The following is a 72,089-nucleotide window of genomic DNA, read 5'->3' on the forward strand; positions in this document are numbered from 1 at the left end:
AACCCTGCAAAAGAAATTAGGCAGAGAGAAAATGATTGATGTAGAGCTCCCCCAGGGAATTCCATTGCTGAGTGGGAATCTGGACCTGCATCTCTTTAGCCAAGGTTCAAATTCCTAACCACTGTAATGTAGTGTATGGTATCACAAAATTAACTTGGGTAAGGTTCAATCTCAACATTCCAAGAAAGGCATCTTAAAAACCATGAAAGAAGGCAAACTTTATGGAATTCTGGAACCCCCTTCATAAATCAAGAGGAAGATTCATTCATAGGTCCACTGAAGAGGTCCTTCTTACTATGGTTACTCCACAAATAGTGCTTTACAATTAAGGAGGAAGGAAACATAGATATTACTGAGTTGGGTCACAGAAAGCTATGGAGACATTGCTAACTGAATTATTAGAAAACTAAAGCTCTCATACCTCAGCTGAAAGCCAATGCCAATGGGAGGAGTGACCAGGTTCCATAAACTCTAATTCAACACCTGTAAATATGTGGAAAGAAATTATATAGGATTCTGAATTGCATTTGTAAGCATAGTAATGTCTATGTATTAAATCTTAATGCCTTTTAAGCTAAATTTAGAGAGGTATTGGGATGACAGGATTTCTGCAAATTGTACTGCAGTAGCACTTGTGTATCCTGATGAATTCCTGGCCCAACCCTGTACTACTAATTTCATCTTTCAAGGATATGTTTAGAGGGAAACTTTCAAGTGTAATTTGGCTGGAGAACTGTGGGCCCTTAAAATCTGGTATAATGGGAAAACTTCCTTCCTTCCTTCCTTCCTTCCTTCCTTCCTTCCTTCCTTCCTTCCTTCCTTCCTTCCTTCCTTCCCTACCCCCCTCTCTCTTTCTTTTTCCCTCCCTTCCTATTCCAAAACCACTTCTGGTGGCTTTCACAATAAAAATGTAAAACATAGTAAAAATATCTAAAAATGGATTTTTGTATCCCTGATAAATACTATATTTTACACTGTTTTTGCAAGGCTGCTATTTTACAGAGCAATAAACCACCAATTACCATATATTCTCATTCTGTTCCTTGTTATAAAGATTTAAGCAGAGGAATAAATGAAGTCTTTAACTTCTTAAATAATCAGAAGGTAATTTTAACTGGTTGATTATAAAGGTGATAAGTATATCTTTCTCCTGGGATCTAGAGAAGAATAACTGATCTGCGCTATTAATCTTAATTTACCTTATTTGTGCATTTAGCTCTGTATTTGTTATAGTTCAGTCTAAAAAAAAATGGAAGGAAAATATACTTGCTAGTGAGAACATCCATCTAGTGACACTGTTCATTGGCTTTTCTCTCTATTTTGCAAAACTGCAATAGTTAGTCAGAAGGCTTTTGATACTATTAGAGACCAAGGGAGGATACGTTTTTTTTAGTAGGTAGAGGAAGCAAAATGCCACTTATTAGCAAAGGTCAAGGAGGCCATCCTGAGATAATGATGTCATTACTGTTTGCTTTAAACTTCAGGTCTTTACAGTTTCCATGGCATGGCAGGCAGGACGTGATCCAGGCAGAAACTGGAAAACACATTCTTGTTAATCCAAAATTTATGGGAGTAGCCATTTCTCAGAAACAATAATCTGTTTTCTCCATTGGTCATCAGAGGAATTTGGGATAAATAATTTCATATATTTAGCTGAGCTCTAGCTCAGGTGTAGCCAGGATAAAGAGCAAACCACATACAAATGCCTACCACTTTGAATAATTTGCTGTGCTCAAATCAACAAGATTTAAAAAGGGTCATTAAAACAAACAGGCCCAAATAAGATGGAAGCATCCCATATCAAATGCCTTTCAGGGAAAGTGTAGCTGAGGATGTTAAAAATAATTTTTGGGAAACAACAGAGAAGGGAAGTAGGGAGGCAAAGTGTTCTACTGTGAAGTAGCCAAAATGATTATTTCATTTTCTTATTTGAAAATACTTTCCCTTACTGTTGGTTGATGGCATGGAGCAGGCAAAGAGTGTTATGTAATAAATGAGCTTTCAACAGAACTGGATGATTTATCTCTCTGGTGTAAATTCCAACTAAAGCAAGAAACAAATTCTGTGAGCAGATCAACTGGATGAGTGATTTCTCTGAATTTGTCCATGAAGAGAAATCCTCCTATTATTATTGTTATTATTATTATGGTTCATTGCACAGTCAGCCAGATGTTCAGATTGGATTTGGCATTTTTGTCTACCTATAAAGTCCTTGGAAAGGATCTGGGAGAGGCAGATGATGATGATGATGATGATTAAATTATTAAATTTATTGGCTGCCCATCTCATGGTTCAAGGCAACTCTTACAATTTCTTAAGGGCTAGATTCCCCCTTAATGATGACAGCAGCATCAGTATTTAAAAAGTGTCATGAAAGGGATTTCCTTATGAAGAGTTATCTTGGGATTGAATTGAAACAAGAAAATAAAGGGAGGCTCCTGATTGATTGGAACGAGGTTTGTACAATGAATAATAGTGCAGTTGCGTGCATTTCTTGGCCAGCTCATCCCTGAATCAGTGCAACAATCTCTGAAATGCTCCTCTCCTCTGGAAGAATTTTCAGAACAAATTTTCTTTCATAAAATTGAATGAGAACTTTTCTTTTGGATGGTCATTGGAGGGTTAACTTGGAAAAGGAAAAAAAACCAGGAAAATAAATATTCATTTGAGCTTAATTCAATGCCATCTGGGTACCAACAATCCAAAGTAATGGATGAGCAGAAAGTTACATGTGAATTTGGAAGGGACTTGAGCGAAACTTTGGGCTAAGCCCTGTTCAATACAGAATCAGCTAAGACACATCGAGAGATTGTTATTAAGCATTTGTTTTAAGACTTCAGTGAAAGGGAATATTCAGTACTACTTTAGTAAGCAACCTGTTTCATTAGGTGACAGCTCTTACTACAGGCCTATCCTAACATCTATCCTGGATCTGTTTCCCTGTAGTTGGGACTTCCCTCCATATGGAAGTCAGTTATTTCAAGGATTTCTGCCTTGATAGAAGAAAATGGAAACTGAATGGAATAAATTAAAAATGCCCAATAGTACCATAGAATTCTGCAATTTAGTGAAGTCCAATTTGGGTCTAGAAAATTCTCAATCTATCTTTAATCATTCCTAAAACTTCCCTTGTGTAGGTTTTTTTAAATCACCACCAACAACAAAGCTGTGCATAAAACAAAACAGTTCAATGAAAACTGAGGTGTTCAGGACTTGAAGGGGAAGGGAATAATATAAGATTCCCTTTGCCTTTAACTGAATGAGACATGACTCATGAGTGGGAAAAGAAACTCTTATTATCACATCTAAGATTATCACATGGGGCTAGAATAGCAATGAAACAACAACAACGATAACAGCAACATAACAAATGTTAATAGGCTGCAGTATGTTGTGTCCGAGCCAAATCAAGCCATCTACTATAGCATTTTGTCTCTACTGGTGGCCAAATAGCTAATACTTACATAACACAGGGAATTCTTCAACCCCCAACCTGATATACAGATGTGAAATAATGTGCTTTCATGGAGGTCTTATCTTAACCCTGATTCATTGGAGATTCTCATGAAATTCATGCTCCCCCATCTATTATACTCAATTCAAGCAATCACCATTGTCCCAAAGGCCCTTTCCTGCCAATATAACATGTTCATTTTCTTTAATTTCTCCCTATTCCTAAGTGTACGGAGTCACTCAAAGACCAACTGTACCTTAGGGATTGTTTCCCTTCACATTTGCACATGTAGGTACTTGATGCAGTCCTGCACACAAACATATATAATTAAGGTTCTCTAACTGTAGTTATCTTGTTGAGAGCGATGTCCCTCATATTGCTTTTAACAATGAAATTTCCTGCAAATTAATTTGGGATAGCCCAACTCAATATTATCAGGCAGTATGAATTCTTTTTTATTTGTGTGTATTGAATGGTAAGACTACAGGAAAATTGTGTGGCCTGAGACCATAACAGGATTCTGCTTCTTTCCTCACAAAGCCATAGTGAAAAATGCATGTCTGTGTATCCTATCCCATCCCACTGAAGCTTACCACCTTTGCTTTTATGATGATTACCGGGATCAATAAACTTTGTTATACAAATTCCATTTGTTAGACAAGGAGATTAAGCAAAAATATCCCTAAATGTCCAATTGCTGAACAATTCTCTTTGGAAGTGGGAGAACAAAGTTCCTGATCTTCACACTCCTACAATTTTTCCTTTTGTTTCAAACCTCCTAGAGACCATCTGCAATACCTCCGAGGACCACTAGGGTTTCCTAGACGGAAAATTGGGAACCACCCTTTGAAAAAAGTCCTGCCACAGCAGTTCAATTCTGATTAAGAGGTAAGAAGAATCTGGACTTGTAACCATTTTATGGGCATTTTGCCTTTATTCTTTTTTTCAGCAAGCAAGGGAGAAAAAAGACTAAATATGTAGAGGATCATTTTTGTTCCAGCAAGAGAACCAATGTAAAGATTTTGGAAAATAATGCTTAATTTCTAGAGAGAAATTCAGGAAATATTGTATGGGAAAAGACTTGCAATCTGTCATGTAAACCATTGTTTTTCTTGTTGTGCTCTCTCTCTCTCTCTCTCTCTCTCTCTCTCTCTCTCTCTCTCTCTCTCTCTCTCTCTCTCTCTCTCTCTTTCTATATGTGTGTGTGTGTGTGTGAGAGAGAGAGAGAGAGAGAGAGAAAGAAGATAAGTCTGGCTGAATATGCACTGTAGAAGTCAGTCAGGAGGGAACTATCTGGAGAGTTGTGGACAGCACAACTGTGAGATAAAATATGTTGTAATAAATGGACTGTGCTTAGAGGTCCTTAAAGGCACAATATCCATTGCCTTACTATATGTACATTTGCCTGTAGGTTCCTAATATAATCATAGCCAAGAGATCCTAATATAATCATAGCCAAGAGTAATTCATAGCCAAGAGATCAGGCCAAGCTCGACTGTTAATAAGCCCTTGTCCTGACCTGCTCTTTCCTGAATCAGCTCGCCGCAGTGTGGGATCACTGGATGTGAAATTCTTTATAAAGAATTATAAAGCTTTCTCTCTTGAGATAGAAAAAAGACTTTACCATTTCCAAGAGATGATTCTGCTTGAAATCTTAAATTGGCAGATGTTTGGAACCATCAGCATTCATAGGGTATGAATGTATTTTAACTTGCATTATACAAATCTGCTTCCCCCTCCGCAGCTTAGGTGGGTAGAGGCATTTCAGCCTGTTCTGTTCATCCTTGCATGGTGGAAGCTTCTTGCTTGTTTTATCTTTCTTACATGCACAACACTGAAGCATGGGTTCATTTACCAGATCTTTTAGGAGTCACACACTCTTATTTTTTTTTAACATAGTTGTTCTAAGACATTGTGCAATTAAATGTAGATAGGTAAGTAGGTAGGTAGGTAGGTAGGTAGGTAGGAAGGAAGGAAGGAAGGAAGGAAGGAAGGAAGGAAGGAAGGACACAACCCATTTGATCAAAAAGATTGCTGAGAAATAAAAGAAAACAGGCATCCTTCCTTGTCAGCTATTGCTCTGGGATTGCAAATGGCCTCAAACTATTTCACACAATATTTGGAAATAAATATCATTCATTCTCAGGCTGCTTCAGGCTCTCAGCCTTAGTGGACTCACAAATTATAACGGAAAGAGTGATGCAACCTTAGCACTATTTCAGCCATGTGGTGTTATCATTCAGCAAACAGCTCCCACCCTGACTCTTGAAATTGCCTTTCTGGGTGGCTTTTGGTGCCAGCTAATTAACACTTTCCTAACACAGGGATGGAAAATTCTAATTGGAGAACTCATGCAGTAGTGCAAGAAAATTGTCTGTAAATGCCTATGGTTTTCTTCCCCCCCCTCAAATTGTAAGGGTCTCTCTCTCTCTCTCTCTCTCTCTCTCTCTCTCTCTCTCTCTTTCTTTCTTTCTTTCTCCTCTTAAAATAGTTGCATTGTGCTTCTAATAAATTTAACAATTGGCAGATGACAGAAAGAAAGAAAGAAAGAAAGAAAGAAAAGAAAAAAGAAAAAAGAAAGAAAGAAAGAAAGAAAGAAAGAAAGAAAGAAAGAAAGAAAGAAAGAAAGAAAGAAATCCTGGGTACAGCATAATCGAGCATCATTATATTGAAGATAATTCATTCCATGTTTGTGCACTTTTGACTTGCCTATTGCTTGGCCTCAAGAGAAGAAAATAGCGCCAAGGTGTTGTAGAGAGAAACAGCTCCACTCAGTGAGGGATTTGGCTAAGTTTTGACTGATTACTTCAGAGGAGTGAACTGCACCTGAGTACACAGCAAATGCGCTCTGCTGACCATTTCCAATGACCTCACTGCCGATGGTACAGTGAGAGTAAACAGAGGGAATGAGCAAGCGGGAGAGATGCATATAACGATGTATATGCTGAAAATGGTCAAATGCATGAGTCCCTCCCTGCTGCTAAAGACCAAAGAGAATCCGGAACACATAACATAAGTGCCTTGCTTGCTTCAATGGTGGAATGGTGTCAGAGTAATAGCACATATTGCAATCTGAACCTTTCGTTTGCAAGCAATCTTTTCTCTCTCTCCTCAAAAGGGTATTTAATAATATAACATCACTGATTCTTTCCTTGTTTCCTTCCTGCCTGCCTGCCTGCCTGCCTGTCTGCCTCCACTTTTTTTCATTTTATTTATCTTTAATTCAAAACCAACAGTCCAAAAGAGAACAAAAAGCTACAGCAAATATTTTTAAAACCACAATCCAAGCCTTTCTCTCCTTCCTTCCTTCCTTCCTTCCTTCCTTCCTTCCTTCCTTCCTTCCTTCCTTCCTTCCTTAATAATGCAGTCGTTAAATAATACGCACTAACTAACAACTATTCACACATTGCCAGCAACTTTATGAGGATGCAGTCTGTTGAATTTCCAGAGTGAATTCCATAGTTTTTGAATTTCTTTTAAATGTTGGGTATGTGCCAGCTAAATATCCCTGGAGAAGCACCATTAACAAGGTCCATGAAATGACCTTAACAATGGAGAAGTCTTCTGGGCTGGGGCAGCAGATGCTTCCAAAAAGAAAAAATGGGTTTTAAATCCTGCAAACTCTGCCAAATTACTCTCACCACATTTTCCTGCACTCCACTCATTGATTGAGTGATTATGGGCCACTAAGTCATTATTGAGTGTTAGGTACCATATAGTCTTTCAGTGATGCTCTCATCATTATTGTAACCGAGTCTATCCATCTTGCTCTTTAGTCCTCTTATCTTTCCTTCCACTTTTCCTAGCAATAGAGTCTTCTTTACAGAGGAATGTCCTCCAGAGTGTCAAACTGGTGGCCCAAAGGCTGGATACATCACATGCAGGCCATGCCCACTCCAGCTCCATGAAGGAGAAAAACATCGTGAAACGTCATGTGACGAGAACGTGACATGGCAAGTTTGATACCTGTGCATACCAAACTCAATATGCTTTATATATACTTCAGCTCCATCTTCCATCAGCTGTGATAATTAAGGTAACTGGAGCCTCCATATTTAAAGTTGATAAAAGTTGACATCTAAGTGGTTAAAGTAAGTTGATGCCTTCCTATCCTGATTATAAACTTGCCAGAAATATTTATTTCACCATTCATGGGGAAAGAGCACTGTACCAAATGAAAACAACTTACCCAACATTAAAAGGCATGCAATGGAGAGAAATGTAGCTGGCTTCCATTTTAATGTAACCTTGTCTAATTTCTTCTCTTTAATTTTTGAAATGTGCTTTATTTTTATGCAAAATATAAAGCAAAGAAAGAAAATACATACTGATATGCAAAATCACAGACAAAAATATTCAATGTCAATAAATAAATATATAAATAAATACATATTTTTAAAATGAGAAATATTTTAAAATAGGAAATAATATTCACCAATTTCTAAATTAGAACAATACATGCCATTTTTAGAAAATATGTGGAAAATAATAAATGTTCTTAATTCAACATATAAATTTCACTTTTTTCTACATAGTTCAAGATCACATTCTCATTTTTAAGTAAAATATCATGTTAACACAAGACACATGCATACATACAAAGGAACAAAAAGGGTGTACATATGAGAATCATATAGAGGCAGATATGCACACAATTCCATACATTTGAAAAGTAATCTATGAAAACAAATCCCGCTAGGAAAATCCACATTTAATGGTCAAGTTACTTCAAATTAATTATTTTCAAAGGCATCTCTTTTTAAAGACATCTCATTAACTTCCCAGAAAATCATGTGATCAATGTAAGGTCAATCTCCCTAAGATTTCGGCTCACCTAGTACTAATTATTGGGAAGGAAAAAAAAGAAGTTCCTTGAATTGAAAGAAATTGAACAAAAAATTTGATTCTCATCCGAGCATTTAATGTCATAAATTAAGGAAATAAAAGTATATCATTAATTATAATTTCTGTAGAAGAGAAGATAAAATAATTCCCATGTCCTTTGAAATCATGCTGCACAAGAATTTTCTTTTTTTCTAAAACTAGATTCATCAGCTGGTCAGGTGCCACAAAGCTTCCATCTCCTTCAGTGGTGGGTTTCAAAAATTTTTACTACTGGTTCTGTGGGTGTGGCTTGGTGGGTGTGGCATGGGTTGGTGGGTGTGGCTTGGTGGGCGTGGCAGGGGAAGGATACTGTAAAATCTCCATTCCCACCCCAATCCAGGGGAAGGTTACTGCAAAATCCCCATATCCTCCCAATCAGCTGGGATTTGGGAGGCAGAGAAAAGATGGGGGTGGGGCCAGTCAGTATTTTTACTACCGGTTCTTCGAACTACTCAAAATTTCCACTACCGGTTCTCCAGAACTTGTCAGAACCTGCTGAAACCTACCTCTGATCTCCTTCCTTCCAATCCCTTTCCTCTTTATGCAACTTTCCCTTTTTCTTTTAATTAAAGCAACATGCACCTTATGATTTAAGAAATATATTTAGAGGAAACTAGGTAAGTGGCATTTAAATGTGTTTAAAAGCTATCCTATTTTAAGCAGTTTCAGTGTGTGTTTTCTTTAATTCTCAAAAAAAAAAAAAATTCAAGGAGAAGGAGTGTGTAAAACCTGGGGATTTACTGTTGGGAAAGGAGAGGGAAATGGAAGATTCTGCAGTGTCAAATATGCCTCTGTGAAGATTTCCTGCAGGCATGTTCAGAGCCCACCACTCCACCAGATATTGGGAGCATTAATAAATACTGATGCATCAGACAGATGTTTTCCTTTGGGCCCCTGGGTTATCTCCAGATGGCCACCATGTGTTTAGCAATCCCAAATTATTTCCCTATAGAGCCCAGGGTGATTTTTAATTAGGTCTGATATCTAATTTAGGCAGGTGTAGTTAGATAAGATGGCGATGAGGAGGGCTGTAGAATGACATTTCTCTCTGGCTGTGATGTGCTATCTCTCTTCACAAAATGGTCTGGAGAAGTGACAATCCACTCTGCTGGAGCCTGCCAAACCATTCTGGATCTCCTTCCTTTCTCATCCATGCTAAAATAACCCATGCCTGCTGTACTATATGTATATGTCTTGTTCCTCAGTGTGCAAAACATTACCAATTTTTTTTTCTCTGTAGGAGTTGGATTAGATTACGAGACAATTTAAGTCAGAAATCTGGCAGTTGCTTTGCAGAATGATGCTCACTGAGCTATAATTATAGCTCTTAAAGTTGATAAGAAATGGCAGCCTATATCATCTATCCAGCGTTTTATTCCACATGTCATAGATAGTGAAAGAGACAGATAGCATTTTAAGGCAGAGAGAGGGGCTAAGGTTGAACTTCAATGTATGTCTGCTTTCTTACCTCCTATCATTCAGTCATCATAAAGGATTAGCAAATGTATTGTTTCTCAGAGATAGATAAAATGATAAGACAGAATGAGTGGGGAAGAAAGAGAATAAATAAATCCTAACATAGAATCTGATCTTCTTAATGTGATCAAAATGAATTGATGTTAAGCCTATGTGCATATTAATAAAATTTATGAGAAAAATAAGACAAGGAAATAAGGAAAATAAGGTATATATTTCAAGAGGCTCCCTTGTGGAAGACTCACTGAAATATATGGAATCTATAGGAATGGAGTCCTTAGCTTGGTGGGTACCTACTAGTGCTAGGACATTTATGATGGCCATAGTCCTGCCCATTAAATGAGAATTACAACCTAGTGGTTAAGACCTGGGCTTGTCAACTGGAAGGTTGGCAATTCGAGACTCAAGCACTGCATGACAGAGTGAGCTCCTGTTCCTACCCCAGCTTCTGCCAACCTAGCAGCTCGGAAGCATGCAAATGCAAGTAGGTACCATTTATCTAGGTTCCCATTTTGGTGGGAAGGTAACCATTTTCATGGCCACAAAACCACAGCAGCATCTTCAGAAAATGCTGGCTCCCTCAGTTACAAAATGGAGATGAGCACTGCTCCCTAGAGTCAGACATTACTGGACAAGAGAAAATCTTTACCTTTTTTTTAAAGTGGTAGAAAACTCACAAAATCATCAAATCTCATGGGATCCTGTCACTGTTTTTCAAAATCTGATAAACTTTGTATGATATTATGGGATTGAGATCATTGACATCTTGCAACATTGAACCAAATCTTACCATATAATTTTTAAATATTTTACTGGGTTATTGTATGAAGTGCATGATGATACCAGAGCCTTAAAAAAGTTGACATCTCCTGCTTATCTGAACTTTTCTTTCCAATATGGCAACTTGCATTATAGAAAGCAAATATGGATGATTTTAATGGGCAAAGTGGAAACACTGCTAATAAATCTTAAATAGGTGAATGCTTCACTTGCATATATCTTTCACCATGAAGTTGTCTGAATTAACACAAATGTTTGAATCTTAGTCTTAAAATTCCCAGAATCTTATACTTTCAAGCTTATTCCAGTCATTGTTTTTGTTATTATACTGTAGATTACTTTAAGGATAATCTTCAGCCACTTGCTAGGATGAGTGTTATGTTGACTGCTCTGTGGGAACTGCAAAACATTTTAAAAATATTCTTGTCCCTGTAAAATACCGGATGGTTGTTTTATATTTCTGTTTTAATATATTGCTAGTTGAGTAATAAAGCTTTGAATCACACTTTCAGATGCAAAGTATATTGTGATGGATTGTGTCTACAAATGTGTTGTGTTGGACTATAATGAAGAGACAGTTTCCCAGGAAGGAGGGAGCAAAATCCAAGGAGTGGGCAAGACAAGAGAAGACACAGTCTGGAGCTGGATGGGTGACAAGATTGACTATGAAGGTCAATGAAGGACTATGTTTTAATATAAACATGTGTATTAACACTAGGATTAGTAATGGTGGCCTGACTAGAAGCTAGAATAGAGGTATATATGGTGTCTATATTCGAAAGTCCCATAAGATCTTCACCTTCTCATTTTCTATAACTTTTTCTACTTTATGTTCCCATGACTTTTTGGATACAGATAAGTCGTATTTTTTACATAATGACCAGTGGATTAATTTAGCATGTCAATGTTAATTTAGATCATGTCTAGCTTTGTAATCAGTTTGTGCGATTTTGCTGCATTCACATATTAAATGTGAAACAGTTTCGACTTTGTTGTTGCAAAGTCGGCAGTTTGGATTGTCTGTGGATTTTTGTATTTTTTTTATTATCATTTACTTTATTCATTAAACATTAAACATGAAACATTAAACATGAATATTCAAAAATGCATCACAAATACCATTGACTGGTGCTAATGGTCGATACGGATTGCTGCCAGTGTCCTAGGTATCAACCAAGTACCTTCTTAAGATGTACGATTTTCCAAGTACCGCAGTTTTTTGCAGTTTCGCTGGTGTTATTGCAGGAAGCTGCAATTTGTTGATGTATCTTATAAAATTCTTGGACATGGTACCAAGTGCCCTGATGACAATGGGTATCACTGTTACATGTTTCATTCATAGCCGTATAGTTTCAATGGCCAGGTCGCGATATTTCATGATTTTTTCCAGTTCTTTTTCTTCGACTCTGGCATCTCCTGGTACCGCGATGTCAATAAATTGTACGTTTTGGTTTTTGACAACTGTGATATCTGGCGTGTTGTGTTCCAAGTGATGATCCATCTGTATTCAAAAGTCCCATAAAATCTTCACCTTCTCATTTTCTATAACTTTTTCCACTTTATGTTCCCATGACTTTTTGGATACAGGAAAGTTGTATTTTTTACATAATGACCAGTGGATTAATTTAGCAACTCAGTCGTGTCTAGCTTTGTAATCAGTTTGTGCGATTTTGCAGCATTCACATATTAAATGTGAAACAGTTTCGACTTTGTTGTTGGAAAGTTGGCAGTTTGGATTGTCGATGGATTTTTGTATCTTTGCTTTCATGGCATTAGTTTGTAGTTGTTCTTGAACAGCCACTATTAAACCTTCCGTTTCTTTTTTGATGGTTCCCATCTTAAGCCATGTCCATGTAAAGTTGTCACCACATTTTACTTCAATGTTTTTCAAGTGCTGTCCATGCAAAGCTTTGGTTTTCCATCTATTTAATCTGTTATCCAGCTGTTTTTCCTTATATTCTGCCTTTGTTTCTGTTGTTTTTATAACGTTGTCCGTTTTCACAACCTGCAGCAATTTTTCTGTACTTTGGTTCACATAATCATTCAAACTTCATTTTTCTTCTTCTACAGTTTGATGGATTTGCAATAGTCCTCTGTCCCCTATTTTTCTTGGCAGGTACAACCTGCCGATGTCACTTCGTGGATGTAAAGAGTGGTACATATTGAACAGTTTGCGCGTTTTCCGGTCCAAGTTTTCTAGTTCAGCCAAAGTCCAGTTGATGATTCCAGATGAGTAGCTTATCACTGGAACTGCCCATGTATTATTATTATTATTATTATTATTATTATTATTATTATTATTATTATTGCTGTTTGTATCAAAATGAACTATACCCAGAGGCCACACTGTTCATGTATTGAGATTGATGTATATTTAAAAATAAAAATCCAATAAAACTTTTTTTTAAAAAAAGAAGTGAGCTGTAGGATTAATTATGAATGAAAGGGATAAAATATATGTCAAAAAGTTGAACTGGTGTGATGTACATTGTTGTGGGTGTGCATGAAAGTAAGAATTCATAGTTGTATGTCACGCTCCAATGAATGGTGAGAATTAAAAACCATTAAAAAGCAGGGATGAATTTGGGGAAAAGTTCTATAATGTTCTGAATGAATGAGATCAGGGAAAAATGTTCTTCTAATAGATGACATGAGTGGATGGGTGGGAATGAGATGAGAAAAGCATAGGTAAAAATGGTTGATCTTTTCAGAGATCCAAGAATGAATGAGAATGATGATTGATGAATGTCTTATTTACTTAGAAAAATATCTGTTTTGAATACATGATTTCACTATAAGGCTGTCATGTATACATATGGCAAATAAAAAAATCTAAATGCTTGCTGGATTTGATTGTTTATGATGAAAGATTGAGAGGACTAGTCAAGAATACAAAGAGAATAAGAAGTCATGAAATAACAAGCCCATTTTCTTATATCAAGAGAGGATCCTTGGAAAATGGGCATAAAAGAAAAATAAAGAAATAAAAGGAGTGTCACAGAAATAGAAATAGAATGTACATAATGAAGAGCACAGAATGGGTATTTGGTGGACTGTTGAAATGGATCAGATTGTGGATAGGTTAAAAAAAAAAGAAATACTGGAATGATTGCTACAAACAAATGAAGGGTGAGAAAACTACATTGTATAGGATGTATATAGACAAAAATGCAGTTGCAAATAATTGGTTCAAAGAGAAGAAGGTATGGTTAAAATTAAAAGAGGCAGACAAAAGGGAGAACAATTCTGATGTAAATAAAATTTGTTTTTGAACTTGGTAAAAGGGCTACACAAGGAGTCTTCAGAAAAATGAACCCATAATGGAAGTAGGAGGAACTTGAGGAACAGGAAGAAGAGCTGGAACCAAGACAAGGGTCAGATAAAAGAAATAAGAGTCTGGGCAGAAATGCAATTTGAGAAGATGTCTCTGACGTGATCCTCCATAGTTCCCATAAAGAAAAACAGAGAGAAGGAGGAAGCAAATTCAGACTTGCAAGATTCTGTTACTGTAATCTTATAATGAAAGTAGTATTCACTTACATGTCTTTGGTTTCCAAGTTTGATCTACCTTGGAGAGCTGACAGAACAGAATTAAGAATAAAAATGATTAAACAATTTAGGATGAATCAGAAGTAAAAGGTTTCTGAAAGGAGTATTTTAAAGATTTATATGCGAATAATGATGTGTCAAATGCTTGAAATGAACTGAGAGTTACAAATGATATTATCTACAACTGATTAAAAACATATAAATGCTGTGAGAAAACAACTGTATGTAAAGATTGTGCACGTGCACATAAGATTGTTGCTTTTTGTTGCTTTTTATACTAAGAAATGTATAAATTGAGAAAATTAACTGTAGATTTGTTGATTTAAAGGACGTGTTTGATAAAATAAGGAGGCTTAAATTATGGAACTCTGTATGAATATTGAATTGAAGACTTGTTGCTGAATGCAGTAAGAGTAATATATGATCAAAAACATACAGGAAAATAAGTGAAATGGTCAATGAAAGATTTAGCATTGAGCAGACAGTAAGACAAAATGTATGATTTCCCTTTGTCTCTATTTATATTTTTAATGTGTTTATTTATCCATAAACACATTAAAACTATGTGTATTTCTGAAGTTGAATGACTACTTGATGCAGCAATATATATGTATATAAGACAAGATTGCTGTGATTATTAGAGAAAATGGAATGAATGATTGCAGGTTATACACACGTCAAAACACTACAGCAAGTAGATGATTTGGTGATGTTGATGATTTACTAAATATGTGAAGGTGGATAGTAAAATATTAACATGTGCAAATGCTGGTAGAAAGATAATAGGTAATGTGTATATTGCAAGGAATGAATGTTGGAAGGAGCAAATCTAGCTGTATGGAAGACTGTGCCCAATCCAGTCACATAGTGACTGTGTGAAGTTACAACGGATGTCCCACCAAGTTCCATGATATGCTTATGGCACATTTAATTAAAAATGTAAGATCTTTGAATATTATTGTTCAACAACAGCTCATTGCTGAACATATGGAGGCCAGGGTTGGTTGTTCATTCCAATTTCATATGAGATACAGATTCCAGAATTCATGAACTCAAATCCAAAATGTGATCCTTGGTATTTGCAAAAGTAGCAATAACGATTAAAAGGCAAGGTGCAGGGGTGGATTCTACTTACCTTTACTACTGGTTCTCAATGGGGCCGTGCAGATCGTCATTTATGACGTCCGGGCGGGTGGGTGGAGCCTCCTGCCAATTTTACTACCGGTTCTATAGAACCAGACAAAACCAGGAGCAACCCACCACTGGCAAGGTGGTATCCACAATCACGTGTTCAAAGTTGAGCCCCCTTTTAATGTATTGTGCATGAAAAAGGGATGACATGCCAATCTTGCAGTTGTGGTTGCACAGAACAGCAAGCATGTTTTGCAGCATTTTCTACCCTGTGGATTTTTGCTGAGAAAGTTGGGTAATCATTTTCAGAGAATCAGCCTATTGAACTCTTTAAAAAAACATTATCTTTTAAATTTTGGAAAGTTTGGGATAGTGGTTTTGGCAGAGTGTCGGTGAAGATGCCCTCATGCTGTCCAAGTACTATAGCTAAGGGAGATGAAGTCATTCTCTGTTGTTGCTAATTCTAAGTCCCTCTATAAAATGGTTGCCTAAATTGCAGGATGGCTAACACTGTACTTTGCAATCAATGCTGGGAAAGAGAAACCAAGCCAGTGCTTGGATTGTAAGCTTGCGGTTATATAATATGCATTTCTTCTGAAAAACTTAGCCCCACCTGTGGACTACATTGTCCTGTTGGGAGGGTGTATGTTGGGTTTTTGTTCCGTTTTCTTGTTTTGTTTTGTATCAGGCAGAGGAAGCTGCTCACTTTTGTTTTGAATGTCAGCACGGAGAGAGTCCTGTAGGGAAGACTCTTTTTGCCGTGTGAAAGGTCAATTGTGCAAGCTGAATTAGGAGCAATTACGTGATTAGATGACAAAACCGGATTCATCACAAGGATTCACATCAGCTCTGACCTTGGGACCTGGGAGCGTCTGGGAAAGACAAAAGAATTATTTTGAAAAATCTTTATAAAAGTAAATAGAGCGTGCCTCCTCACCTCCACTCCGGTCCCACGAGGAAGCAAGAGAGTCAGGAAGAAAAAATATATATGTACTTTTTGCTGGCCCTTTTCAAAAGAGGCCATATCAGCCCTGTTTTTGCCATCTTCAAAGAGTGCAATAGAAAAAGAATCTGTGCTGAAGTCTCTGCTTATGCTTGTTTCCCTCAATTTCTAAGCAGCGGCTTAGATTTTCTGTATCAAAACAGAGATTAAGGACTAATTTGAACATTTAGTGGCTCTGGAAGGGGGCATTATTAGCTCTTCCTCTTTTGTTGTCTCTCTCATCACTTTTCCAAACTTCCATTTCATGGCAGCATAGCTCTGATATCTGAAGCAATGAGTAGGCAACAGCTGTTTTGCAAATAAGACAGAAATCCTGCACCCCTTTAGGTATTAAAATCAGAGTTCTTGTATTAAATACAATTGGGACATATATTATTATGACTTTTCTTCTAAGAAAGAGTAAGAAAAATTGACCAAAAGATTCTAAGAACCATTTAAGACTATGGGCCAGTACAGGGGTGGGTTCTACTGACCTTTACTACCAGTTTGCAATGGGGCTGCATGCGCAGAAGCTTCCTGATGACGTTGGGGTTGGTGGGTGGAGCCTCCTGCCAGTTTTACTACCAGTTCTATAGAACCGGTCTGAACTGGAGGCAACCCACCACTGGGCCAGTATTTAGGAGATGCTTTGGGAAGATCCCTTAGAGTTTGAAAACACTTAGTTAAACAGACAATCTGACCACGTTTTAATTCACGGAAATGCCCACATCATACCCCTCAAAATGGGAGTGTCCCTTTAAGGGTTGATCCCCACAACCAGGTTGCCCTATACAAACTAAAAAACTAACTTTCTCAGGGGCCGGAATGCACAACATGAACCTCCAGCCTTATTTTCCTGATGTGTGTCAAATATAGCATTTTCTGACTTGTGGCAGCTCAAGTGATATTGACTACTTGGTCTGCTGAGTTTCATTCACGGTAGCCAAAATGCTTCCACTTCAATTGGCAGTAGCATGAATTTCCTTTTGCCTCCAGTTGTTAGCTTCTGCCCTTCGTGACCATTCCATCTTGGACTCTTGAAATATTGAATAAGATTGATGAAGTGGTTTAAAAAAATACCTTAATTGATGAACCCATTAAAGGCTAAAGTTTTGTTTTTGACTAATTTTCTGACTGAAGAATGAGAAGATAGACCATTCCATTCCATTCCATTCCATTTTACAAATGTCACCTGATAACCCCGGGGACAGGAATAATGGTAAAACTGGGATGTCACAAATGGCAACCACATGACCAGAGGATGCTATGACAGCTAGCGATTTGAGGACTGGTTGTATCACTCATTCAGCACCCTCACAAGTTCAAACAGTCAGTAAGCAAGTGTTTGTTGAGCGAGGACCACCTGTATACAATCTAAACTCATAACAGTAATTGCCTCAGGAATAAAAAGGTACAATCTCTGTGAGTCAGTCTCTTAATTATGGCATGTCAGATATAGCTCAGCTTGTGGTGAAGGATTCAGAATTCAGGCTATAAAATCCTGCAGCTCACCTTGCTAATCCAGACATGGGAACAGTGTCTGTAACTTGCTCTCTGATCATCAGTCCTACAAAACTTTTATTTATAGTACTTATGTGGCCAATTCTCTCATATGACAACTCTAGGTGGCTCACAACAATTCATAAAAAACAAAAAAAAACAAAAGTATGTTTCCCTTCAGGCATAAGACCAAGAACTCAACTTCCATCCTAGCCCAGTGCTTGGGGGAACCACCAGGACTTCCCAGCCCTCTGAAAGGTTAAAAGGCAGGAACCCCTTGGACATCAGGTGGGAGGAAATTTCAAAGAGATGGTGCAATCAAGAAGAAAGTACACCTCTGAGGTCCCATCAAATAAAAACATTTAAAGGATGGGGCCTGGAGCCCACCCACCCTATCTAACTCAGTAGGTTAGGCAGATACCATCAGGGAAAGACTGGCCCTGTGCCAGGTAGGGATTTAAGGCTGATAACCAGGACCTTGAATTACACCCAGAAAGGATAGTGGCAACTGGAAGCCACTACAGCTCATGCAGCAGTATTGTTACTCAAGTGAATCACAGGACACTCAAAATTGCCAGTGCTGCTGCATTCTAGACTAGTTGCAGCTTCTGGATAGTCTTCAAGGGCAGCCTCATGTACAGTACACCATAATGATTTTTGGAGGTGATTAAGGAGGTGACTAAAGCATGGGTGATTGTGAGTGTGGCCTCCTGGCCCAGTCCAGGAATCCATCTTGTGCACAATTGGTGCACAAGATGGATTTGTACAAAGCTCCCTCTGGCTGTGGCCACTACCTTCTTTTCCATTAGAGGCTGTGAGTCCAAGATGACCCCCCCCCCAAAATTGTGCACCAGATCCATGCAGGAGAGTGTTGCTCTATCCACAGTTAAAAATATCAACTCTCCTGACCTCCATGGGCTACCCTGTCTTGCTAGGTTGAATTGCATTCCCCATCCAGTCCCTTACAACCTGCAAGGGCTGAGTCAGCAGCTGAATGACATTGCCTGCCCTGGGGTAGAGAAGTATAATTGGGTATCATCAGCATACTGATAATATTAAACCCCATGCTGACAGATAACATTTGCTAGTAGCTACTTCTAGATTTTAAATAGGAGGGGAGAGGGACCGAAGCCTTGAGGCACCGCACATACTAAGGGTCCAAGGCTGGAACTCTCCTTCCCCACCCAGCACCTCCAGTTACAGTCCCTGGAACTGGTGCAGCAAGATAACCATAATTAATGGTTGCATAGAGATGCAGAAGAGCCAGGATTGACATACCACCTCCATCACTCTGCTAAACAAATAATTCCCTCAACACTGTCAAACTATTTACTAAGTCTGCACTACTATTAATCTTCTCATCGTTCCCACCACCCATCTCCTTCCACTTATGACTGTATGACTGTAACTTTGTTGCTTGTATCCTTATGATTTCTATTGATACTGATTGTTTCCTGATTGCTTATTTGTACCCTATGACTATCATTAACCGTTGTACCTTATGATTCTTGACGAACGTATCTTTTCTTTTATGTATACTGTGAGTGTATGCACCAAGACAAATTCCTTGTGTGCCCAATCACACTTGGCCAATAAAAAATTCTATTCTATTCTATTCTATTCTATTCTATTCTATTCTATTCTATTCTATTCTATTCTATTCTATGCTACTTTACTCTACTCTACTCTACTCTACTCTACTCTACTCTACTCTACTCTACTCTACTCTACTCTACTCTACTCTACTCTACTCTATTCTATTCCTGGGCCGTCCAAAAGTCATTCACAAGTGTGACCAAAGCTATCTTGGCACCATAGCTTGATCTGAATCCTGACTGAAAAAAGATCTAGACAATCCCCTTCATCCAAGACCCTCTGTAGTAGAAAGCTCATCATCCTTTCATCAACTTTATTTATGACTGGACAAATACAAAAGCATTGTCTGCTTCAAGCCAAAAACCTGATGTGGAACATTCGCTGTTCAGGAAGCATGACTGTTGCCATTTGCACATCTTCCTGACTCTCCCATTTCCTCACCTCTCCAGTTTCTTCCTCTCTTTGGCTTGTGGGTAAGAAGTGCCCTTCAGGCCCCTTCCTTTCTACTCCACCCTGAAAGGCTTGCCAAAACAAATCCCCAAAATTTACAGGAATAAAATGTTGGCATGGAGTACCATTAGCGAAATCTATTTACCTTAGGTACATTGGTAACCATCTCTCATTTTCTAAAAGTGGGGCTGCACAGAATACTTTGTGGCCTCAGAATACTATTTCAATGCAAACCAAAAAAAATCAGATAAGAGGATTTTCTTTTCTTACTCATTTTTTTTCATCCACAAAATTGACTGGACAAGAATTAGTTTCTTGAAAAGCAGCTGCGGTAGCCAATTCCTCATTGGAAACCTTCCTATTTTATATGGAGGAGTATGCAGGTGCTTTGGCTGCATAAGGAACTGGCCCAATAAAAAGGAATTGGAAGGAAGATCTAATGCTTTCTGCTGCAACTTAGTACCCTCTAGATCTCTAAGGATTCCACCTTTTTGGTGATACCTCTGATCATGTAAGATGCACTGGAATGGAAAAATTGATATAAGTCATAATAAAGTAGATTGAGTCCCTACTGATATTCTCAACGAGTAGCTTGGCAACTGAGGTTTATTGCGGTTGCTTCTTTCTCCTGTTTTTATTTATTTATTTTGTTAAATTTTTATAGCTGCCCATCTGACCTGCATGATTCTGGGTGGCACACACAACTGAAATAACAAAAACAATTAAAAACAAACATGTTAATATTCAATTAAAAATAGGTTGATGAAGATTCTCAATCATTCAGACAGAGTTGTCTGAAGTTGTTTGAACCACTGCAACTGAACTATTATTTGTAGTTGTTGTTAGTTTGATAGATATTTTGCTGCCCATCCAGGTAGCTTCATCAGTCAAAGCAAGTCAGTCAAGTAGAAAGTCATTGTACCAACTCCTGCCACACCAACCTCTGTGGTTTCCTCTCCAAAGTCCATTGCAATATGTCAATGAAGGTTCTCAATCATCTAGGTAGAGTTGTCAATTAAAAATTAGTTCAATTCAAAAACTATAAATAGAACACAAAAATACAGGACAGCTTATTTCAAAGTATTTTTTCAAGCCTGACTAGGTGGCTCAGTGGCTAAGACACTGAGCTTGTCAATCAGAAAGGTGGGCAATTCGGCGGTTTGAATCCCTAGTCCAGGTCTCCTGTGTGAGCAGGGGGTTGGACTAGATGACCTCCAAGGTCCCTTCCAACTCTGTCACTGTTAAAAAGTGTACAAACAAAGTAGCCGTTTTGCAGGCTCTATATCAGAAGTAGAGGAAAGAATATGGAAGTATAGAGAATAGAGCACTCTTTCTCAGTCTTAGCAACTTTGAAATGTGTGGATTTCAACTCCCAGAATTCCTCATTCAGCATGCTGGCTACATAGTTTCTGGGAATTGAAGTCCATGCACCTTAAATTGCTAAGGTTGAGTCTATACCCTATACCCTAAGGTATAAGGTCTATACTCTATAGTTCCATATTCCATATATTTCCATATTCCTCCTCTTTTTCTGGTGTATTTCAAATCAAGCACATCATATCAGTTCTGCCTTTTTTTTTGTTCTTTCTTCCTTTGATAGATAAAAAAAACCTGTCTATTTTTCTTCTACCCAGAGATCTCTATCAGAGACAAAGTAGACAGAACTCTATGAAAAGAAAGTCTCTTTAAGGGACTTATGTAGGTGAGAAATGCATTCCTTTATCAAAGTTCAACAGATACATCCTTGCCCAGAGCAAAAGGCATAACCAATATGCTGTCTTGAGTATTTGAATTTAAGGCTCCTAAAAAAAACCAAACCCTTCTATAATTTAAGAAATTAAAGGCAGAAAGTAAAGAGTGAATGAGGATGCAAATTGACATAGGATTGGACCTCAGTTGGAACTCACCCAAATTGTGACTAGCTTGGACCCTCTGTTGGAGATTTTAGGATGCTGATCATCTGGCGGTTTGGCTATCAAATATGAACAGCATGTGGTGATCTTCCCTTACTATATCTGCCTTCTCCTTTTCTGTATCTGAGCAGCACCAAGTGCCCATAAAATTCTGTTGTGCTAAATCTGTTTAGCACAACAGATTTCTCTAATTAAATAGTGTCAAATTGTGTAAATCAGTTTACATCAGAATGTTACTTGTTGAACAGGCGGCTGAATGGACTCTCACAGCTATACCTGGGATTTACTCTGTTGTTGACCTATAACACTTGGTAGAGTGATTTCCTTTCCCACGTCTCTTGCAAGGTTTTCCCATAAACCGGCAAGGTTAGAGGCTAATGCTATATCCCTTGTGTACCTCTCCATTTTAGGGGCTTCTCCTGACCTTTGCTAATAGTAGTTGTGGTCTCCTATGCACACCGTGCCTGTTCCCCTTCAATAATTTATGGCACACATTGAACACCCATTTCCTCCTCCACTTAATGGTCCCACGTGTGTTCTTGTTATCTCAGCTGCTTGAAAAATCTGCAGGGCAGTCAACTTAGTGTCAAACTGACCCTTGTCTCTGATGTGCTTCACATAATATTGCTAATACACTTCAGGATTTGAAATTGTACTTCACAAAACCACTTCATTATATTGTAACGTAAGTTCTAATCTCTGCCTCCAATTTTTTCCTTATGCAAAGTGATGACGCTAAGAACTCAAATTGGGAGCCAAAACAACCCTGCTTCCAGATTCTGAAAGTTATTTGTTTACATAAAGCTTAGAGTATATTTCTCTGTAAAATTTAATCAGCTTTATAGGAAGGACAGTGGCGAGAGAGAGACTTGAATGTGGTACATTTAAAAAGGCATAGAGTATTAACTTGGTTGAAATTGAAAGAAAAGTCAGGGTTTTTTTTAAACAGAATTACTTTCAGCAGCATTATCAGAATTGCAAAGTAAATTGAATATTGAAATGTACTGGAATGAGATCAGGAAAGCATTCCAAGAAAAAAAAAATGGCTAACTTCAGTTCTGAGATAAAGTTGGCAAGTTCATGTTTGGGATAAAATTTAAACAATGAATATTTCTAGATACTCGAAGAAGGTCCCTTAAAGTAGTTGGTCATGGATCTGACTAAAGAGAAATCAAAGTTTGATTTAATCCTGTTATCTAAGATCAGTGGATGGATTATTATTTATGGACCCTACTAGAAAGATCTTATTCAGCACCTCTGAAATTCTCCAAGTACCTGGTTCAAAGTATAGCAGGAATTCTGGTTAATTTACACCACTGAAGGCAATTAGACACATTTAAGCACTATTGGGGAAGAAATGAAGATTTGATTTGAATTCTCAGCAGAGAGGGGTGATTAGGAATAATCCCTATTTTAATGCTGGTAAAACATGTTTTGGGAAAAACATAGTCAGAAAATGGGATAGCATCTCTTCATCGGTTAATTATTAATATTTATTTTAAAAGTTTGTAACATCACAAAGGCAATATTGGACTAAATTATATAGCAATATATTCAATTAAAGAATCTATTGTGGATTTTGTTTTGCTTTGCTTTGTTTTATATAGATGCCTTAGCAGCCTCTGAAGTTCTGAAATCATTGAAACAATTGGATAAGATATTTTAAATGCTAAAGCAACAATTCAATATTATTTAGAACTATCATAAAAATACTTTTGTATAATAGAAGGATTTTGAAATGAACAGTGTCCTGTATTAAAAAAAAATAATGGGCTCATGTTCTAAGGCAGACCAGATATGTTTCTTACTGATTAATTTTGATTAATCTAATTCTGATTAAACTAATTCAAGAAACAATAGTTTTTTGGGGAAATTATTGGATTTTTAAAAAGGTCAGTTATTGTTACAGTCTTTCCTACATTGCCAGATGCAATAAATTTGATAGCACATTAGTACTTATGTTTTAACTATGTCCATTGCTGATTTCTTTTTGGATATTCCGTATATCAATAATATCGTAAACCAGGTCCTTGGGAGGAGAACTGAGGTTTAACATTATTAAATTTAGAAGTTCTAATGTATTGTTAAATTATATCCCCCACATTTGGAATGTGTCTATCTATTAGGAGCGTTGGGCATAGAGGACCTGCACTACTGCTGAAAAGATAATTACACTTTTCTCAAAGGACATTTTCACTGCATACACTAAGGGCTGGCTTAATGAAATTTCTCAGTTCTTAGGCTTTGAACTGACACTCTATTTATAGAAGGGCAAGATGAGATATGATTTGTATAATCTGTGTTCAATATAAAGTTTCAAAACTGAGATATTGTAATTTGTTCAGAGCTGGAACTACTTTTCCCATACTGTAGAAAATACTATAAATTCCATTGAAAATACATTTTCCTTTTCCTCTTTCCCTTTTCTTACTCTTCTTTTGCATGCATATAAGTCATAAGTTTATTTTGTCAACCATATATAAGATAACAGGTAAAAGTATAAACATAATTTGAATACATGAAAAGAGTAAGTAAAAAAGGAATATTAGGACAGGGATGGTAGGCACGCTGGTGCACTTATGCACGCCCCTTATAGACTTCTTAGGAATGGGATGAGGTCAACAGTAGACAGTTTAAGGTTTAAAGTTTGGGGGTTTGGGAAAGAAACTACAGTCAGGTAGTGCATTCCAGGCATTGACTACTCTGTTATTAAAGTCATATTTTCTGCAATCGAGTTTGGAACGGTTTACCTTGAGTTTGTATCTATTATTGGCCTTGTATTGTTTTGGTTGAAGCTGAAATAGTCATTGATAGGAAGTACATTGTCAGATAATGTACAGATGTGACAGATAATTTTATGTACTATGCTTAAGTCAGACTGAAGTCGGTGTGGTTCTAAATTGCCTAAGCCCAAAATTTGAAGTCTGAGTGGCACAAAGTATTTTACTGCAGTTAGAGGAATGGAGGACTCTTCTTGTAAAATATCTCTGGACTCTCTCGATTGTATTTACGTCCGATATGCAGTGCAGGCTCCAGACAGATGAGCTGTATTCAAGAATTGGTCTAGCAAATGTTTTGTATGCTCTAGTTAGTAGTACAACAATACCAGAGAAGAAGCTACGCAGGATTAGGTTAACAACTCTTAATGCCTTTTTGGCAATGTTGTTACAGTGGGCTCGGGGACTTAGATCATTAGATATGAGTACCCCAAGGTCTTTGATAGAGTGAGGGTCATCTACAAGGTCATGTCCATCTAATTTGTATTTTATGTTTTGATTTTTTTTGCCAATGTGCAAGACAGAGCATTTGTTGGTTGATATTTGAAGTTGCCACTTGTTAGACCAATCTGACACATAGTCAAGGTCTTTTTGAAGAGTAGTTGCTATCCTTGTGGTGTTGAATAGTTGTGCTTATTATTTTTATATAATCTTCTTTAAATTATTTCGATCTTTAGATGTTAGGCAGTTTTTTAAAAAAATCATAGTTCTCAAAATAAATCCATTATTATTATTATTTTAAAAGATCTGTAGATAGATGGGATTATTGTTTGGACTGATAGGTTAAAAATAAAGACACTACTCAACATAATCATCCATAAGTTTTTTTTTTTCCCCCTGCAGTTAAAGTGGGACAAAGCTGTAAAAAGCAGATTATGATGTAGCATGGAAGCATGCTATAATGTGACTGACCATGTTTCTTTTATGTGATTGTAATTTTCTGGCTGCACTACCTATCGGAGAAGATCAGGCAGAAGGAGTGGGGACTTAAGTGTGTCGTCAGCCTAGAGTCATTATGTTCCCACAAATGGTCTAAGTCCACCCCTCTTGAATTCCATTGAACCTTATCTGATGCCAATTTAGTACTGAACTTTAGTTGACTAGATTCTTGTGTATAAATTTGAGCAATAAATCTTTTTAACTACATCTTAAAGTATGGGCCTGATCCTTTGCACCTGACACTACCCATTGACATAGTTCTCACGACTGTACAAGCTTGGTTGGGCAAAATAACTCAAGTTCTAGGACAGGCATCTGCCTTACCATGAACCAGACTCTTGTTCAGTTCTAATAAAAGCTCTGTAGGATTTTGGATGACAGTTTTCCCCATATTTACTTCTACAAGTGAGGGATGAAATCTGAGCCTTCTGTGTATAAAAGAGAGGTTGTACTACAAAGTTGCAGCCCTTTCCTTGGAAATGTTGATTAATGTTCTGTGGAAAAAAAGTGAAATTTGTGGGAAATACATTTTGTTATGAGAATAGGGAGAAATGGATATACAGGTAGGAGTTTTGAAAATCATTTTATTTCCATACTATTAATCAGCCACTTTTTTTCCTGGATGAATATAATGCAATTTTTGCATTATGACTTTTATATTGAATCATGGACATTTTGGAACTGTGTACTTGTTCCTGGAGTGGCAGATTTTATACTGTAGCTGGATGCATATTTCATAAAAATAATTTTGAAAAAAAGCTCAGTGGTTTTATAGAATGACTTTACTACTTTTAATCATTTTGGTTACCTAAGTAGCAAGTCTATGAAGATGAATAGGCCTGACTTTGAGAAATTGGTACACAAAATTTGTCTTTTCTTCTTCTCTACATAAAGCCAGACACTCGCCTTTTCAAAGGCTGGAATTCAAAGAAGCTATTCAAGACCTAAATAATATCTGATGACAGTCATGTACTGATATTAATTTAGATAAGCAGGGCATCTTTGGTTAGTCAAAAAGGAAATCAAAAAATGTCTAATTGTTTTGAGGTCTATTTGGAAGGAAGCACAGGATATAAATCTAATAAAGAGACAAACAAACAATATAGAACCCCAGTCTTCTTATGACTATGTACTTCCACTTCCTTTAGTTGCAGTCCACTCCTAGTCTCCTAGGTAACTCGGAAGAGATCAAGTATCTTAAAAACAGTTCTTTACAACTTGTAAGAAGCAACTTTCCCAGCAGCTACAAATTTCTTTCCCACTAAAGCTTGGTCTACAAAAGAAGTGGAGATACATCCAGAAGATGAGATGGGTTTGTTGTGTCTTTTCTCCTTGAGCCAGGAATGACATTCCTGTTAACACTGCATGTATATATCCCAAGACAATGGCGTTCCTTGTTGTGTATAAATGTGTGCACACACACATACACACACACACAAAATCCTTCTCCAAATCCTGTGTACAGCAATTAATATTAGAACCGTTCATTCATCCAATACAATAATCAGTCCTTTCTTAGAAAAATCACCCTATATTTTACTTTATATCACTTTCTACAAAAGCTGAAGACTTTAGTATTTAAATTAAATTTATGAATTTAAAAGGGATTGAAGGCCTCTTAAGAGGGCGGGTTAGTGGTGATTAAATTCTCATATTCATCTGTTGCCAATAAACATCCCCTAAAGCCTTACTAAATAACCAGCTAACTAAAATAGTAACTTACTGCAAATGATATCAAGGCACTGGTAAAAGCATGAGATGAGCCTCTTGCCTGTTGTATCCAAGCAGTTTACATGGAAGAGCAATTTTAATTTATTATTATGTCAATTGTGTTGTATCAGTAGATACTGCAAATTATTTCTGTCTTGCTTGAAGGGGGCCTCTGTGCTTTCACTGGAGATATTTTCTCATTGTCCTTGGATCCTCATAGCAGCTTGTGGGCATGATTAAATATAGAAGCCAAAATTCAGATCTGCAAGCCCAGAAACATAGGGGAATGTCAGCTACTTATTACTTTTAAGCAGAGGTCTTCAAATTTGGCAGCTTTAAGACTTGTGGACTTCAACTCCCAGAATTTTGGGAGTTGAAGTCCACAAGTCTTAAAGCTGCCAAGTTTGAAGACCTCTGCTTTTAAGTGTTGTTTAAAAAAAAAAACAGAGAGGGTGCATTAACAGAGAGGCTTGCATCAATGGAAAAAGACACACAGCTGCTAATCAGGAAGGAAGCTGACAGTGCTTTGTATTCAACTGTTGGCCATAACGACTGATTAGTCAGTTGGTCCCAATTCAGTCTTCTAAAAAAGATTGCCCTTTTCTTCCTGATATGAAATAATCGTATCAGAGCAGTGTAAACTCAGATGCATTTTAAACCTGGGTTCAGAAGCACTGGGAGATAGAAAGCCTGGCAATCTGGAAGAGCTTTAGAAATCTTCCTGAAATAGTCTGAAATTTGTGCTTGTGAAGGAAAAAAAAAATCGAAACTTTGCTTTTGCTTTTGTTGATTAGAAAGATTTGGTGTTATAGGAATGAGTGGTTAATTATATATTAATGTGTAAAAGCAAAAAGTTGAGTTTGGAGTGTGTTTATCTTGTACTGTGCTAAGAAGAGTTGGAAGTCAATGCCCCCTTTTCTTTTTTCTTTCTCTCTGTTGTATCTCACATGCCCCTTTCCCCACTCCCTTTCCTTCCCTTTCCTATTTTTCTCCTCTTCTTTGTATTTTATATAATAAAATAAAAATGATAAATGATAAAAAGAAATCTTCCTGAAGTAGAATCGTTGTGACTTTTGCAAATAAAAGTTCAATAATCTTTCTAAATTCTTTAAGAACACCAGCAAGTATATAATGATAAAATTGACTTTCAAAAAAGTTTTGGCATGACCTCTACTAAGAAAGAAAAATCCCTTGGAAAGAGAAATTATGATTAAACGGAGAATTCTCACAATGCAGAGAACTCAAGAATCTTTTCTGACATTAATCTGAAAAAGGAGGTTCTAAGCATGAAAGTGTGAAGCTGTATTTTGTTTCTGATTCTTCATTAGTTTTGACGTGTCAAAACTATCTCAGGAGCAGCACAGTGCATCCCTTCACAAGGTCAAACAGAACTCAAGAAACTCTGGGTAGTGATGGAGGAAATGTCTAGGTTTAATCAGAAGACACCCCTGTGGGTACAGATTGAGGAATGATAAATGTTTGTCTGGACAGTATTGGTTTCCTTTGCAGAGCAGGATCACCCAGCTTTGTTCACCTCTGCTCATCCTTAAACTTCTAAACAGCTAGGTCACTTTTTAAGGGATTTGTTGTATTAACAAAAGCTGAATCATGAGACAAAAATATGAGCTAGAGAGTGACTCTCTAAAGCAGGTCAAAGAAATGTCACAAGATCCAAAAGATATTCTGAATTCAGTTTCTCTGTGTCCTGTTATATAATAAGATTCTTTTCTGGGATAATTGCTAAATTATAGTGTATTTATTCCAGCCATTTCCTTGAAATCCATAATGGTTGAAAGTAAATGGTATCTTCTAGATCTGTAGATTGTATCTGAATCACATGTAACTTCTAGGCTAAACAATTTGCTTTGTAGGCATTACATAACCTTGTGCAATAAATAAATATGTGTTCTAATTTCTATATTAAAATAAAGATATTCTTCAGAGCTGTTAATTTCCCTCAAGTAAGACAATTGTTGTCTAGGACAAAATTCCTATCCAGCAGGAGTTTTAGGAAGTAATTTTTTTTCCCAAAAAAATTCTAGAGGAATATCCATATCTCGACAGTAAAAAAAGTAAAGGAGAACGTAAAGAAAAGCCAAAAACTAAATGGTTCTAAATTGAAAAAGATTTTAATGGGGAAGAATATAATTTGTTTAGCAAAGTTTATAAAATCTGGATGGGGTATAGCAGAGCAGGCAATCATAGAGCCCTGGAAGGCAGTACTGCAGGGCTAACTCACTGCTCACTCCAGGGGTTTGATTCTGAGCGGCTCAACATTGACTCTGCCTTCCCCCCTTCCCAGGTGAGTAAAATGAGGACCCAGATTGTTGGGGAGCAATCTGCAACAGAGTTTACAACTCTGTAAACCACTTAGGGCTGTAAAGCAATGTGAAATGGTATATAAGTCTAAGTGCAATTGCTATTTAATATTCAGTGAATATTAAATGAAGAACCAAAGTGAGATATAGGAAAACAAGAAATCAAGCACCAATATGGTACTAGGAGTCTGCATCGTCATTCCAGGAAGAACCAATGCATAACTATATATTTTATAACTTACTGTTTCCTTAATGTGTTAGTCAGGACTCATTTATCAAAATGCTCCTTTGGGAGACTTATGATTGCCTAATCTGCCATCCTATCTCCAATTAATCCATATTAAATGCTTTAACATCATGTACACGGAGAGGAGATCCTTGCTATTTTGTTTCATTGCTTACTTTGGAAAGGAGCAAAGCCTATTAGTAAGGGACCGGACCGGTCCTTACTAATGTAATCAAGTGGGTAATTTACTTGCAAAACACACTTGGATGATCTTTGGAAATGTGACATCCTAATGAAATAGTACTGATTGTTGACTTTCTTGCAACTGACTCATTAGAAGGAACCTCCTGACAGATGAATGCTGGTTATTATTACAACTGAAATCATTCCAGTCTGCTTAACGCAATATATCAAATCAGGCCACCTTGTATTAACACTTAACAATGTAATAATAATTATACAAAGGACAACAGCTATTTTGACCATGATATCCTGGAGGCATTTAGTTTGTTGTGTGTTTCCAATACTTCCGTTCTGCTCCTGACCTCATGTAAAATGTCAATATCTATGATTTTTAGCTTTAGTCCATTTTTAATAACCACAAATATAAGCTAAGGAGCAAGGATGGGATGCTAAGGATGCCAAATAAAATAATGTGAAATTGTGTTAAAAAAAAAAAAAAAACTTAAAAGGAAATCCAGTGTAATAAAACACAGCTGCTTGTTGGTAATCCTTGTTCTTTCCACCATTTTCAAAAATCTCTAAAGGAGGTCCATATTAAGTTCAAGGCTTTTTTTTTAAAAAAAAAACCATATATTTTTATAATTGAAATATTTGAACATTTTGACACAATTCTATCATCATTTTACACTATTCAGAACTTCTCATGAGACTCTATGTTTCTCAAAAGGCTGTGAAGATACAGATCTGACATGATTGATGCTCATGTGGCAGAATGTAGAACTAGCTCAGCATCTTTAATAAGTCAAGTTCCTATATCTGCAGGCCTTATGCATGTGATATATATAGTTTTGTGATTGACTATATGATTATAATTGCAGACAATTCCATTATTTGCTCTGCCATGTTCATGTGACAGCCCTTGAAATGAAAGATCAGTTGAAAAGGCACTGCAGTTATATTGATAATCCTTGTTTTGCAACTGCCTGACTTAGTTCACAATTCTGATGGTACCAAAAACATAATTTTATGACCAATCTTTATGTTTAGGATCTTTGCAGCTTTGTAAAGCAAAGGAAAGTTGAGGAGAAAAAAAATCAATTATAACTTCTTGATAGTTCTGAACCTAGACAGCTTACCACTAAAAATGAGTAAATCTTTCGAATTTCTTTACTAGTTCTTTAATTATTCTATAAAAGTGAATTTTTCTTTCAAATTTTCAGTCTAACTCAGAGTAAGATTCATGCTTTTATTCAACCATGACATTACCAAAGGATAAATATATGAATGTTTTCTCTCTCATCATTCTACTATTTTCCCTTAAATATGCAGCACATTTCATTAAATCTCATTTAAAAAAAATAAGCCCTGATTTTTTATTTCCTCAGGGTGGGAGGTTTCAGCAGCCAGGGAGGAATGATGGAAAGACATCTAACAGAAGATAACACTGGCAGTAGGAAACTTCACCCTCTCCAACAATAAAGTAAAGTAAGCTCTAAAACTCCTAAAGAACTGTAAAGAATATGAGCAATAAGAGTATCTCTCTCACAGGACAAAACCTTTGAGAAATTACAAAGCAATTTCTGGCACAGCATCACTGAAATTTGGCCCAATAAAATGATGAAATCCCCATTTGTATTTACTGAGAATTCCATAATGATGATAGCTGGAAAGGAACTGAAGCATCTCTTGAGTACTGAGCTATCCCTCAGAGGTTAGCTATATCTCAGAAGCCTTGCAGGTTGACTTCTTGTTCGTTTTTACAGGAATAAGTGATTGAGGGAACCACCATTATGACTTGTGATAAGCTAGGTTCCTAACTTAATAAGATTAAAGTTGAAATTATTTGGCATTCCCATTTTTGGAAATTTCTGTTTTGACTTGTTCTTTGCTAAGATGTTGGCATCGCTCATGTTCTTTGTACTGTGATTTTGTTTAGATTTTTTCCCCCCTTCTTCTTTTTTGGCATTGTTCACTTTCCTCCATGCAACATGACCTTACTTGACTCCTGCTACTAGGGCAGCATCCAAACTAGTCAATCTACGGCAAGAAAGATCACAAAGCAATGATCTCCTGAGAAAAAATCATTCTCAATCATCCGCCAATGACAATTGACCACTTCAGATTGTCTCTCCTTTTTCTTCCTTCTCTTGCTGGCCTTTACTCATTGTCAGTTGATCCCAAACAGGTGCGAAAAATAACATACATTTGTTTTCCCTCCATATCTGTTGGGAATCTCAGTCCCAGAACCTCAGACAGCACAGTCAACAGCTCTAATAGCTGGGAATTCTTAGAATTCTAACACTAGGCCATCTGTGGGGCTGCCCCATATCACTGCCATTACTTTGCCTGGAGCAAGACATCATGTTTCATATTTACTGTTATGAAACCTGTAAGCCCTTAGCCATGTGATTTACTCTGGCCTGCTGCTTCTTGGAATAAAACTGATTGGTAAAACAAATAGAGCTGTTTTATGCACATAAAACCAGGAAGTATCTGTCAACCATACAGAGTAAAAAGCCACATTCCACAGTAAAAGACATATTCATGATGTATTATAGCAGGTAAACTTATACTCCAGTATAAAAGAAAATAACATTCTTCTGGGCAGCATTCAGGGAAATTTGCAGGGCAATTCTATACATGTCTACAGAGAAGAAAGCCTCATTGGCTTCAATGGAACTCACCCACAGAACAAGTCCCATTGGAGTTAAAGATAAACCTAAGGAAGGAGCAGTGTTAGGCACAACAATCATACCACTCCACAGGATAAAGATCAGCTTTATACAAGAGCATTTTAGGGGGGGAAAGGAGGGCATTTATTTAAGCTTTTTTCTGATGTGTCCCAGATCTACATACAAGGAACCAATGAGAGTAGGAGCAACATCTCCAAGTTCAGAATTTTATCTCAAGTTTCAAGGAGCCCTGGTACTTATTCCATCAGAGCAACTTTCTCTCCAAATATGACATCAGATACAATGATCTTCAATCTGCATAACCACTAGGGATGGCTGTCACATTGTTGTGAAGTTGTAATCAAATACATTTGTGTAGGCAGCATTATGTTAGAAAAAGCTGCAATACAGTACTGGTAAGAATTTCCCAAAGAGTGCAGAAAACAGAATGAAGTTTTTTGGTTGTACTTTACATGGTGTTCTTATCACATAGACCTTTTGTTTGTTGTTCATTTCTTCAGTGGCAATGCATTTTTTTCTGTAATAACTGAAGTTCTCCACTGGTCCTTGAGATGCAGAGTTACCTAGCTCATTCAAATCTTGCAAAGGTGGCAAGCTGTCTCCCTATGCAATAAATCTAGTTGCCCTATTCTATTTGACAGAAACATAATGATTTACTGTGGAGCTATATCACTTGATCATATCCAGGGATGGGCTTCTGGGGGCTTTCAGGGGTTCAGGAGAACCTCTAGCTAAGATTCTGTGCAGTTCAGACAACCCCCAAATCCCACTCCTGGCTGGCTCCGCCCACCCCTCCCCTCCCAGGAGTCCCCACGCGGCCCGTTTTGGATGCAGGTAAGTGCAGGGCATGCGCGGAGGCTCAGGGGAGGGCAAAAAATGGGCTTTCTGGCCTCCAGAGGGCCACCAGAGCCTGGGGAGGCTGTTTTTGCCCTCCCGGAGGCTCAAGGAAAGCCTCTGGAATCAGGGGAGGGCAAAAACATCCTCCCTGCCATGGTGCAGGAGGCTGACTAGGCCACGCCCACCATGGCCACGCCCACCCAGCAACTGGGCAGAGAACCCCTTGCTAAAATTTTTGAAGCCCATGATCATATCTAGCATACTTATAGGAGGAGGAAAAGTGCTTTCACACCAGTTCACTATGTCTATATATGTTTATGGATTAAGCCTTTAAAATAATTACTTGGGGAGTACCCTAACTCTCTCTTTTTCTCTCTCTGGGTCTCCATTATGTGCGTCTGAGTGCAGGTATTATGTAATCCTTTCTATTCTGACCTGGCATCATGTTCAGATAAGAAGTGGGACTACCTAGGGCTTAAGTCTTGTTAAGTATGGATTTGTCAAGAAATGTGAATGGAAGAGCACTACCAGACTGGCAGAGCATGAATGTAATGCCTACAGGGCATGAAATACACGTTTCTGTGAAACAGTAGCTACTCCCACACATATCCATTTCAAGAACATATTCTTCAAGGAACTCTCCCCACTAAAATCCCATCCTCAGTCTGGTAGGGACCATGTAAAACTAGCTGTGTCAAATAGTGTTGATTAACACTATTGGATTGGATTTAAGATGCCTACTGTTAAAAAATCTAGCTCTGAAGGGTTGGTGTATCATAATCCCTTCCTGGAATTGGATCCAGAGAAGGCGTTAGTATTAGTCTTCCAACCTGAGCTCTATTGTTCAGGATCAGCTATGTCAAGACAAGCGATGCTGGACCAATCAGCTGAAGCACAATTAAGGCCTTATGCATTGCTTCATAAGATTCAGTGATAAGGTATTAGTCGTATTGTTGAATGACCTCACTTGGATCTACTTGTACCCATGTGCAACGGCCACACGCTGGATAAGAAATGGGGGAAAAAATGGGAGGGAAGAAAGATGAGGAAAGAATCTGAAAGAGATGCTGAAGAAGGAAGCAAAGTTTTGGTAGTATTTTTTTAAACCTGTGCTTTATGAACTTGACATATGTAGTGTAAAATATGTTTTAGGGTTTGCATCATGAACCCTACAACAGTAATAGGGCATGTAGCCCAGTTAAACAATTTTACATATGAAAGTGGATTTTGTGAATATCTCCTATGCTCTACAGATCCTACATCTGGAATCTTTTGCCAACACATTGAAACTACTTCATGGTAAAGCCAGCTCTGTGTAATTTTGGCTACTGTGATCCTGAAACATCCAAACACAAATTTAGTAGACATGAAGAAACAGGCAATAAAGAAGTTGAGCTTTTCTAGCCTATTGTTATGCTGTTGGCAGATGATTCCTTGCGTGGGCAAGTTGCTGGTTGATACCCTGTGAGATCTGACGTAGAGAAAGAAGCCAGGATGTTCTTTTGGGCCTGCATGAGGCATTAATAAAAGCTTAGGAAATTGGTCTCTCTCTCTCTCCCCCCCTCCTCCCTCCCACTATTTTAGAGAGAAAAACAAGTTTCCTATGCTGAGCAAGACAGAGGAGAAAAAGAAAAATCAAGTAAATATATTGAGAACAGAGTTTATATTGCTGGAAATTGATCTGAGAGATCTCTTTAAAAGAGAGATCTCTTAAAAAGAAGTGTTGGTTTCTGTATGCATGTACAAAAAGATAAATAAATAAATAAATAATAACAAAAATGCCACAAATCTCTGGAGCACTCTTTCTCTTAATTTTATCCAGAGACTTTGGCTCAGAGGTTCCATTTTACTTGCTCTTGTTCTGAAGAAGATAGTCCAACTGGGAAAAGCTAGTAGAACCCTCAGGAAGAAAATGTCTTCGTGAGTACTTCTCCCTGTATCTCTTCTTTGTTTAAGAGAGTCTATCGCCTCCACTGATTAATTATGTAGAAATCTCTCCAAGAAAGGTGATAGGAATTTTATAATATATTTCCAATTAAGAATCACGGCCTGGCAGTTCTTAAGGATTTGAATTTTCTCCAGAAAATCTTTTGAAGAATAGAAAATATATTTTGATAAATCCTAAGAATTAACTTGCACATCCATAATTGGAAGGGATTAAATAACTTAGTTTTTCTAAGAATCTATTTAGAAGTAGAACGTCATTTTTCATTCTTTCCCTGCTCCATTCTGTAGAAATACTGTCATTCAGACAAAAAGAAAATTTCTTTTACAAAATGGCTTTTGTAATCTTTCCCCACTGTTTTCTAACTTCATTCTACTAAAAAAAAAAAAGGTAGAAAAATTTGTGTTCCCTAACACAAATTGATTGATTCTGTTTATGTTAAAGCTTTTCTTCTTAATAAAAATGTTAAAAGCAATTCTCTTTCACCACTTTGGCCACCACCACTGGCCTACTTTCTCCCACCCACTCTTACTTTCCAAGGGCAGTGGCACTAAGTATGCCACATAAAACTGAATATGTCTCTCATTCCACTAAAGATCTCCCTGTCCTGCAATTCCCAGTTCCTTCTTTTATCACACTGGGTCAATCTTCAGACCAGGAAAAATATACTCACCCTGCATCCTTCTGGGAGTGTATCTTCTTTTGATTTCTTCATCCATTGTTACATTTCCTACCTCATACTTACAGTTGCAGTCAGAACAATTTATTTCTTTAGTGCAGTGTTTCTTGTCCCTTTAATCTATAGATGTTTGGCACAATAACCACAGTAATGGAATGATTGTGCTAGGTTCCAAGGCATGCTTCTCACATCTCTACATAATTCAGTTTTGTTTTGCTGCTTACTTTTGAGTGGGAGAGGACAGTTGTCTTCTTGTGCTTTGTGTAGGGCCAAAAGGAGGGCATATTTCCATGCACTTAAATGTGAGAAAATGCTGAGATACCAGAATCCAAGGAAGCACCTTCTGAGAATTTTGTCCCATAACCTCAGACAGGTTCTTCCCGCACTTCCCACCTACCAACACAGACAAGTTGTTCAGTGAAGCCAGAAGCATTGTTTGTCTTGGCAGAATAAATCCCCTTACCCAGCCCCCTTTGAAACTGTTGTATTTCATGGCTTTAATTGCCAGTTTATAAGGGAAAAAATCCATAGCATGCAAGCAAATGACTTGAGGAGACCAGGCCAGCATTCTGGTAATTCTTAAAGAGGAATGTTTTCCCAGTCGTCCCTCCTCTTTCAAAACAACTTTACAAGAGCCCATTAATGTGTTCTATAAAAGGCAACTCTTCACCTTCTTTTAAATATGTAGAGGAAGGCAGACAGATCCCATTCTCAATGAGATCCATGACCCCAAATGATTAGGGGAATGTTCTGTGAGATGGTTGCTCCCATTTTAGGCATTTCTGCTTTCCACACATCTTTGTAAGGTTGCTTGCCAACCTGACAAATAACAAATCCTGGGAAGTCACCACAGCATATAATGCATGGTGTTATCTCTCAGTTCACACATCCAAGTAACACTAACAATCCAATCCCCAGTAAATGGTGTGCTGCATTTGAATGAGAATTGTAATGTTTAGTCAATTCATTGGCTAGATTAATAACCTTTCTCTCTTTCAGCCATGTAATATGTGTTTGGTGAGTGTTCAAGAGAAGCCCGCCTTAGTGGCTGCTCCCAGGCACCGAAACTAAGAGGCAAAAATATAACAACCAACAAAAAAACCTCAGTCCTTTCATTAATGGCCCTTTCCCAGCAATCATAGCCCTTTTTATTTCAACAAGCATCTGACCTCCAGAATAGATGTGTTCATCTTTGCTACCCAATGTTTAAATCAGAAGATTTTATCCAAGATTGTTCATTCACCAGAAGAACAGAAACTGCTGGCAAAATGGACTCTCTCACTCAACTCTTGTTGTTGATCCTCCAGAGAATATGTGGAAAAGTATGAGGGAAGGAGGTCAAGGGAAAACTCTACTGCACAAAGACAAAGCCATTTTTAAAAGAAAACTCAATTATTTTAGTTGTTACCTTTTTAAGATAGTTTTGCTACTTTTATTCCCTCTTTCTATGTTCACTCTTAAAAGTGTATAATAGAGTTATGTCCCCTGTGTGCTTCTATAGCTATTTATTTACAAGATGGTATGAAGAAAATTGTTCCACCCTGTATACATGGTGAGATAAAATGTATTATCCATGTGAAATACATTTTTAAAGTAGTTGCTTCTAACTCTAACATGGTCAATGCTGTATTGAAAGAAACTTCATTAAAAATATAGTCTCTCCCTCATCAAATGTTCTGATTAAACTGCTAGATTTACACAGCTTCCCTAAACATTTAGATTAAATCCTGGTTTCACCTTGCAAACAAATGAGGATTTAGCCTATCCGATTTAGGGGATCTGATCAAAGCACCATTCAGTTCTCAACAATACCGGTGGATAAAGATCAATCCCATTTTTGAAATTAATTTTCTATTGATTAAAAGACTACTTGGGAGTAAGGCTCTACTTGTAAGGAGGTATTATCTCCAAATCACCAGACTTGCCAACAATTGGGTCTAGTTAACCTCGGAAGTTCAAGTTTAAAAGTGGCCAGTTTCCAGAAGTCAATTTTGGATTAAGGCTTGAATTACTTTTCAATTTACCTCACTTTAATTACTGTCTTAGATTTTTCTGGGGTCTGATTATGCATGCTTGCCTTCCTACATATTGGAGGGTGATTATATGAAACCTGCAAAAATTGAGGAAATCAACAGATGGCAACAAAAACGTAGGGCTTTCTGTATCTCTGCCACCAACTAATGGACTTTCAGACTTTTCAAGCCCAGATACTGTCATGTGGGGCCTACTTTCTTAGAAGAATTATTACTGATCTGGCTCACAACTGTTTCTGAATTCTCTGCACTGCCTTGTCATCTGCATAACAAGACAATATATGATACAAATAACTTCTTTAAATTGTTGCCAAGATAACAGTCAGGATATGTAAAGACTATGAACTGAACTTAATGTGATGAAGGGGTATATATAGGAGAAACAGACATATAACAACTCTAGATAGGAAATTAACCCATATTTAGAGAAACCTGAATGCCACATGGTGTGGAATTATAATATGTAGGATCTTTGCTGTTAGAAAGGAATATGTGGGTTGTAAAAGTTTCTATTTGACTCATTACACTTTTTCATTTGCTCTTTACTGAAGTAACTTTACTGACAGAGAGTACAAAACAAAATATTTCATGCTTGTAGTGTTAGCTCAAGTGGATTGGGTTTTTTTTAGAGACACTAACAATTAACCAAATCCATTAATTGCAAGACCAATTAAAAATGATTTGATCATGTACTAGAATAATGCTTCCCCAATCATTCATATTTCTGATCCTAACCAGATATTTGATGACCTCAGTGAACGTGATAAATTGCTAATTCAAGACAGAGTCATTCTATAGGCCTTTTGGGAGTTAAACCTGCCCAATTTGGGTTGACATCATTAGATATGTTTTAAGTTTATTGCCTTATGGTATTCTGATTCTGACAGGGACTGTAATTTATTTATTTAGGAAATGTACATGCTGCCCCCTCACTCTCAATGATTCCGGGTGACTTGCAAAAAATAAATGACATTTTTAATTATTTTTGTTTTTAGTTTTTTTAATTATTGTAATCTGCCTAAAATTTATGATTGTGGGGGGTATATCAATGGACTAATTAAAATTGTTATGTATTTATATATTTACCTATAACCACCTCACAATGTGATCTCACTAAAATCCTTAGGGATTTGCATTATAGCATCACTGAGGATAAAATAAACCCATTGCAAAAAGGGTACATGTGTAATATTGGGCAATGCATAAAGAAACATTTTTGTAGATATTGCCAGCAAAACATTGTTGTGAAGGATACTTTCCTTAACAGTAGTTCAGACTGTCTACCTGCAAGTTACATAGATTTCAAACTTTGCCAATATTCAGCAAATAAGCAGGAAACAAGATTGCTTATCTCAGCATGTAGTAAAACGACCTTCTGCCTCCACTCTACAAAAAAGCATTTATGTTTTTAAAGATTAAAAAAAGAAGTAAAACATGCAGATATATAAAGGTGCTAAGTATTATCTAGAATTTAGAAAACCCTGAGGAACCAAACAGGAAATGTTGATGCAGTGATCCATAAATGTTGATCCATTTATCTCTAAGGAGTAGGGAACAAGTTGAAGATAGAAATGTTGATTACTTTTATTTTGTAAAGTATAGAACTATTTAAACAATATGGCCTCTGATCTCCGTCATCTCTAATAAGCAAGGCCTACCTAAGCTCTAGTAGGGATGTGGTGGCTCAGTGGCTAAGACGCTGAGCTTGTCAACTGAAAGGTCAGCAGTTCGGCGGTTCAAATCTCTAGTGCCACGTAATGGGGTGAGCTCCTGTTACTTGTCCCAGCTTCTGCCAACCTAGCAGTTCAAAAGCACGTAAAAAATGCAAGTAGAAAAATAGGGACCACCTTTGGTGGGAGGGTAACAGCATTCCATGCACCTTTGATGTTTAGACATGCCGGCCACATGACCACGGAAACGTTTTCAGACAGTGCTGGCTCTTTGGCTTTGAAACGGAGATGAGTACCGCCCCCTAAAGTCAGGAATGACTAGCACATATGTGCAAGGGGAACCTTTACCTAAGATCTATCATCTCTGATATAATCTCTATGCAAATTCAGCTGATAGATATCCTACATAACAGACTAATATCTTGTTGTAGTCTGCTCAGAGTCTTAATTTTTCTTGTGTATCTAAATAACCAGATCTATAGGTAAACTATATTCCTAGGAATTCTAGGTTGAAACCTAGAATGAATCACATTCAGACCATACCACATTTTAGAAACCAGTATAAATCATGAGGGATCTGGTGGACATTCAAAAATGATTTGTTGAGAGTTCACTGGGGGATTGTGCACCAAAATCCCCAAGGGATTCTATTTGGCACTATAAAAGAAGAAAGGTTCCTGGTAGTTATACCAGATGTAAGTTGAGGTCTTACAAAATTGGCCATCTACACTATAGACAAGAGGAAAAGTGGACAGTATAACAAAGACATTAGCTAACAGCCCCTTGATGATAGAAAGCCATTGAAGAAGAAATGAAGAAATTCAGGCAGTGGGGGTGATCTGACTTTCTAAGTGTACATGAACCTTTATAATCACCCTTATCCTCAAACTCACAAAGGGGAATATGCTTCAGTGTGGATTATAATGAATTTATTTTTTTTAAAAAACGGAGGCAAAACAGTTTCCTGTATTTTTCATTGATACTTTCTGGAAGAGCAAGAGTGAACCAGGTACATTTTCACATATACTTGCTAGAACCTTTGATACAAAGAAATAAGCAGAAAATGTTTACCATTCACTACAAATGGTTTGAGTTAATCTGCTCATGTTTGTTTGTTTGTTTGTTTGTTTGTTTGTTTGTTTGTTTGTTTGTTTGTTTATTGAGATTTATATGCCGCCCCGGACTCAGGGCGGCTCACAACAGTACAAAAAATCTAATGAAAAAGTTTTTAAAAATTAAATCCAAATCTCATAATTTAACAGTTAAAAGTGCAATTAAGACTAACAAGTTAAAAATTAAAACCCCATCAGTCCAGGCCTTTAGCTTTAAGAAAGCTTTTGCGATCTTCCAAAAACCGGCCAGTGAGCTGATTAAGGGTTAAATGACTTTGCTTGGCATGTCTAGATGCCATCTGGAAGATCTGGAAATGGGACTTCAACCATCAAGGAAACCAGACTATTAAGGCCTACAAATGCCATATTGGCCTTAACTAGGTGGATTAAGGAACTATAGTATTTCACTTCTGGAAGTCAAAATAAGGCTATCTAGGAATAGCCCGTTCTTACAGCAAAGCAACAAAAGCAAGTGCAAGCATTCTTGGAGTTAGATTTATTTATTTATTGGTTCGATTTATATGCCGCCCTTTTCCAGAGACTCAGGGCGGCTTACAATGCGTTAAGCAATAGCCTTCATACGTTTGTATATACCTGCTTAGTAGGGCTTTCCCCCCCACCAAGCGGTGTTCTTTTTTATACAAAGTCAGCTTATTGCCCCCACAAACCAGGTCCTCTTTTTACCTACCTTGAAAAGATGGAAGGCTGAGTCAACCTTGAGCCTGGTGAGATTTGAACTTGCAGTAATATAACAATATAACAAAAAAACAGCACTGTCAGAGGTATAGAATATGGAATATTTTATTGTATGTTTGTATATATGTATATATAATACACATAATATATTTATATAGAATAATGGAAATTAATCATATGTACTGTATATGTAAATTTGTTTCTCAATTGAGAGAAACATGTATGTTTTTTAAACGTTTTTTCTTTTTTAACAATAAAGTTTAATTTAAAAAAAAAACTTGCAGTAATTGCAGGCAACTGGTGTTACTTAACAGTGCTTTAGTCTGCTGCGCCACCAAGGCTGTTATTATTGTTAGATGGTTATTATTAGAATGTTGGACCCAAGTATAGGCAATATGTCAACTCTAGCTCTGAAAAACAAGTCACAGTCATAAACATGGATGCTACTTTTCAGGATTTTCAGAAATATATTGGAAAAAGAGTGGATTGTCTCAGTGTTAATGCCTTTGATCCTGTTGGAAGAAATATCCTTTTGGGTTCAGTTCCAAGTGGGGGAAAAGACACTGGATTCGTGGAAGTTGCATGGATAGAAGGTTTATTGATGAACAAGATCCCATGGCTTGAGTTCCTGAACAGAAAAGGGCAGAGATGCTGAGAATGCCTTGGGTTTTATGCCCTCTGTTGGGCTTTGAATTTGAGCTTGTATTCTGCTTGGTTGTCAAACTCCTATGGGGCCATGCAGGGGCAACTCTGTAGGTTACGCTTTGAGTCCAAGTTTGGTTGAGCCTTGCTGGGTGATGTAATCTTCCCAGGGGCCATGTGGTGAGATGGGTAGAGAGCTAATCCTACCTTTGTTGGATCTAGAGTGAGGGCATTTGCCTATGAATAGACCTAGCTATCTCTTTATCTCTTAAGTGTGGACATCTGCTGTGGGCTATTGAGGATGGTGGGGGCTATTAAGAGTGAGTCTGCTTCCTGCCTAAAAGAACATGTTGCTCCATTTCTCATCCAGGGAAATATAATATTTTGCCTTTTTAATATTTCCTTAAATATTTCATTTTTCTAGGAGAGGGGTGGGTGCTAACTTCCTACAGTCCTCAGTAAAGAGGAAAATAAAGCAGTCTTTGGTTCTGAAATTCATCTGAGGTGGATAGTATCATGATGTCTAGTTTGTAGCCAAGGAGGGGGAATTTTTTTTTTTTTTTTTTTTTGCTGTTTCTTATTGGAAAAAAGAACTCAGGCCTTCTAATTTATAATAACCAGAAGTGGCAGTGTTAAAGTTTCCTGACTTTCTCTTCTTTTCTCCCCTAGTTCAGAGTAGTATTCTGCATCACTAAAATTAAAAGTATAAACTCACATCATTCAATCTACAAGATTTGGAGGTTTCTGCTGAAACATGCCTTCAACATAGGTAGGTACTTGGCTCTCTCATTAAGGAGGACTGATTACTACATTTTTCTTGTTTCCTTTATGTGGAACACCTATCATAATTTGTTATGCACTGCTGGAAGTGTAAAAAGACACAAGGAACCTTCTATCATTTATGGTGGACATGCCCAGCAGCAAAGAAATTTTGGTCTAATATTAAAAAATGGTTAGAACAAATAACAGAAACACAGATAGACAAAGAACCAGAAACATTTTTATTAGGAATTTTTAATAAATCATATCCAAACATAATTTGTTATGCACCTATATGCAGTATGCACATTACATCTTTGACCTAGGAATCTCTGTTTAATTTCTGCTTCCCTCCTGTTCCTATTTCATCTAGGAAGGCTGAAAACTCTGTTCTGTCAGAGGGTATGCTCCTCTCCTGTGTAACTTCCCCTTTGTGCTTCAAAAGAAGCTTTGGATATCTCATGATACCTCATAAAAGATATCCATTTGATGGTGATGGCAACAGAAAAGAGGCAATCATTCTACCACAATCCCTCCATGTTTCAAGCAAAGAAGAGGCTACCTTGTCTCATTTGGAGTATAAAGTCTGGGCTGATATCAAAAGGCCCATATTATTGACAAAGTAAACTAGGAGAAAAGGAGAGAAAGGGAATCTTTTGATTTGGGTCAACTTAGCTGCTCCAGGTTGAACAGGAAGAAGGGGCTCTCAGTTATACGCCTCTAACATTTCCTTAAAAAATTCCACCGTGGTGTAGTTTTTGGTTACCTGCTGCTATGTCCCACATGCCCACAAAAAGAGGCATGCTAAAAGAAAAGCACAGCTGCAAAAATACTGGGCTGGGGGCAACTTGTTAGCACAGAAGGGGGTGGAGAAGAAGAGAGTTTATTGAATAGGCCTGATGCCAGTTACTATTACCCTTGTTCCCTCTCACCCCCTACCCCATTTACGCCTTCAGGCAAGCTCTGCTCCCTCCGTCTTCTCCCTCATCCAAGGTATGTTGTTTTTGAAGTCATTTTAGCTCCAAATTCTTCCCCTGACAGTATTAATCTTCCACCTGCCAGCCCATGAATAGACCTTTCTTTTTGTGTCTGGAATAGGTTGCCAAGGGAAAGGAATCAAGGAAGGGGGAGAAACCAGTGTTACAGGTGGGGCAAGGAGGTGTTGGCTACTCTCACTTTGAGCTATGTAAAACATTGATTTGACTGAGTAGCCCTTGCCACTCTGGAGGATTGCGGTGTGCATCACAGCACTGCAAAACAGCATTGCTAGACACTGCCCAAGGCCTTGCTTGCCAACAAGAAGACCACTTAGTAAGGATTTTCTGTGCTTAACTGATACAATAAACATTAGTGTAGAGGCATAATTTGTCACTCTCTCTGCCAGAGAAATGAACTGGTTGTTTTGTGTTTTTTTTTACTTTGAGAAAGAAAACTTCACCCAACACAGTTAAATTGTTCTATGTTTATGCAATGTGTTTCCAAGTTTTCCTAGCCTTGATAATGATTTGTGGATCCTGGCGCAAAAAGCTATGTAATTTGAATTGTTGAAACCAACTAGGATGTCACAGATGAACCCAGATTGTGGGTTCTCTTTCATGCAGAAGAATGTCTATACTGCTTTCCTCTAGTGATGCAAATACAAATCCTTATAGCACGGAAATCAAAATCGTGGCATCACGTTGCCATCACATGATGTATCATAACTTTCCCCCCCTTTGTGGAGCTGGGGTAGGCATGGCCTGTGTTATGTAAATAGGTTTGTTTGGCGGGAAGTTTGAATTAACTGACCCTCAGCTGATTGGCTGACCACCACAGCTGCAAGGTATATAAAGGGAGCTGGCTCCCCTGGTCAGTTGCTGGATTCTCACCATATAATAAAGAGCTGTTGTCACTAACTACTCTGGCTTGCTGCGTCCTCATTCACCCCACATAACATTGGCGACGAGGATGGGATTTTGAGGCCAGAAGCAGAGGAGAGCTGAAGCCACACTCGAGAGAAAGAGCTGAAGCCACGTTCAGAGAAGGGACCAGAGACCGCAACCGAATCCAGCCAGGCGAGCGAGCGGAGCACAGGAGAATCCCCGAAACGATGTCTGCCTACACCCCGCCAGCGCCTTTCGACCCCAAGGAAGAGAAGTGGGGATCCTACATGTCTCGGTTCGAGTGCTTCATGGTGGCAAACGACATGCAAGGGCTACCGGACGTTCGGAAGAAAGCCCTGTTCCTGAGCCACTGTGGGCCAAGGGTCTTCGACACAGCCGAAGCATTGTCGGAGCCGAATTCGGTCCACAACATTTCCTGGTCGACGCTACAGACCCTGCTGAAAGACCACTATGCACCAACGCCATCGAAGTACGTCCAACGCTATGAATTCCGGCAACGGCTACAGCAGGAGGGCGAATCGATCAGCGAGTACGTCGCTGCCCTGCGTAAGGCCGCAACCCAATGTGAGTACCGAGACCTCGATGAGATGCTCCTAGAGCAACTAATTTGCGGAGTGAGAGATGGCCGGCTCCAGAGAAGGCTGCTTGCGAGGTCAAACCTGACCCTACTCATCGCGCTAGACGAAGCCAGAGCACAAGAGTCGTCAGTAAAGGCCGCCGAGAGATTAAAGAGCTCCCACCTAACCAAGACAACGCAGAAAACGGCGCCAGTGCATCGGGAGGCCGTGAGCACCGCGAGTGAGGGGGAGTCTGAGGAGGAGGTCTACCGCACCGAGCAGTCCCGCACAGCCCGGAGGGAGCCCAGAGACGGATGCGCCAGCTGCGGAGGGTCCCACTCACGACAAAACTGTAAGTTCAGGGACGCCGTTTGCCGTGCCTGCGAAAAGAGGGGCCACATCGCGAGGGTCTGCAGATCGAAGGCACACCAGAGCTACAGACCACGTGGCCAATCTGCCCAATCCGAGACGGCGCCACACCGAAGGCCCAACAGGGATGGCGGAAACCGGAAGGGCGCGAAATTCGAAGACGCTGGGGCCTACACCATACGCATCGCACAGACCTGCACCTCGCCCGGAGAAAAGACCTACACCACGGTCGAGATCGAGGGACGGGAGTGCCAGATGGAGATAGACACGGGATCACCAATATCCATCATGTCTTGGGAGAACCTGAAGAAAGTCATCCCCAGCGTACACAAGCGACAGCTCCAGCCGCAGCAACGCAGACTGAAGGACTACCAAGGGAACCGCATACCCGTCGAAGGCAGAGGCGAGTTCCAAGTCCAGTACGGGGAGTTTACCGAGAAACTGCCCCTCACCATCGTCAGCGACAACCTCCCCAGCCTCCTGGGCATGGACTGGTTCAGGGCCCTAGGCATGGGATTCACCGGAGTAAGGAACGTTCGAAGCACCCTGAAGGAAGACCTGATGCAGGAATTCCAGGACGTGTTCGACGAAAGGCTTGGCAAGTATGTGGGGACCCCGATTTCGTTTAATCTAGACCCCAATATTGCACCCATCCGTTTAAAGCCGAGGCGGGTACCATTTGCCCTGAAGCCCAAAATAGACATTGAACTGGACAAATTAATCAAACAAGGGGTGCTCGTTCCAGTCGACCACGCCAAATGGGAGACCCCAATTGTGACACCGGTCAAGCCGGACGGGTCAGTGCGCATATGCGCCGATTATAAATGCACAATTAATAAGGCCCTGCAGCAGAGCGCCTATCCAGTGCCCGTCGTTCACCACCTATTGCATTCCCTGGGCCCCGGCAAGATTTTCGCGAAACTCGATCTTGCGCAGGCGTACCAGCAGCTGCCAGTAGATGGCGCTACCGCGGAAGCACAGACTATCGTAACCCACAGAGGGGCCTTCAAGTGCACCCGCCTGCAATTCGGAGTAAGCGTGGCCCCCGGACTGTTCCAAAGTACCATGGAGCGGCTACTACAGGGGATCCCCGGGGTGGTGCCCTATTTCGATGACGTGCTCATCACTGCCGACAATGAGCACCAGCTAAGAGAAAGGCTGAGGGAGGTGTTAAGGAAATTCAGGAATGCAGGACTCAGAGTAAAACGCAACAAATGCATGATCGCAGTCCCCTCAGTCGAATTCCTAGGGTACAGGGTAGATGGCACCGGCATCCACCCCACAGAAAGCAAGATCAGGGCAATCCAAGAAGCACCCACCCCCAAAGACAAGGCAGAGCTACAGGCCTTCCTGGGACTATTAAACTTTTACGCCATTTTTCTAAAAGACAAGGCAACAGTGGCAGAACCCCTACATAGACTGTTAACCAAAAAAGCCACTTGGAAATGGGGGAAGGCTGAAGACAGGGCATTCGCCGGCATTAAAAAACTGCTGTCAGCCGAGAGTTTTCTGATCCAGTACAACGCAACGCTTCCCCTTGTTCTAGCATGTGACGCGTCCCCATTCGGGGTGGGAGCCGTCCTGAGCCACAGACTCCCGAATGGACTAGAGGCGCCCATCGCATACTACTCCCGAACTCTATCAAGTGCCGAGCGAAATTATAGCCAGCTCGACAAAGAGGCCCTAGCCGCCGTTTCGGGAGTGAAGAAATTCCACGAGTACTTGTTCGGGAGAGACTTTGAGTTAATCACAGACCATCGCCCGCTCCTGGGTCTCCTCGCGGGAGATCGACCAACTCCGGCAGCTCTTTCGCCCAGGATGACACGCTGGGCCATTTTTCTCGCTGCATACTCTTATCGCCTGGTACACCGACCAGGGGCGGACATGGGCAACGCGGACGCACTCAGCCGATGCCCACTACCCGATAGTTTAGAAGACCCCACACCCGGCATCCCCATCCTGCTGATAGACGTTTTGGACTCTGGGCCCATCACATCAGCCGAGGTTGCGAAAGCCTCAACCAAAGACCACGTGACCCGGACATTCGCAAGTTGGGTTATGAGGGGGTGGCCGGAAAGGATTGGGAGCGGGGAATTCAAACCATTCGCGGGAAAACGGGACGAGTTGACAATGCAAGGGGGTTGTTTACTATGGGGCGATCGGGTTGTTATTCCTTCACGCTTAAGGGAAAAGGTTCTAACATTGTTGCATGAGGGGCACCCCGGGATTGTAAGAATGAAGGGGCTAGCCAGGAGCTACGTCTGGTGGCCCAGCATGGATACAGACATTACCGAGTGGGTGGGGAAATGCCAGCCCTGCCAAGAGTCCAGATCAGACCCGCCAACGGCACCCGTGAGAGAGTGGGAAAGACCCCAGGGACCCTGGTCCAGAATACATATTGACTTTGCAGGCCCCTTCCATGGACAGACCTTCATGGTCGTCGTAGACGCATTCTCCAAATGGTTGGAGATCAAGCTAATGAAGGCCACTACCACCGACGCAACCATTAGAGAGCTAAGACAATTATTCGCCACACATGGGTTACCGGACATCCTAGTGTCAGATAACGGGCCACAGTTCACCGCAACACAGTTCGAGGGCTACTTAGCGGGACTTGGGATCAGACACGTCCTTTCTGCCCCGTTTCACCCGGCTAGTAACGGACAGGCTGAGAGATTTGTTAGATCAGCAAAGGAGGCCCTTTCACGCTTAAGCCCCGGGGACTGGCAGGAAAGGGTAGACAAGTTCCTACTAGCCCAGCACTCCACACCCTGTACAGCCACAGGCCGAAGCCCGGCCGAACTATTAATGGGGCGGAAACTCCGGGGAATACTAGATAGACTCAACCCCAATTACTCCCCAGAGGTATTCAAGGGGGGGGGAGAGGAAACTTAGAGAGTTCACCATAGGAACACCGGTACACGCCAGAAACTATGGACAGGGCCCACTCTGGGAGGCAGGAACAATCACAGAAATCACAGGCCCCAAGTCATACCGGGTAGACATGAGGGACGGGAGAGTTTGGCGCAGACACATTGACCAATTAAGAAAACGGGTAACCACAAACACAGACGAGGCATTAGACGACCCCATCTCCGACCACGACTACCAACCAGAGGCACAAACCACTAGCCCGAATAGAGCGGAGGACTTAGCTGAGGATTCGGGTATCCAGCGCCGCCCCATCGAGGTAGTCCCAGCAGCCGAAGAAGTCGCCGCCCACGAGGAGGTCCCGGAGGCCTCATTGGCGGAGCAGGGAGAAACAGAAAGTCCCTCCGACCTGCTCGACGCCGCCCCTCCGACTGAACTGCGCAGGTCAACTAGGGCTCGTACACGCCCTAGTCACCTGAGAGACTTTGTATGCAAATAACACCCCAAGTGACTTCTGGGAGGGGAGGAGTGTTATGTAAATAGGTTTGTTTGGCGGGAAGTTTGAATTAACTGACCCTCGGCTGATTGGCTGACCACCACAGCTGCAAGGTATATAAAGGGAGCTGGCTCCCCTGGTCAGTTGCTGGATTCTCACCATATAATAAAGAGCTGTTGTCACTAACTACTCTGGCTTGCTGCGTCCTCATTCACCCCACATAACAGCCTGTATGTGACAATTCTACCTGTGGGCCATCAGTTTGACACCCCTGTCTTATAGGCATGTTTGCAGAATAAGGTGATGGATTTCTGGGGATAGATCCTGTGAAGACTTTGGCTGGACCATTTCACAAATATCAAGTTTAACAAGCAAACATGCTTTCATCTTGGAGGTTCTCTCCAGGGGTGAAATGTTCCCGATTCGGTAGCAATGATGGCGGGTGGTTTGGAGAACTGGTAGCAAAAATCCCTGCCCCCAGTGATGGCGGGGGGGCCCATGCCCAGTGATGGCGGGGGGGCCCATGCCCAGCTGAGCCGCGCGATCATCAGAGGCTTTTTTTTTAACTTTTAAAAGCATTTTTTCTACAACCTCTTCAGCTGAAAAGGTTGTACAAAAAATGCTTTTAAAAGTAAAAAAAAAAAGTTGGCTACATCCACCCAGTCACATTACCCCCCACCAAGCCACACCCACAGAACCAGTAGTAACAAATTTTACATTTCACCACTGGTTCTCTCTGTCTCTTAAAACATAGATGCTATTATTTTCCTTTCAAGGTTAATCTACCCTCTTATAAGGCTGTACAGGATGATTGTTGGTATTATGCAGGGAGTAAGTTATAAGTTTAGGTGGTGGCAAAATGGAAAAGGGAGATCTGAGGGTGTTTTGTAACTGCAGCTTACAACTTGGGACACAGTTGAGTAATGCATGCTTTAGTCAACTTCAGTCTACTTCCCTCTACAAATTGCAGCTCGCAAAAGAAAGGCAAAAATGATTCTAATTGATGCAGACAAATGATAACTAACACATACAAACAACTCCATTGAATAAATGGGGCAGTTCTTTAATGGAGCGCAGACGTTAAAAGGTGAGAACGAGATCCTTGCTGAATAAATTAGACCTATCTAGTCTAACACTCGGTGGTCACTTACTGATGGGAGTATTGATTTTCCCAAGGTAAACAACCCTTAAATGATACCACTGTTAGGCGCTTCCTATTTCCTTATGAAGCCCAAATGTTGGTGGGAAATTGTGTGTTCAAAGTAGTGCAGAAACAGCTCACTGCATGGTATATTCTGTATTGGTTTTGGAGAGATGCCTGAAGCGCTCTGCTTGTAACACCTACTCTCCTGATGTGGTGGCTGGACCTGAGGGCTGCTAAGAGGCCAAAATGCATATCAGCATAAGGAGTTTGGCAGCTAGCCCCAGAAGAAGCACACAAAACACCTTTCTTCTTCTTTTGAACAAATGAGAAAAGGTAAATCAGCATGAAATTGAAGGTGCATTCCTTGTTAGGCAATGGATGAGCCCTGACTGGCTGAGCCATCTCTATGATCATTTACAGGCTAGAAAGGTCAAATTCTGATCGGTTGATCCACAGGGGCTGCAGTCTCAGGAATGCACACATCTGTTCTCATGACTTCCTGATAACCCAGGAAGTATACAGAAGTATACAGATCACCCAGGAAGTCAGTGATTTGTTTTAACTGTGAAATCAGAAGAACTGAGCAACTGGGAAGTGTCCAGTATCATTGAAGGGCCAAAGAGTTGCATTCAGGATGCATATAAGCAGACAAGAGAATGCCAAGCCATTTTTACTGGTACTGATAATCAGTTGCCTTAGATACTGTACTACTATGCACTTAACAAAATAGTAACCAGTGACATCTGTCAGTAATCTGATAGTTTGTAAAACTACCCACTTTGCTGGCCAACTTCATCCCAGGGAAGCAGAAAAATTTGCCGTTTATCTGTTAAGTATGTCCTTTTTTTTGTACTAGAATATCATTGTATGTACACATACATTTAATTTGTTTTATACCAGCTGTGCTTGATGGGTGGCTAACAATCAAACCATTTCATAGGCCAGAAACCATACTCTTCTTAGTCCATTTGCTAAGCAAATAGTAACAGCAGCAACACATACTTACCAGAGCCAATCCTACCATTAAGCAAACTGAGTGACCTGAGACATGAAATGGAAACTAATTGTCATTATTTAATTTGTTTTTATAGTTTAAGTGCTCGGGTTGTTAGCTGGACTTTTGAGCTTTCCATCTCAAATGCCAAAGTAACTCTGCTGGCCCAGGCTTCTAAGCAATATGGCTCTGCAAAACTTTGAAAGAATTATTTTATTTAACAAAGCTTTCCTGAATCAGGAAATGAAGCAGATTCATGCCCTAAGATGGCAACCTACTTCAAACAAGTGAATTTAGTCAGAGGGCTCAAAGTGCTCTCTAATCTTCAATCAGAATAGAGCTAGATGGGAACTTGGAGGTCTTCTAGCCCAACCCTCTGATCAAGCAGCAGACCCTATACCATTTCAGACAGGTGATTGTTCAGTCTCTTCTTAAAAACCTCTAGTGATGAAGCACCCACAATGTCTGAAGGCAAGCTGTTCCACTGGTTAATTGTCCTCACTGTTAGGAAGTTTCTCCTTAATTCCAGGTTGCTTCTCTCCTTGTTTAGTTTCTATCCATTGTTTCTTGTCTTGCCTTCTAGTACTTTAGAAAATAAGTTGACTCCCTCTTCTTTGTGGCAGCCCCTCAAATACTGGAATACTGCTATCATGTCATCCGTAGTCCTTCTTTTCTCTAGACTGGTCGTATCCAGTTCCTGCAACTGTTCTTCATATGTTTTTGTCTCCAGGCCTTTAATCATCTTAGTTGCTCTTCTTTGCACTTTTTCCAAAGTCTCAACATCTTTTTTGTAATGATATGACCAAAACTGGATGCAGGATTCCAGGTGTGGTCTTACTAAGGATTTATAAAGCGGTACTTCATGTGATTTTGATTTTATGCCTCTGTTTATACAACCAAGGATTGTATTAGCTTTTTTCATCTTAAATAGTACATCACATGTTTCATGCTTTTTTTCCTCTTTGCTCTTTGCTATTTCCATGGTTTTGATGGATATAATTCAACATTCAACATAACTTCTATAATGGAAATGATCAGTGGCGGTAGAAGGGTATAATGGGCTTTCTGATATTGATAGGAAGAGCAAGTGAATGAGTTTTATCACTTCATTTATCACTTACTTTCTGACTGTCAGAACTTCTTAGGATCCTACTGATTTGGAGGTTGTGTACTATTTCAGCTCACAACTTCTTCTGTGTGGCAAGCCACAGGTTTTAAGTGTGCTTTCCCTTGCACCACTGGAGTGATATATTAATACGCCAGACCTGGCAATATAAAAGAATTTATCTTAGTTATTTCAACTCTGTGAATGTGGTCTGACCAGTCCAGTATGCACTCTTGGATGGACTAGTGACTCAGACCTTTCCATTAAATTCTCCACAATGTATATAAAATGAGAGTGAACTTCATTCCCTACTAGCATTGATTGGTAGTTTGATGAATTGCAGAATGAAATGTCTGCAAGAAAACAACCATGCTTGGGGAGCACCAAAGATACAGTGGTACCTTTGTACTTGTTGTTAATTGGTTGCAGGAAGAGTGATGAGTACTAAAAAATAATGAATATCCACCAAACCACATGACTATCTCTTTGTTTCAACCAAAAAGGGTAGCAAGTCATAAAGGCAGCCAACACCCACAAGTTCTACCTTGCATGTTGAGTACCTGAAGAAATGATGAGTACTGGGACAAAATTTTGATGTCAAAACATGTTGAGTACCAAATTTGATGAGTTTTGAAACAGTTGAGGCATCACTTTACCTCATTTCAACCCTGTGCTACAAAAATTCTCTTCTATCAAATACCATTTGTTATGTGCCAGCCTCTTTTACTGTGGCCTTGTATCTAATTTCCAGCCTATTCCAACTGTCTCTCCTTATACATTGTTGCCAGCAAGCCACAATCCTGATACAACCAAGTCATGTTAATGATAAGGAAGTTCTTCTTTGGAACAGCCAAGGTTGCCAACCAGATTATATCAACTTTCTGATACCTCACAAAACCTAGTGATTAGGGAACTGCAGAACTACACCAAGACAAATTTGGCACCAACATTTATTTAGACAGTTTTTAAATTTTATTTTTTAAAATTAAGGTGTAGGACCATGATGGTGAACCTCTGGCACATGTGCCCGAAGTGGCACACGGAGCCATGTCACCTAACACGCGCGGTGGTGCCCGTTCTTCTTCTGGGTTTCTGACATGCATGCACATGCAACAATCAGCTGGCCTTTGCGCATGCGGCAGTGTTGGAAACCAGAAGAGCTGGTCTTCCATTTTACGATGTAAGCATGCACGCCAGCTAGCTGATCAGTGTGTGCGCATTCGTGGCAGTAACTGGAAGACTTGCTGGCCGGCGGTACCTTATCTGGTGTGGTGTGTGCATGCCCCCTGGGCAGCTCCTCTTTCTTGTCGCGGCCCTGATGAGTGCGAGCATGCAAAATGCTCTCTCTTTGGCACTCAGTGCTGAAAAGGTTTGCCATCACTGGTGTAGGAGAACCTTTTCAGAACTGATTTAATCAAATATGGACAAACTACTAGAAGTTTTTGTGTTATCTTCTCTTCATCTCTGCTTGCTTTCCTTTAAAACGGAAGGGAAATATATATATACTGTATATATATTAAAAAGTTGTTGGAGTGAAAATTTCAAAAGTACTTAAAACTTAACAGAAAATTTCAGATATCTTCTAAAAGGTTTTCCATCTCTCCTTTTTCCTTTCATTGTTCTTTCATTATTAATAATATTAAGCAGTTGCAGGCATTTTGATATTTACCTGTTGATTGCATAGACTTTTTAAAATGACTCTCAAAACAGCTCAGATAGAATCAGTGTTTTCTCAAATCTCTAAGCCTTGGAAACATATCAACGATATGCCATGTAACTCTATGCATAGTAAATAATAGTGTGGGTAAATCCACATTATTATTACCCATCACTGGGTAAATCCACATCACTGTGGATTTACCCAGTGATGTTCCTGGCTTGAATTTGAGCTCCCTAAATTTCATCAGAGTTCCAGGGAACATAGACCTAAAGTAAAACAGCTAGCTCTTTATGGTAGGAAACTTTCAGGATTAGATCAATGTTATGTACTTCAGAAGATGTGATAGAAAACAAACTAAGGAATTCTTTTATACCTGTACAATTTTAGGAGATGAAAAGCACCAACAGGACAAAGAGACTGCTTGTACTACCTATAGCCAATCCCTCTCTGGCTGCTAAAATAAAAAAGCAAAACGTATGAAGTTTGGGAATTTTAATCTTTCTGAATTCAGAAATAATTGCAACTTGTTAGATAGGCCAATGTGCAGACTGCAATGAAGGATGTTCCAATGGATTTGTTAGCACAAAATGTATTCTCAAAGTACATTTAAGGATACTTATTTTGGAAGCAAGCATGTTCACAAGTACATAGTTTTGAAAGACGATATATGCAAATTTTCCAAGTGATTATATTTTTTCAGCAGATCAACACAAGCAACAATGACACAGACTGGAAACAGACTGATTCACCCATCCCTTGAGTGATTTTCCTTATGTAATAGATCCCTAATACGCCCAACTTCTAGTAAGGTCCACGTGAGATGGTTTTCGGACCAATTTGGGTTTTTTTGGTTGGGGGGGGGAGGGAAAGGGAAGAAAAGAAATTTAAATCTGCTTGGATGTTACAGTATTTTGACTCTGAAATCTGTCCTTGTAATTCCAGATGTATGGGGTGTAGTTAAGTTTAACGGAAATCCATGGGAGTTACTTCTAAGTAAATCTGTGCATTGTGAGTTGCCAGTTACCACAAAGGCTAAATATCTTGGCTTAAAAGAATTGTAAGATGATACCATTGTATACCAAGATTGACACTCTTACCCGATTCCTCATTTGCTCCCTCTTGAAAGCTGATCAGTTTCACAAAATTCTCAACTTCAGTCTCTGTGAGAACATTTCCCACTGGTTCCATTTGACATTCCTATGGTTTTAACAACAGAGAACTTGTTTGATGCTGCTACCAGCAAATTAAAAAAGAGGGGGGGTAATCAAACTTCCCTTCCCTTGGACTAAATAGCACACCCTGCATTCCTTTTGCCAGTTCTCTCCCCCCAGAGATAACTATAGCTGGACTAAGCCCATTAGTATCATAAGATTGAAACAAACATTGGAGCATTTAGAGAAGCAAGCTCTGGTTTGGCATACCTTCTGTTTATAGGCAACGTGGTTCGTGGAGTTATTTTTCCTTTCCGATGGCATTCAGCGAAGATTTCCATCAGCTTCCCCAAATATCCTTGTGAATATAACGAGGTGGGCACCTCCATCTTAAATATTTTCAGCGAGTTTTTCCCCACTACACAATTGAAGAACAATTCTGTAAATGTGTATATGAGAAGTGACTTTTCTGCATAATCTTATTCTAGGGATGGCAAATTGCAGTTTCAAATCTCCCTTTGCCTAATATTAAAAATTCCTATGTAAAAGATTAGTTCAGACTTCTAGTGGGAGCTGTTCCCTCCGGGCAATTTGCTTCTTGGAGGAGACAGAAGAGAAGGACAGAACATAAGGACAGATGGGGTGGGGATGGGGGGGAGATATCAATCAAGTAAGGGGTGACTCTATCCTGCTTCCTTCAGCTCTACCTACATGTATGCATCATTTTACAAAAAGAAACCTTGTTCCTGTTTTATTTATATGCCAAATGGCTTTTGGAAGAAAAAAAAAGGTTTGATAAATTGGTCAAATGAACAGAGGGTGAATGTCCCTGTGGTTGGTACCATCATTGGGCTGAAGTCTTCTCCTTCAATCTCACCCATCCATGAAGGCAGGGCGGGCAGAAATGATGGGAATAAAACCAAAACAAAATAAAAAAAAAAACGTTGCAATGGGCGGAATATGCACATGGATAGGAGAAATCCCTGTATCTCTCTGGATTTATGTTCTTAAATTTTTAACTTCTTTAAGAATTCCCCCATCTAGAACTATTCAGAGCAGCACGTGGGCTCTCCTCTGTCTTGCAGCTTCCTTCCAGAATGACTGTCTGAACCCACAACAGTGATCAGATAAATGAGCCTGTCAGCCCTGGAAGCCATCTTTTCTTTGGATCTTTAGGGCTGCCACACTTAGTGCTATGGGAAACTGGGAGGGGGGATTGTATGGAGCTGAGGAGATATCTAGCCATAATAACGTTCTTTTCTCTGAGAGTCAAGGACATTCTTCCCTGCACCTAGACTGGCGTGACTGGGAGGCATCTCCAGTTGGGACGGTGCATTGGTTGGACCATGGGATAGACATGTGGGTGCAGGGGAAGGGACTTGAACTTTCTTTTGGGTATGGAAAACCTGGAAGCTTTCAGATTCGGGTTTTCCGAGATGTGTCAATATGATAATAAAATGGAACTTTGAGGAACTTCTAGCCTCGGAATCTTCTTTCGATGGGGGTGTTACTTGGAAACCTGACAGGCTTCAAGAGGCACAAGGAGTTTTTAAATTCTGAGAAAACATCAGATCCTATGCCCTCTCATAAAGGATAAAGAATTGCATGACGGGAGCAGAATTCAGCCGAACATCAAAATGGAAGTCCTGTTTACAGAGGCAATATAGCTTTTCTTTCCAAATGCATGGAACATAAAATAAGGGAGGCTTTGGTGCTTCCTACCTCAATTAATGGCATGTTTCGGAAAGAGGATGCTGACTAGACTACTATCTTGAATGAACAGAGATGCTGTTCTCATATCCTTATGTTATATTTTTAAGTCAACGCTAGTCCACTCCAGCTGATCTAGGAGATGATCCTGCTTAGCACTAGCAAGGGCCAACCCTGCTCAGCTTCTGAGACCAGTAAGATTGATGCTGCCACCTGGTGAGGTGGGGATGAATATAAATCAACATCTAAGGCAGTTATTCAATCTGGTTAAAATTGGGCCTCTGCGACATTTCTCAGGGATGCTTTGCTTTGCTGAAGCAAATCTTTTCTTCAAAGCTGTTTGGTGATGCAACATAGCTCTCTTATTTCTGAAAGGGAGGAGGGAGGCTGGTTGATGTCAGGCTGCCCTGAAGTTTCTTCCATAGTCTTAAGTGGCAGTTCCAACAGCTGGAAGAGTACAGCGACTGAAAGTGCCGAAATAGCCTTCTGCGCATGTGCAGAAGCCTCTTCCAACTGTTGGAGCAAACACCTCACTGAGGCAAGATGAGAGCACCTCAGGCACCACCCCCACCCCCATTTAAGCCCAGACAGTCTGAATTCCACCCCTTCCCCTCACTGTGGGCCATTAATGGAAAAGTTGGCAAATGTTTGATTTTCCCAAGCGCTAGTGAATGTGGCTAATTAAAACTAACTTCATGACCTTGTACATTTGAGAACAAAGCCATACACACTCCAATTATTTTTTCCGTTTCCCATGCAGAGAAACAAGGGCACTTTATTATTCTTCAGAGGTAGGCTCTTCTGAATGGTGCCTTTGAAAAGACAGCCTTTGTTTTTCAGGCCCTGCCATGATTGCATAATAGCCCCACCCAGTTCCAAAGTTCAGAAAGTTACATTTGAATAAAGAACAAGGTGCCTTGCAATATTTTTTTTTTTTTTTTGGACACACTACAACTGTCTGCACAGCACAGGGCAGTCTGTTGTTTAGAGAAAAGGAACAACCACTTTGGCTGCAAGGGTTTGGAAAGCAGACCCCAGCTGCTACCTGGCCACTGGGAGTGTCTTCCCTGCATTCATGGCCAGAGGTCCTGAGGTGAAATTTGGCCCCACTGTTATGTGTCAGTTTTGCAAGCTAGTCCAGTTAAGCACACCCAGAATTACTACCTTTACTGTAAAGTTACCTTAACAGAATCTTGCAAGCCTGAAAGTACATCTCTCTCCCCTTCACTTTTACAATTCAAGAAATTAGGGAGATGTTCTTCTGAGACATTTGCCACACCCTTCTGTGACATTCCTTCTTTAGGCTCAGCTGGCTCTTATCTGACCATCGTCTAGTCTGCATTTCTTCCCTATTTCCCCATATACCATTACAGTACGTAATCCGTCAGGAACTCTACAATTAAATTAATTTTAACAATAGCATTAATAATGGTTCAATTTTCTCAGATTTGCACGAATGATAATATTTAAGCTCTGGAGAAATCTGCAAGGTAGGGAGGAATAAGAATGCTGTGATATGCAAAGGTTTTTTTCGGGGTATGGTTAAAAAAATGTTAAGACGGCGGTCGTGATAGTGTAACTAAAGCTATGTCTGTCTTTTTTAAAAAATAGGATGTGCATAAAAAAAATGGTGAAGCTTTAGTTCCACTATCACAGTTGCCATCGTGACACTTTTTACCACAATCTGGGATATGAAGGATTGAAGAAATATCAGCAACTATTTGTATTCCAAAATTTATGTCTGTTAGATCCATCCATCCATCCATCCATCCATCCATCCATCCATCCATCGTAACTTGTGATTTAGAAGACTAAGGCTATGCTTTAGATTTGAAGGCAGAAAGGTGCTTTGGGGTGCAAAGAAAATAGTCAATTTTTGTTTCATTATTTCAGTTCACTAATATTCACAGAAAAAAAATAATAAAATGTACATAAATATATTTTTTTGTTTCTCTATTAAAACAATCATTAAGTCCTGGTTTAGCTAATAATCCAATAATCTTTGTGAATTTTCAAAGGTTGTATGAAAAGTCCTTCTACAGAGCAATCTGAGTTGTGACATGGAAGGTAGCAAAAAGACAAAGTGTCCGTCCTTGAAGTTCTTCACTCCAATAGTTCTTTAAAACAACAATACAAACCAAAACCCTGAATGCATATTAATCTGCAGTTAGTTTGCCCTTCAAACTGTAATCATGAGCACATTATGTTGGAAGAGAAATGCCAGAGGTTACAAATAAAGGAGGAATCTAAGTGGTTGATATTTTCTAGAGGCTTCAAATGTATAGTAGTTGAGGTGCAGACTTAATTTTATAGCAGGGCATTTTGTTGCCTAACAGGTGAATGGTAACAAGGAAGGGTCTTTCTATGCTTAGTGTCAGAGGTGGTATTCAGCAGGTTCTGACCAGTTCTGGAGAACCGGTAGCAGAAATTTGAGTAGTTCGGAGAACTGGTAAATACCACCTCTGACTACCCCCGCCCCATCTATTCTCTCCCAAGTCCCAGCTGATCGGGAGGAAATGGGGATTTTGCAGTAACCTTCCCCTGGAGTGGGGAGGGAATGGAGATTTTACAGTATCCTTCCCCTGCCATGCCCACCAAGCCATACCACACCCACCAAGCCACGCCCACAGAACCAGTAGTAAAAAAATTTGAATCCCACCACTGCTTAGTGTGCATATCTCTCAAATGTGTCCTGGTATCTGCTAAGGAATTGGAAAACTATGATTCTTTTCAGCATGTTTTATTTAATATCAGGCTTTTCAACTTTGTTATTTATATGTTCCTTTATTGGAATAAGGCTTTAACAATGCATATAGAATCAAGTAGATGATCACATTTTTTCCATATGGAAAATTACCGTAGAGATACCTAAAGAGTTCATCACGATGGCCACCAACTTCTCATTCCTAACTGTCATGATCATTTTGTCCTGACACAAAGAATTCACAAAACATCTCCATCTTCTTCTTGCACTAGCCAGTATTTTACCAGCTAGTCAATGGAAGTAACTTCAAAACCATGAAGTCACCAGAGCCTCTTTCTGTTATTTCTTTTCATGTTACTAAATTAGCTTTTCTTGTTGAGGGGAGAAAAAGAAAACCAAGTGATTCCATTCAGTGGGGAAAGATTGATGAAGGAGAAGCCAAGGGGCCATAATTCCTTAGTTTCTGGAGGAAAGGGAATTTTGGAAGCAGGACAAGATGGGGGGGGGTTTCCACCAAATGGAAGTTGCCACAGCTCTAAAGGAAGTGCTATTGAACTAACATCACTCTTTCCTGATTAGCATACAGTATATTTAATTGCTTTCCAAGATATATGCAAGCTCTATAATATCAGGCATGTGCAAAGGCAGAGAACAGAATCTGTCTTGCATGTGGAAGGGATATGAGAACAAGTTTTGCTCCAAACACACAAATCATCATAGTCGGAGAGACAAAAGAGAGAGAAAATCAGAGGCCGGGGACAATAGCCAAAGAGTTCTCTTCCAGTACATGGAAATGCTCTTCCATAAAGCTGAAGCCAAATTGTGTCTCTCAGGCAGGAAGTTTGAGGAAGAGGGAAATGAACATGCCTTGAGGAATTTTTGGCTTTTCACTGGTTTCTCTTTTCTCTACAGCAACTTTTCACCTATGCCATATTTCAATTTCTTCTTGGTTTTTCCACCATTAATTCCCTAGTTGGTCAGCTTCTTCCAGTTCCAGACATAAGAACATCCTGGAAAATATTTTTGTAATGGAATTGTTTGCCTTTAATGCATATAAGAGCAGACTTGGTATCTAATTTAGAAATTAACCTTAAATTTGGCTGGGATTATTGCTGACATTTAGTTCAATTTTGTTGTTATTCAGTGGAAGATGGTTTATGATGCTCTCTAAGGTTGTTTGTTTGCTTGCAGATATTTCATAACCCAACTAGGTAGCATCATCAGTGCCAGAGATGGTTTATCCTAATACACAGTAAATATCTACTAAAGAAAAACAATTCTGACATTTATTTTTATTTTTAAATGAAAGCCTGAACTACATATTTCATATATGTAGCCCTAAATTAAAAGCAGATCTTATTTTTTGAATTCAGGAACCACACTTTTAAATTATTTTTGCAGCCTCCAAATGCTACAAAAGTTATGATAATAAAATACTGGGCCTTTTCTCAGAGAATTCAAAGCAGTATATTTGAGTTTATCCTCACCATAGCAACCTTTTGAGATAGGTTTTCCTATCTTAAGTCCCTTGTATTAAGCAGTTCAGAAGCGTCCTATTCACATATATTTATTCATTAAATGTATAAGTTATTTTATACATACATAAAATATTATAAATATTATTATAAATAATTATAAAATATTATAAATATTTTATACGTATATAAAATAGTATAAACTATTATACTATACACACACACATATACATACTTACTCTATATTTGTTGTTAGTTGCAAAGTCGTGTCCGACCCATCACAACCCCATGGACAACGTTCCTCCAGGCCTTCCTGTCTACCATCCTCTGGAGTCCATTTAAACTCATGCCTACTGCTTCAGTGACTCCATCCAGCCACCTCGTTCTCTGTCGCCCCCTTCTTCTTTTGCCCTCCATCTTCCTTTTCATTAGGAAAGGTGGTCAAAATACATATATATGGAATATGTTTTCCATGCACACACCCACACACACATATGTCAAAATATCAACTCTGGGACTAAGAGTGTTTGAACTTGATTCTTCTTAGCTTCAGACCAATACCTTAACTATTCTGTGATGTTGAATGGTGCCACATTGCATAAAAGATAAGGAATTCAAAGCCCCGACAGAGCTGACCACAACGCTGCTGTTTTCTCTTGCTTTCCCCTCTTGATTTTTGTCAAGGGTTAAAAGTGGATGAGCCCTTTTTTTTAGAGGAAGGAAGAACTCAAATCTAGTATCAACATTGTTATGAGGCAATGATGCAGAGGAAAATGGCTAAATGGTTCCTGGAATGAAATCCATCCAGAAATTCATACTGCTCCCACGACATTCACCTTCCATAAACTGTTCTCCCAGAGCTTGGGATAGGATGGGGTTCAAGTCCCTTTGGTTTTCTAGTTGTATGTGTTCTTGAGTTTGGGGTTGTTTTTTTTTTAATATAAACTGCCCATAGTTGCTGAGAAGTTGGGTGTCCTTGAAATAGAATCGATTAAATAAAATAAAATAAATATTTTTCTTCCTGCCCTGCTTAAGACCTTTTGGCTACATTTTTAAAATAGTAAGATAAAGTTAATAATATTATTAATATATGTTCTGTTGTATTATTCTCCCATTCATTAAAGGAATGGAGAAAAGGGGCATCGTGTGCATCTTTCCCATTGCCTTCATCTCTATTGAGGTAGAAAGTCTGATATGGGATTATTTCCATATTTATCTCCATGTAGTTGGATTCTGCACTGTAGCTGTGCATTACAGTACCTGAATGCATGAAAGAAAATTCCTGCTTGGGGCTACAGTTCATCCTAATACATGTTTCTTTGATCAAGCAGATGTCTAGCTAGCCTAGCCAGTTCCTTAGAACAATTTAAACTCAGAAGAATTTGAGGAAAATAATTAGGCTGGGGAAAAAGTCAAGTAGTCAAGATAGAGCTGTAGTAGTGGGGAGAAGGAGAGCATGGGATGGAAGATTCCTGAAAATTGTGGGGACTTGAGCTCTAAGTGGATCACAGATTAAGGCTGTGGTAATGAGGATGGGAGAAGTACAGATGAAAATGAGAGAGAAACCAACTTGTGAGTCTGTGGCAACATTTTTGAAGAAAGAAAAAGTGAAGATCCATGTCTTCAGGTTATCTGAGACTTGTTAACTGAATCTCTGTTATGTGCTTCATAAAAATATTCCAAAGAAAACCATTCCCTTCTGTAGAGAAAGAATGCTAGATTATAAAGCCTGGAAGACCAAGCAGAGACCATGTGGATCTTCAAGTCTATGTGAACCAAAGAGGGAACACCAGTCAAGAAATAGGGCTCAGCAACTGTGAATCTGAACATCTGCAGAGTATGCTCTGCACTCTTTATATGGAGCCCGGAGGCTCCAACAGGTCCAGAATGCGGCCGCATGGGTGGTTATGGGCACAACTCGTTGTGCCCACGTGACACCCCTCCTGTGTGAACTGCACTGGCTCCCAGTGGTCTTCTGGGTGCTATTCAAGGTGTTGGTTACCACCAATGCTCCATGGCATTGGACCTGGATACCTTCGAGACCGTCTTCTGCCACCAGTAGCCTCCCACCGGCCAGTTCGCTCCCACAGAGAGGGTCTCCTCAGGGTGCCATCAGCCAAATTATGTCAGCTGGAGACACCCAGGGGGAGGGCCTTCTCTGTGGGAGCCCCTGCCCTTTGGAATGAACTGTCCCCAGAAATTCGTAAAATCTCTGATCTCCATGTATTTCGCTGTGCCCTCAAAACCTTGTTGTTCCGCCAGGCTGGGCTATCAATGTAAAGTTTTTAATTGGTTTTTAAATATGGGATTTTAAATTTGGGGTTTTATAATTGGGCCTATCATTTAATAATTTTAATTATTTTTAAATTTTGTCTGTCTTTGTGCTTTTAATCAGGTTGTACACCGCCCTGAGTCCTTCCGGAGAAGGGGGATATAGAATAAAATTAATAAATAAATAATAAATAATATAAATATTGGAGACAACCTTGGGTTAAAGAAAGAAAGGATCTTGCCTGCCCACCCTTACTTTGATTCTGTTTTTGCCTTGTGAGCATTCTTTGAATTAGTTGCAAGTCATTCTTCAGAGTTCAACTCTTTCCTCAGGATATCTGTAAGTTATACACTTCTGACAGGAACACAGACCCATCTGGCTTCTGCTGCACACTAACAAACAGTACTGGGCAGTGGTGCACAATGTGCTGTTCTCGTGCTGGGGAGTTTTGTTATGACTGTTGGCAATAGCACCATGTTTTTATCTCTATTTTTAACTCCCAACTCTCCCCCAGCTTCTCCTACATTTTATTTGCATTTAGAGCAAGCCAGGATGACAGTTGGTTGCAGAATAAATGGTTGTGGCTACAAAGTAGAAACTTGGAGAAGACGGGCAGGTGGGATGGGAAGGGAAAAAGAGGAGTTGCAGTCTGACTTTGTGAGTGTATTTGAGGGGATGGTTGGCAGGGTGATTTTTACACCCTCAGGGTTGGTCTTATGAAGTAGTGGCATTAACAGTGGTATCCCAAGGAGGTGAGGCACAAAACAGCCACTGTCCATATTATGAAAATGCTTTGAAATTGTGCTGCTGCTAAAATGATGACCATTTGCAGACACCCATGGAATGTGTGTGCAATAACAACAACAACAACAACAACAACAACAACAACAACAACAACAATATGCCAAGAAGAATAGGGGGTAGAGGGCTCTTGCAAATCCATCAAACTGTAGAAGAATAAAAACTAAATTTGAATGATTATGTGAACCAAAGCACAGAAAGATTGCTGCAGGCTGTGAAAACGGAAAACATTATAAAAACAACAAAAACAAAGGGAGAATATAAAAAAAAAACAGTTGGATGAAGTTTAAATGTTGGAAAACCAAAGCTCTGCATGAACGACACTTGAAAAGCCTTGGTGGCGCAGCAGACTAAAGTGCTGTTAAGTAGCACCAGCTGCCTGCAATTACTGCAAGTTCAAATCTCACCAGGCTCAAGGTTGACTCAGCCTTCCATCCTTCCGAGGTAGGTAAAATGAGGACCCGTTTGTGGGAACAATAAGATGATTTTGTATTAAAAAAAGAACACCGCTTGAGGGGCCCGAAAGCCCTACTAAGCAGGTATATACAAAAGTACGAAGGCTATTGCTTAACACATTGTAAGCCGCTCTGAGTCTCCGGAGAAGGGCGGCATATAAATCGAACCAATAAATAAATAAATAAATAAATAAATAAATAAATAAATAAATAAATAAATAAATAAATAAAAACATTGAAGGAAAATGTGATAACAACTTGATATGGGCATGGCTTACGAGAGGAACCATCAAGAAAGAAACAGAAGGTTTAATACTTGCTGCTCAAGAACAAGCACTACAAACTAATGCCATGAAAGTGAAGATACAAAAATCCATTGACAATCCAAACTGCCGACTTTGCAATGACAAAGTTGAAATTGTTTCACACTTAATATGTGAGTGCAGCAAAATCACGCAAACGGATTACAAAGCTAGACATGATTGAGTTGCTAAATTAGTCCGCTGGTCATTATGTAAAAAATACAACATACCTTTGTGGGTGCACAAAGTGGAAAAAGTTACTGAAAATGAGATGGTGAAGATCATGTGGGACTTTCAAATACAGATGGATTGTCATTTGGAACACAACATGCCAGATATCATGGTTGACAAGGGCTGAAGCGTACAGTTTATTGATACCGCTGTACCAGGAGATGCCAGAGTTGAAGAAAAAGAACTGGAAAAAATTATGAAATATTGCAATCTGGCCATCGAAACTACACGGCTATGGATGAAACATATAACAGTGATACCCATTGTCATTGGGGTACTTGGTACCATGTCCAAGAATTTTACAAAATGTATCAAGAAATTGCAGCTTCCTGCAATAACACCAGTGGAACTGCAAAACAGTGCGCTACTTGGAACATCGTACATCTTAAGAAGATACTTGGTTGATACCTAGGATGCTGGCAGCAACCCGTATCAACCATTAGCACCAATCAGTGGTATTTGTGACACATTTGAAGTGTTCAGTTGACTAAGTTTCATGTTTAATGAATAAAAGATAATAATAATATAATTACATAATTTAATTTTAAATATGATTTTCATAATTTATATTATTTAATAACTTAAATAGGCACATTGCTATGAGTGTGTCCAAACTAGTGTGTAACAACCCTACCTTATTAACCACTTTTTAAGTGGGAAAACGTTTTTCCCTTGTAATTTTTTGGTATTTTCCATTTTTCCTATCTTTTCCTACATTCTCACCTCTAAATTTACTAAGGAGGGAAGTTCCATAGGGCCTTTTAATCAGTAGAGCTAGAAATGTTAAGGGGATTGTAGGAGGGTAAGTATAATCCATGGCTTTAGGATGCAACATATTATTATTATTGTATTTATTATTATTGGTTCAATTTATATGCCGCCCTTCTCCGGAGACTCAGGGCAGCTTACAATGCGTTAAGCAATAGCCTTCATACTTTTGTATATACCTGCTTAGTAGGGCTCCCCCCCCCCACCAAGCAGTGTTCTTTTTTATACAAAGTCAGCTTATTGCCCCCACAAACCGGGTCCTCATTTTACCTACCTCGAAAGGATGGAAGGATGAATCAATCTTGAGCCTGGTGAGATTTGAACTTGCAGTAATTGCAGGCAGCTGGTGTTACTTAACAGTGCTTTAGTCTGCTGCGCCACCAAGGCTCTTGAAGCTTAGAAAGAAAATATACTTTTGTTTTCGTTTCCAAAATATTGGAAGTATATATTTCTCTAGTGAGTTAAAATGGGATCCACCCTCTCTGTTTTCCAGAAATCTTTAAGGCCCTGCAAGAAGCTTAATCTGATTAAGCTTAATCTTAAAATTAATCAGACTACTTTTACAAGTGAGTAAGTGAAGAAGCTGATGGTAAGTTCATATAATGGAAACAATCAAAGAATGGCTGAACTATGAGATATTAGGGCTGTACAATGCAAACTGGACATACTGTTCAAAAGTGGTTTGAATTGATGCATTGAGTCATCTCAATCCTCTGAATCAATTAGCATTGTCCAGTTGGTTTGTTTTGGTGGTTTGGATTGATACCAGTCCGCACACCTCTAGCAAACACATCTTTTTAGGAATACTGATAGAGCTCTAATGGGAACTAAACAGCTTTTAATCAGTTTAGCTGAAACCATCTTCTTGCATTAGTTTCCTAGGAAGGAGTAGAGTGCAGTTGAGAGAAGCCTAAACCTTGACAGGTTCACTGCATGGAGGAGGAGCTCAGTGCAAAACAATAAGAAACAGATTGAAAAGATCTGGAAGCCATTACCCATAATGATTATATTAGGAGGGGGAGCTGGCACAAAGTCCTTTTCCTCTTTTCCCTTGCTCCCTAATGCTTTCAAGTAACAAAGAATCATTGGACCTCATTTTGACTTCTGTTCTGACTTCTGAGCTGTCAGAAAACGAGAAAGGAAAAAAAAATAATCCTGTTTTTTCCCCCAGCTGTTCCTTGTCCATTTGTTATGGAAACATATGCCTGGATTTGAAATATCAACATAGTCTAGGAAGTTTACAATGCAACAGTTGGGGATTGAAAGACCCGTTTTTTTTTTAAAAAAAAAAACTGGGATAACCAAACCTCTGTCCCTTTTTTTATCCAAACCAAGGGGGTATGTTGGAAAGTCACTTACTTAGAAAGTAAACCTCTTTAGATAAAAGGAATCTCAGCACTAGGCCCTCATATAGACCTCTGAGAAATGGTGGATTCCATTTTACAATGCAGAAAGAGGAAGATTCTCCCTCCCCCAAAAAATGTATAATGAGGAATGATCGGCAGAAAATGGCAGAGGGAAGTCAAATTTATGAGATCTTGAATCTGTGAATTAATGCCTAGACTCCAGTAATGCTTTGAAACACAGCTGGCACTTACATTCTGGTTATTATTGTCCTTTGAGTTTCTTGTTTTCCTGAAGTAATCTAGAAGGTGAAAACCTGTGCTCCAGTCACCACACTCCCATACTGAATTTGTCTTCAATGCTGAAACAATAAATTGTTTCTTTTCCACCCAATAAAATGGGGAAGATAAAATGTCTCCTGAATTAAACACAACTCCAAGAAGTCCATGTTGGGTCTTTGGCAATAGTGCAGAAGTTGTTTGTCACTTTGATCTTCCAAGTTGTTGTTGTTACTATTGTTGTTGTTGTTGTTGTTGTTGTTGTTGTTTTACAATCTTTGAGACTGCATTGTAGTCCCCTACCTAAGTATACACTAGCTCAATCCTACTCATCTTTTATTTTTACACCAACAAAGGAACCCATTTATTTGGAAACTCTGCAGTCTAATCTACTCTTTGTTACCAGATTATGATTGCAGCAGAACAGAGAATTCAGCAGTACTCTGAAGACTATGGAGTTTGACTGAGTTTGATTAAGCCAATGTGAAAGAAAGTCCATTTTAGGTTGATTCAATTGATAAAAGAAAGAAACAATTGAATTTTGGCCTTGGGACTAGTAAGACCTGTCTAAATTAGAGGAGAGTGGAGCAAGATTAATGCTTTACTAGGTTTCTCTCTCTTTCTCTTTTTCTTTTTCCAGCAGGCTGCAAACATTTGGCCAACTTGAGACATCAATGATTAATTTTTCTAGTTGCAGGGGGTAATCGAGTTAGCAGATGGAACTGAAGTATTACAAGGCATGCTCTCAGTTACAAGAACAGCTGCTTATACTGCCAGGTATGTGAAAAGTTTTGAACGGTATACGTAGTTAACAAAATACTGAAAATGGAAATGGGTGCAGGGGAATATTTGATGGTATTTTCATCAAACTATGTTGGAGCTTTTTGAGAAACCTAAACCTAACCTAAAAACACAAATTTTAAATAATTCACAGGTCTTGCCCCTAAGGAGTTAGGCTTGCTCTTTTGAATGTTGGAGAATTAGCAGGAAACGTGGAAGGACAAGCCAATTACTTACACCCGTGTGCAAATGTTAGACACCATAATCAATCTATTTGAAATTAAAGTGTGAGGACTTCTTTTAATTTTATTTTTAATAAAACCAGATTCCGTTTTTCAAAGGTTAGGCCAGAGCTAGGGATAACTCTTTTTCTAGAAAATAGAACAACCTCTTGGGCATTAATTTCATGACAAGCTGAACTTGTCCTAGGAATTCTCTATCTATCTATCTATCTATCTATCTATCTATCTATCTATCTATCTATCTATCTATCTATCTATCTATTGGTTCGATTTATATGCTGCCCTTCTCCGGAGACTCAGGGCAGCTTACATTGCGTTAAGCAATAGCCTTCATACTTTTGTATATACCTTCTTAGTAGGGCTTTCGCCCCCCCCCCCCCAGCGGTGTTCTTTTTTATACAAAGTCATCTTATTGCCCCCACAATCCGGGTCCTCATTTTACCTACCTCGGAAGGATGGAAGGTTGAGTCAACCTTGAGCCTGGTGAGATTTGAATTTGCAATAATTGCAGGCAGCTGGTGTTACTTAACAGCACTTTAGTCTGCTGCACCACCAAGGTACTTTTTACTTCCTGTCTCTTGGTTCTATCATTACTATGGAGTCACATAGTAGATATGCCATTTGTGATATGTTCATAAATTAATCCTCCACATACAGAAGGTGCTTAGAGTATACACAATATGGACTACCACCAAAATCTACAAGTAGGCTTCCTTTTTTGCACACATCCATGTAGAAGATACAAAAATATGCATTCTCCAAGTGTAAGGGTGAGCATAGAGACCATAAAACAGCAGGCTTTTTTTTCAAACTTGGAAACTTAAAATGTGTAGAATGCAACTCCCAGTATTCCCCAGCAAATGTATTGACTAGGGAATTTTGGGAGCTGAGGCCCACATATTTTAAAGTTGCCAAGTTTGAAAAACAATGTTGTGATGCATGGCAGTAAGCTTTATTAACCAAATTGAATCAGCTAGCAATACGACCTCGCTGCTAGCACACTGCATGAATACATACAGTACATTTTTTTGTATATTGCTATCTATACTTAGTCAGAAATGGTCTTGTCTAATTTATGGGGGTGGGTGTTTTATATATGGGGTTTTATTTCTCTAAGCCACCCCGACTCACCATGAATGAGTTGGGTCACCATATAAATTTTCTAAATGCATACATACATACACACACACACACACATGCATACATACATACATGACTTACATATGTACATATCAGTGGAGGGTTGCCCCCGGTTCTCATCGGTTCTATAGAACTGGTAGTAGGGTTGCCAGGTCTGCTTCCAAAAAATAGTGGAGAAGCGGGGGGGGGGGGAGGGGGTGGTTAAGTAGTAAAAAACTAAAAAAAAAATTACAATTAAATTATATATTTTCTTACAAACATTTTAACATGTATTAAAATAATCACTTCAAAACTTTACTTAAAATTCAAAACATCAAATATATTATAATAATATGTAAAATATTAAATTACATTTTAATTTCATCATAAAGCTTTTGAATAAAAAAAATGTCCACTATTTTGTGAAAAAAAATAGTGAATATAATGTGAAAAAAGCGGACTGTCCGCTCAAATAGTGGACACCTGGCAACACTAACTGGTAGTAAAACTGGCGGGAGGCTCCGCCCACTGACCCTGACATCATCAAAACGCTTCTGTGCATGTGCAGATGCTTCTGTGCTTGCACAGAAGAGTGTGCACGCATGCAAGCGAAGCGAGGGTGCGCGCGTGGCCCTGTTGCAAACTGGTAGTAAAAGTAAGTAGAACCCACCCCTGGTACATATGCTCAAAGCGAAGCATCTTGTTATGGTCTGCTGGTGGCTTGCGGAGCTGGCAGCGGAGTCGGACAGTGAGGAGGCTGGGGAAGAACATGGGCCAATCCTGGAGTCTGGGGAAGGCTCGTAAGAGGGCTCTGCATCAGAGGCAGAGATGTGGCCAGGGCCATCTGGGAGTTATTTGTGGACTCCAGAGCCTCCAGTCGGACATCAGTGAGGCAAAGGAACAGGGGGAGCCTGTTCCCAGTGCACGCATACGCAGAGTTGCCAGAAGGCAAGAACAGTTAAAACAAAAGGGACAACTTGTGAGTAGGGCTTGGAGATGATTGGCTCCTCCCATAAGACATAAAGGAGGAGCAAAGGCATGTGGGCCTTTGCAGGAAGCAACTGTTGTTCATCCTGGCCGGTTTGAAGACTGCAGCTCTGTGTTGACTCTGTGTTCCGTGTGGCCTTGCAAAGTTAATTGCCAATTAGGTCTTGGCAGCGTGCCAATGGAGATAAAGATAGGTGTTTATCAGCCTTATCCTGAAGAACTGTGGCAGACTTCTGTCAGACTCTTTACAATTATTTGGGACTCATCTGTGAATGAACAGATTGAGAATAGAATAGAATAGAATAGAATAGAATAGAATAGAATAGAATAGAATAGAATAGAATAGAATAGAACAGAACAGAACAGAACAGAACAGAACAGAACAGAACAGAATAGAATTCTTTATTGGCCAAGTGTGATTGGACACACAAGGAATTTGTCTTGGTGCATACGCTCTCAGTGCATATGCTCTCAGAACAGGCTCTGAACGAGCAGAATTCACAGCCGTTGAAAATAAAGAGGGTTTTGGGGACTCATTGTGTGCTTTTACTGTATCAGGAAGCCTAGGTCAGAACACACCTTACCTTTTCATGTGGCCATACCTTATATTTCCATTTCCAGTGATACTGTCACTTCCCTAATTAGTAAGATAAAAGGAGGAATGAGCAGGTCTGAAATTATCCAGGAGTTTTCTGCTTGCCTGGCAATAGAATAACTCTCCCAAAACTAAACAGAATGGAACAACTTTTGGTATGGGCAGAAAAGCTGAAAAAGAAAGATCAAGCTTGAAAATGGGCTGTATTTTCAAAAATGCAACATTTCGTCTATGGGGAAGGTCAATAGGTAGCAACTTAGAATGTTGGTGACTGGTCCATTCTAAACCCCTTCCCTCCCAATCACATAATCCAGAGCAGTGAACACAGTGCTCACCCTGTATTTCCGTGTGTGTGTGTGTGTGTGTGTGTTAAAGGTGCAAAGGCGCCGATACATAACACAGAAGGAAGATGCTGAAAAGAATTCCAGCAGAAACCATGCTCTGCAACTCGTTCATACATTCCTTCCAACCCAACAAACTGTAGGAAAGAAATTAGGGAAAGTGTGTGTCTGTTAACATTATAATATTCTAAAAATTGAATAGAATGGATCACATATGGTGGGGAAGAACAGCTGGCAAAAGAAAGGGTTTTAAAATGTGCCAGATTCCACTGTGGGGTACAGAGAATGTATCCTGGTGGGAGGGCCAGTGGGAAGCCACTCAAAATATTGCCGACTCCTCAGTGGTGGGATTCAGCCGGTTCACACCACTTCGGGAGAACTGGTTGTTAACTTTCTGAACAGTTTGGTGAACTTGTTGTTGGAAGAAATCATTAGGGCAGAGAACCGGTTGTTAAATTATTTGAATCCCACCACTGCGACGCCTCCATTTTAAGACCACCTCCCTCCTGATCACATGACAT

The sequence above is a fragment of the Pituophis catenifer genome, unplaced genomic scaffold (genome assembly GCF_029215685.1).
Source record: "Pituophis catenifer annectens isolate HBS135680 unplaced genomic scaffold, rPitCat1.0.hap2 SCAF_1, whole genome shotgun sequence".
Lineage (NCBI taxonomy): Eukaryota > Metazoa > Chordata > Lepidosauria > Squamata > Colubridae > Pituophis > Pituophis catenifer.